Source organism: Triturus cristatus, chromosome 2_2, assembly GCF_964204655.1.
Source record: "Triturus cristatus chromosome 2_2, aTriCri1.1, whole genome shotgun sequence".
Taxonomy (NCBI): domain Eukaryota; kingdom Metazoa; phylum Chordata; class Amphibia; order Caudata; family Salamandridae; genus Triturus; species Triturus cristatus.
Window position 1 is genome coordinate 794,624,651 of NC_140582.1, and position 72,089 is coordinate 794,696,739.

Here is a 72,089-nt window from a genome sequence, read left to right on the forward strand (position 1 = left end):
GATTTTGTGATAGATTGCCTTATGCGTTATGCAGGCCATCTTTAGTTGGATTCTTGCTTCATGAGGCAGCCAGTTGACAGCTTTCGGATGGGGGTGATGTGGTCAATTATTTTGACCCAGTTAAGAGTCTCGCAGCTGCATTAAGACAGGCTTTAAGCGGGGCTGTTGACATTTTGGGTAGTCCTGATAGAGTGGTACATCCATATTCAAGTCGGGAGATGACCAAAGCCTGAATGGCAGTTTTGAGGTCTAGTGGTTTGATGTATGGTTTCATTTTCTAAGATAGCTGAGCTGAAAACGGGCATTTTTAGCCATCAGGTTGATGTGTGATTGCATATTAAGGTTCTTGTCTAGAGTGGTTCCTAGCGACTTGGTGGAGTCCACCAGAGTCGGAGTACAGTTTAGTGCAGGAATTAGCTTAGTCCAATCTTTCTTAGCTGAGGAATTTTTTGGGGGGGAGATTAGAGGGAATTCAGTTTTTGGAGATTTTAGTTTAATGTGATTGATTGTTAGCCAGTGTATGGTCTTTTTTAGTGCTTGGGTAATCGTCTTAATTTCTTCCAGGGAATAGATCTTGATATAAAGCTGAGTGTCGTCCACATACATGTGGAGGAGATGTTAGCCTGCTGTAGTATTACAGTTAAAGATTCAATATAGAGATTAAATAATGATGGTGATAGTGCTGAGCCTTGTGGTACTCCTAGTAGGTCAGGGGATGGTGTGGATAGATTTCGATTCACCAGGAATCTATGAGTTCTGATGTCTAAGAAGTGGGGTTATCAGCGGCGTTCTTGAGTTCCTTCTCCAGGGAGGTGGCTTTAGCAGTAAAGAAGGAGGAGAATTCTTCACTGCCTAGATGAGATTTCGATGTCAGGGGTGCGGATTTGGCCAGTTTTTTTTGTTGTTTTTTTTTTGTCCTCATTCTCAACCCACTTAGGCTTGCCCAAACTGGTGATACAGAGAAAAATTCCACCGTCTCAGTACACTGGATCCGCAGGCTTGTACCATGTGAGGCACAGTTTGCCGGTGTTTACTCAATCAAACAGTTCTGAAGGCAGTGTCCATGTGGGAAGCCCGTTAGCTCAGCTTAAAATGCCAAGACATCTCTATTATTCCCTTGAAGAAAGTTAAGGGTATACCAGAGAGGGAGGGCTGTTTAATCCTTGGACTAGGGGGAAACCCCCCCCCCCCCAAAAAAAACCCTAGCTCCATTTCAACATTTTCCAAAAGTCACGCTGATCCTTATTTCCTGCCCTCGAGATGTCCAGTCTGGAAAACCGCAAAAGAGATGTCTGCCAGTCTTGATAATTAGGTGGTAGAGGGTCTTTCAATTTAATGCATTTTTCTCTTCTAGCAAGAAGGATAGCATAGAAAAGAAGTTTCTTGGATGGGCCTACCAAATTATTTGTTAGGCCAAAGATGAGCATAGGTAAATTGATAACAATTTGTGTCCCTAGTGACCTCGAAAGTGTATTGCTCACCTTTTCCCAAAAATCTGCGAGGGCAGGGCAATTAAAAAAAATGTGTATGTCTGAGGCTGCGATTTACCCACACCTCTCGCCGCTAACTGGTGGACCGTTGGAAAATGTTGTTAGTCTCTGGGGTGTGTAATAGGCTCTATGAATTGTGAAAAGGTGATTCCTGCGAAGCCAGACTGGTTTTACGGTGTCCCACAGCATTTTACAAGAGTTTAACCATAATGACTGTACATCTTGTTGCGGGATACAGCTCTCCCAGAGTAAAGTCGGTAGTTGAAATTAACCAAGTTCCTCTTCCATGATGCGTTGATTCCAAAAGGCAACTTTATTTCTTTGTTAGGGGTTTTTGTAACATCGAATGCTCAAAATGGATTTTACTACCCAGAGGATTTTTATTACGGGATTCTTTAACTGAGGTAGCCCAGCTGGATAATTGCAGATATTTAAATCTAGAAAGAGATGGACCAACTTTCTCCCTCAAAACTTCCCAGGGACCCGGTGTGCCATCCACAAATAAGTCGCCCCATCTCTCGATTCCAACAATCTCAAGGGGCAAAGATAAACTGTCTAACAGACATCCAGGGGTCCCAGGAGAGTTCCAAATTGGGGCACTACTAGAAAAATGTCCCAACTTCAGCGAGACCCTCAGCTTAACCCACATTCTTAGCAACCCCTGTAATACCTTCAACCTGACTTTTTTGAAGAACTTAGGATCACCATATTTATAAAAGATACCATCTTCCGGAATACCAGAGCCTCTCAACATAGCTAATAACATAGTACCAACTCCCTCTCTAGTAGGCTGCTTTAGGAGCATTCGCGAGTGGGAAAATTGAAAAGCCCAGGCATACAACTGAAGGTCAGGAGCTGCTAAACCTCCCTTCTCCCTGCGTCTTCTAATTTTCTTCCAGGCAATCCTAGAGTGTCAGGCGGCCCAAACAAATACGTTAAATTCACTTTGTAATTTATTCAAAGCGACAGTATCAAAGAATAAAGGAATGGAGTTAAAAAGAAAAGTAAATCTATGTAAAATGGACATTTTAATTAAATTTACTCGCCCCAATATAGACAAGGGTAATGAAGCCCAAGATTTCATTAACGTCCGGGTCTCTCTAGCGACCAGTGTTAAATTATAGGTTGGAATCATATCTATATCTTGAAGAATATGAATACCCAAGTATCTCATGTTAGTTTTCAGGGGGGGGGAGTTGGTGGTGAGCCTGCGTGTTCCATGCCATTATTTCGGTTTTAGAAGTGTTTACTTTATAGCCTGATACTGTGCCAAATTCTTGGTCCAACTCAATAACTACGGGGTAAGCCCTATTCAGGTCTGATGTGAAAATCAAAATGTCGTCGGCATATAAGGCCACTTTCCCCAAACTTAAAAGAAGAAACTCTGTGTTCATCTCGCAGCCTTTGGGCAAAAGATTCAATGTATAAATCAAACAATAATGGGGAAAGGAATGGGGAAAGGGGACAACCCTGACGTGTTCCCCTAGAGATCTCAAAGGGTTCGGCAAGGGAGCCATTAATAAAGAGGTTGGCCGAAGGTTTATTATATAGGAGTGCAACAGACCGCCTAAACTTATTGCCGATCTTAAACTTTGCCAAGGCCTCCGACAGGAACAACCAGTTGACCCTGGCGAAGGCCTTCGCAGCGTCCAGAGTCAACACTGCAAGAGGAAAAGACCATGTTGAGGCCAGATCTATAGCCCCAATCAAATCATAGGTCAGTTCTGACAAATGCCGCCCCCTTACAAAACCCTTTTGGTCCTGATGTAGAAGAGCCCCGGCAAGACTTGCAAGCCTAGTAGCCAATACGGAGGCGTAGATCTTATAGTCCGCATTTAGTATCGAAAGTGGCCTATATGATTCACAGCAGGTAGGTGGTTTTCCCGGCTTTAATATTAAAGTCATGGTTGCGTTATTCCAAGACGGCGGGGGGGAAATTCCCTCTTGAAGGATTTGATTAAAAAGGGTTGTCAGAACCGGGACGACTTCCTTAATAACACACGTATATATCTCAGTAGGAAGACCGTCCGGACCCGCTGCCTTACCCTTTTTCAGCCTTGATATTTCTTTATAGACCTCCTTTTGGGTAACCGGTTGATCTAGCAACGCTTGTTGTTCCAGGCTTAGTACTGGGAGATCTATATTCCCAAACCAAGACTGACTTATCAAAGGATCTGAAACTCCATCCTCCCTATAAATCTCCTGAAAAAGGAATGAAACACCCCTCTGGTATCCTCTTCAGATGTATAAGAAATGCCGTCCTTAACAATGGAATTAATATGATTTCTTGCTTGGTCAGATTTTGCTTTCCAAGCAAGGAGTTTACCTGCACCTTCGCCATATTCAAAATGGGCTATCCTACTGGCCTCCCACCTTTGCATTAATCGTGAACTCAGTACAGCTTCAAGCTGCCCCTTAAGATCTCGTAAATTAGCTTGTGTTCCTTCGAGAGAACCAGAATCTTGTGTGTCGAGCAGCATTTGTGTGGCTTTTATTTTGCACGCTATCTCAGAAATTTCTTCCTTATATTTTTTGTTTTTATAAATCGACATACTCGTAATACTCCCCCTCAGGAAAGCTTTGAAGGAATCCCATACCATAACTACTGAAGCGGTATCTAAGTTCCTCACCATAAAACTCTCAGTCTCTCTCCGAAGGGTGAGTAAAACATCCTCTGATGCCAAAAGTGAAAGGTCCATTGACCAAGTCCTCAGCCTAGGAATCGCATCTACTTCTATAGTCAAACTTACCGCCGAATGGTCAGAGAGATGGGAAGGAAGATAGGAGATATCTTTAATCAACTTCTTCAATGGATGGCTAACATGAATAAAATCAATTCTAGATTGATGCTTGTATTTATAGTTACGAAATGAGTATTCGCGTCTAAGACCGGACCTGTCCCTCCATACATCTAAGTACCCCATTTGTTTCATGGCACCCTTAAGACAATCCCTTGTTTTTTGAGATGTTAATGCACGACTATTTGAGGATTTATCCATCGATGGATCTAATACTATATTGAAGTCCCCGGCCAATATAATTGGATTCGGGAAATCCAACAAAGCTGATAACAGACTTTTAAGAGAGGAGGGGTCATCTTGATTCGGACCGTAATAGCCTGCAATTGTCACTCTCAGACCATGTAGCTGAAGTACTGCGATGGCCCATCTACCACTTGGGTCACCCGCTGATGTTCTAAGAGTCGCTTGAGCGGCCTTTTTAACCAGGATTGCCACCCCTCTTATATTAGCTGATTGTGTAGTACAGATAGCGAAATCGATCCATCTTGCTTTCTTGGCAAGAGCTAAAGTTTCATGCTCAATTAAATGTGTCTCCTGCAAGATGATGATCTGCGCACTACTGTCTCGTATATATTGAAGGATCCTGAGTTTTCTTGGATCAGTGCGCAGACCATTAACATTCCAGGAGAGTACATGAACCGAATTCATAGAATGACTGCCAGGACTATATACATTCCGACCCACCCCATTAACCTAGAATCAAAAAAGCAATAATAAATGTATACATTTTCTTTTCCACTCTTCCTCCCTTCTTTCTTACTCCTTAAAACTGCCGCACAAAAAAGAGAGCGATTTACGACTGAGAAGGAGGACACTTTTTTCCTAATTTATTCCCTTTGCAACACCCCACCCTGCAACACTCGAGTAACCCCATTCCCACCCCAACCCCGAGTGACCCAACTACCTCCCTTACCCCCCCTGAAAACCCCCACCCCTAGCATCTGGACTTAGTCCAGTGTTCGGCACCCTGCCCTATGTGACCCAAACTAAATTAACTTATTTATTTTATTTTCTTTTTTTTTTTTTAATATGTGTACAATACCTATATCTATTGCCATTCGAGTATCCAGAGAAAAGTGTATAGAGAATAAATCCTTGCTTAATTCTGTCAGCAGAGCGTCCGCTGCCATAACAGTCCTCACATAATGCATCTTGTTTTTATACATTATTTTTAGGGTTGCAGGAAATTTCAACTGGGCTACTGCACCAAGTTTTCTGAAGTCTTCCAATCTTCTGCCTAACTCCCATTGTTTGTCGAGAGTAGTTCTTGACAGGTTCGATCTTATTTGGAAGGTGAAACCCCTTGCGGTTAAAGATTTATGTTTAAGTGCTAAGGTAAGGATCTGTTCTTTAATAGCATAAGTCTGGAAATTGACTAAAATCTTTCTAGGCTTCTGCCTTTGGAGGTTTTTGCGGAACGGATCCCTGTGTACTCGCTGGATATCTTTAAATACCAATTCATCCGAAGGCTCAGGACCCAAGGAGATGTTAGCCTGCTGTAGTATTACAGTTAAAGGTTCGATATAGAGATTAAATAATGATGGTGATAGTGTTGAGCCTTGTGGTACTCCTAGTAGGTTAGGGGATGGTGTGAATAGATTTCGATTCACCAGGAATCTATGAGTTCTGATGTCTAAGAAGCGGGGTTATCAGCGGCATTCTTGAGTTCCTTCTCCAGGGAGGTGGCTTTAGCAGTAAAGAAGGAGGAGAATTCTTCACTTGGAGCTCTCCTGAGGCGGAAGCCGGGAGGTTCTGTTAGTTTTTAAAATCTTACTTTTAATTCATTTTGTGCATTACTTGCCTGTCTTCTTTCGTGCTACTCCTCACGCTTGCACATTGGGGCCATACCTCTCCTGACCTCACTCTCGCCACGCCACCGCTGTCCGGATCCACACCGCTCCTGTGAACGTGGTGAAGGAGGTCTAGCAGTGTGATTTTTGGCTGACATCTTGGGTGGGGGGGGGAGCGGACAGCGCTCTAGTCACTCAGAGGACCGGGCTCATAAATTTGCATGACAGCGCGAGCGCGCTACACTTATAGCTCTCCTGAGGCGGAAGCCGGGAGGTTCTGTTAGTTTTTAAAATCTTACTTTTAATTCATTTTGTGCATTACTTGCCTGTCTTCTTTCGTGCTACTCCTCACGCTTGCACATTGGGGCCATACCTCTCCTGACCTCACTCTCGCCACGCCACCGCTGTCCGGATACACACCGCTACTGTGAACGCAGTGAAGGAGGACTAGCAGTGTGATTTTTGGCTGCCATCTTGGGTGGGGGGGAGCGGACAGCGCTCTAGTCACTCAGAGGACCGGGCTCATAAATTTGCATGCCAGCGCGAGTGTGCTACACTTGGAGCTCTCCTGAGGCGGAAGGTGGGAGGTTCTGATAGTTTTTAAAATCTTACTTTTAATTCATTTTGTGCATTACTTGCCTGTCTTCTTTCGTGCTACTCCTCACGCTTGCACATTGGGGCCATACCTCTCCTGACCTCACTCTCGCCACGCCACCGCTGTCCGGATCCACACTGCTCCTGTGAATGCGGTGAAGGAGGTCTAGCAGTGTGATTTTTGGCTGACATCTTGGGTGGGGGGGGAGCGGACAGCGCTCTAGTCTCTCAGAGGACGGGGCTCATAAATTTGCATGCCAGCGCACGCGCGCAGCGGGCGCGCCGCCAGTGCGCCGTAGGCGCGCTAAAGGCAAGCCCGTCTGCGCCCGTCCGCGACTGTTCGGGACCAGGGGCCAAGACCCCTGTCTCCCTGCCCTGCCATATAGGGCTCTACAGCGCTGATTATCTATTAAGTCTACGCTATACTAGGAAAACAGATTGTTTGCACTCTTTTCATGCGCTGGACCTGCCTGCGGTCTGCCCTTCGTGCAAACATGAGTTCCATACTACCCAGCCACCTCCCAAGAAACTGGATTTCAATCTACTACTTTTAAATTGCAGATCTCTACCTAAGCACAGGACTGAAATCGCTCTTATGCTGGAGGAATACAGTCCTGATGTAACTTTCCTAACAGAAACCTGGCTGACGCCAGACTCTGACCCAGACATCGTATCAGCTCTGCCCCCGGGTTTTCAAATTCTATGGAAGGATCGGTCTGTTGGGAGAGGAGGCGGCCTGGCAATAGTATACAAAGAACAATATTCTTGCTGATGCATTGCTAGCTCTATCCCTGACTGCGAAAGCCTCGCTTTCAGCATTAACTTCTCCCCTAACAACTGTTTCTCAGGCACCTTGATTTATCGACCTCCAGGCCCCCCGAGGCAGTTTCATAAGGTCCTACCCTCGATTTTAGCCGAAGCTGTTACAACGCTTTCGAACTATACATTGCTAGGCGATCTCAATCTTCACTTTGATGCCGCCCATGATCATATCGCTACTGAGTTAGCGAACGACCTAGCGGCTTTACAATTGGAACAGCTGGTCGACTCTGCCACTCACTCCAAGGGCCATTTATTGGACCCTGTGTTCAGCAACTGTTCTGACCTTAAGGCTGGACGCCCCATTGATCTTCCATGGACTGACCATCTTCTTGTCCCTCTCTCATGGTCTATCTGCAAACCACCCCGCCTAATCCACAGCGAGAAAAACTTTAGAAACTGGGCGAGACTCTCTGTGGAATCCTGGTCCAACAGCCTTATCAGCTCCCGCCCTCTCCCCAACACGGATCCTGACATGGCCAATCAGGAGTACGAAGAGTGGATTTCGCACTCTCTGGAGATTACTCTCCCTCTTCAAAAAATTACCACGAAACGTTCACAAAAAACCGCCCCTTGGTTCTCTGAACAACTCAGGATAAAAAAGAGGCACTGTAGGAAATTGGAAAGACGGTGGCGCCTTGACTTTTCCTTAGGTGATAAAGCTCTTTACAGAGAGGCAATCAGAGCCTACAAAAACGAGGTTAAACTCGCCCAAGCAACTTACTTTTCCACTCAAATCTTGTGGGCCAAATAAAAAACCCAAGGAAATTTTTCAAATAGTGAAGAGTCTCACAAAACCCCCACCGCCGTCCACGCTACCTTGTAAATCGCTAGCTCACTGTAACAACCTGGCAGCCTTCTTCCACCAAAAAGTTTTCAAAATATATTCCTCTTTTTCTGACACTGATTCTCATCTTGTTTCTCAGGCATTGCCCTGTCAGGTGGAATTCCCTTCTCAACCCATGGCTATCTTGGAATGTTTTCCTCTGTTGGAACAGGACTCTCTGGAGACTCTAGCGCGGCAAGTGAAATCAGGGTCACCTTGTGACCCAGCCCCTCCAACGGCTATGGTCTCGGTAATCCAGGTGGTTCTCCCTACCATCAAGAACCTCCACAATGCTTCTATTACCTCCGGCATAGTTCCACCACTCTGGAAGCAGGCAATGGTCCGTGCCTTACTGAAAAAACCCAACTTGGATCCTGGCGATTTTAGCAACTATCGCCCTATCTCCCTGCTCCTCTGGATAAGTAAGATCCTGGAGAAACACATTAATATACATCTGACAGCTTTTCTGGAGTCCAATCAGCTGCTGGATATCACCCAAACAGGTTTCCGACCAAAACATGGGACGGAGACTGCCTTATTGGCAGTAACCGAGGAAACTAGAAGGATCTTGGATCAAGGCGGATCAGTGGCAGTGATCCTCCTTGATCTAAGCGCAGCTTTTGACACAGTTAGCCATGATGTGCTTCTCTGTCGCCTCTCTGAAATGGGAATCTCAGGCAAGGGATTATGCTGGCTTAAATCCTTCCTAAGCAATAGATCCTTCCAGATCTTTGAGGGTGATATTGTTTCTCTAGCAAACCCCTGAGCTGTGGGGTCCCGCAGGGCTCATCATTAAGCCCTGCGCTATTTAATATTTACATGCGACCACTGGCTGAGGTTGTCCGCCCATTTGGTATTAAGATCGTCTCCTATGCGGACGACATTCAGCTAGTGGAATCCCTGGCACAGGAGGATAGCCGTTCCGCGCAAAGGGGACTAAGGCAATGTCTGGAGGATGTGAAAGGATGGATGACGAGATCTTTCCTCAAACTTAACGGGGATAAAACTGAGCTGATGCTCCTGGGGCCCGCTGCTCCAACGTCTTTTGACTCTCTCTGGCCCCCCTGCTTAGGCATTCCACCTGCATCCAAGGACAATATAAAAAGTCTGGGGATATGGCTAGACAAAGCCTTAACTTTCAACACCCAGGCTACTAGGCTGTCTGCGACCTGCTTTGGCCTCCTTAGGATGCTTAGAAAAGTGCTCACACTTTTACCTATGGAGGCCAAGCAAGTTGCTGTTCAAGGTCTGATCCATTCTCGACTGGACTTTGGCAACTCTTTGTACCTTGGTGCCCCTGATTATACACTTCGTAAGTTGCAGACTGTTCAAAATTGTGCCGCTCGCACACTATTACAGCTGCCACGGAGAATATCAGCCAAACCCGGACTGAGGAGCCTGCACTGCCTACCGGTCCGGCAAAGAATCTCCTTTTAGGCACTGTGTATTGCCCATCAGGCCTTCTGGGACAAAGGACCGGCAATCTGCCGTAACCTTATCACTCACTACCATCCTAGAAAACAACTTCGCTCCGGCCAGGCTTTTCTAGCAACAGTTCCAAGAATTAGGAGAACAAGAGCTGGTGGCAGGATGTTCTCACACAATGCCGCCAAGCTGTGGAACCTCCTACCCTCTCAGCTTAGATCCAATCCCAACCTTCCCTCTTTTCGAAAACTTCTAAAGACCTTTCTCTTCACCCCCCAAAACTAACTTTATCGAACCAATCCGGTTATTTCTACCTCACTCTTTAGGTAGCGCTTGGACGCCTCAGGACAGCAATTTGCGCTTTATAAATTCACTTATCATTTCATTCTCTGCCTAGATGAGATTTCGATGTCAGGGGTGCGGATTTGGCCAGTTTGTTTTATTGCTGTTTTACTATTTTGAATAATTTCCTCGGTCTGTTTTTGGCATTTTCTACTTCTGACCTGAAGAAGGCTTTTTTAGATTTTAGAATTTTTTAGATTTTAGAATACTTTTGTTGTAGGAGTTTCTGTACTTTCTTAGCAGTCTTAAGGGAGGGGATGAAGGATGTGGTCTCCATTGCCGTTCAGTTAGTCTAAGTCTGTGCCTTTCATCATTAGGAGAGCCATTGAACCAAGGGTTTTTGTCTTTGTCCGGTATCCTTTTGAGTTTTGGCGGGGCTAGATTATCAATAATTTTTGTCACTGTGCAATTGTAATGTTCCATGAGCTCGTTGACGTTCTCCATATTGGTGGGAGAAAGAAGTTCTTTCTTGTACTGTGATGTTAGTAATTCCAACTTTAGATTTTTTCTGTCACAGACCCATTGTTTAGGTTTGGTGGATTGTAAGGTCAGTTTTTTTCTTGTAGCGGGTATTTGGAAGGTGATAATATGATGGTCTGACCAATCGCAGGGGTCGATTTGGATTGTATTAATAATTTTTTTTTTAGATGATCCAGTCTAGTGTTGCACCTTTATTGTGGGCAGGACGGGTGCAGGCTTGGACTAGGGATTGGTCTGTAAGGAAATCTTCGATAGCATTGACTTGAGGATCATAGGGGTCTTCCCAATGAAGACTGAAATCCCCTGGGAAAATATAATTGGAATGTGAGGCAGAGTTTGTTGTAATGATTTCTTCTATTAGTTGGTCAATGACTAGGGCGTTTTTGCCTGGGGGTGGTAAAATACTTGTAGTTTGCATATCTGGTTATCTGTGGATTTTAAGGAGATCCCAAGGTATTCACAAGATTCAAGTGGGTCGGAGTCAATTATAGTAATAGAGATGTCAGCTTGATGGATACAGGCAATGCCTCCGCCCATTTTGTGTGGTCTGTCCAGCCTAACAATGTTATAGTCTGGAGGCACAAGAAAGTCTAAGCAAGGGTAAGTAGATTTCGTAAGCCACGGTTCCGTCAGGATGGTTAGATCAACTTCTCGGCTCAAGGTCAGCGATGTAAGCAGCCTGTGTTATTGCTGAGCGGCAGTTGAGTAGAAAGCAGGAGATTGGTTTTGATGAGTTACCCTTGTTAGTTTCATGTGTTTCGGGGTTAAATGTTACTTTTTTTCAGGTTATTAGGGTTAACTTTTCTGTTGTTTGGGTGAGTTTGTTCTGTTTGCATTGATCGGGAGTGAGCTTATTGAATGTTCAACCATCATTTGGGGGGGATTGGAAGGTGATTTGTAGGATAGTATCAGGGACTGCGTTTCCAAGTCTGTCAGGTATCGATGTTGTTTGCAGGTACGGAGATGGCGATAGGATAGAGGCAGGAGAATAGTATTTGGGTTGTTGTGGTTTGAGAGAGTAGATTTTTTTAAATGGTAGGTTTTAGAAGAGAATTTTCTGAGATGAGTAAAAGGTTTTTAATTTCTGAAATGGCTTTTGCAAGTTTAGATGGATCCTATCAGTTTGGGTTATGAGAGTTTCTAGTTCTACTAAGGACGAAGGGAGTGGTTGGAACATATTGCCGGGAGGTCTGGAGGTAGGAATGCTAGATTGTTCGACATCCATGTGAGAGGGTCTGGTAGAAGTTCCATCTGATCATTTTGGATTTTTGAAGGGTATGACTTGGGTCTCATTTCTGGTTCACGTTTTAGTCTTTTGTTGTCCTGGGCAGTGTTAGATGTTACCGAAATGATGGCGTTTTGAGTGGATGAATTAGTAGTGTTCAGTGGAACGAGAGGAAGAGCTGGTCGTATAGTTTTTTTTCTTTTTGTTATCTGGTGCCTGTCATTGTGTAATCCCAGTGGTAACCATGATGGATTGAGCAGGGTAGAGCTGGTCCTTGAGATGGGACTGGGAGCCGTGGTGGTAATGGAGATGGGGGTTGATTTGGGAGCTTAGAGAAGGGAGTTGCTATCCCTAGTACCAGGGATTCTGGTTGAACACGTAGGTTGTTGCAGCTCCTGAGAGATTGTACATTCTATTGTGTCGAGGTGATGATCGGATTGAGGGTCAGATTGTTGGGAAACGTCTTGAAGGTGTGCAGGATGTGATTTGTTGTATACAAGGTCTTTTAGTTCTGGCAAAATAGTTGTAGAATAGCTTAAGGTCCTTTTTTGCTGCTTGGATAAGAACTGTGCCATTTTTGTAGGAGGTAATATTCAGAGTTGCTCTCAAATTATCTGAGGGTGCCGTTAGAATCTTGGAACTGTATGGAATGTTTTGCTTTTCCTTGATATATAGCTGATTAGTGAAGGTAGTACACCATTTTGCAATTTTTCCGGTGAAAAATGTAAGATCGTTAATAATGGTGCCTTTTCTTATGTTGAAGGAAGGGTCTAAGAATAGAATGTCTGGGTTCTTTCTGAGCAGGGTGCGTTTAAAATTTCTGGTTGCATTTTTAGAAAGGTTAGAATAGAGAAGGAGTTACTTCCAGTCGGATTCATATTTAATCTTGTCATGTGGGAAGCAAGATCTTTTTTTTTTTTTTTTTTTTAAATAGGACTTTTCTAGGACACTTCTATTTCTATAGGTAAGATAGGGCACCGATTTGATTCATAACAGCATGGCTGCTGTTATGTCTTTCTGCTGTCTGTCTTTCTTTTAGCCCACTTTCTTGGTATTGTGTTTATGCGTTTTAATGATAATGCAGAGCTATATGAAAAGTTAGATCCGTGTGTCTTCCCTTGAAGCCCCGGGAGACTAACTTACAAACGTGTGTAACGTCACTCTATCGTGCACCGAAAATCAACAACCAACAATGTAAAAGTCATGATGCGTAGACCGGAAAAATACTGTGCAATAGAAAAAAAAACATTTCACATGATAATAAGTCGCAAATAACTGAATAACTTCTTAAACGTGAATAATTGCGTCAGAGAGCTTGTTTACAGGAATATAAATTATATACAGGCCTTTACAGAGAGAGGAAGAGAATAGTTAAGTAACATTTTAATTTGCTAGGTTGTGCATGCCAATATTATTTGCTCCACTAGAGGTCTCTCAAAGACCTTCAAACAATACTTCCCACTACAGCCTACAGGGAAATAACGCTGACCAAAACCGACAACTATTCAGCGAGTCACTTTGTACTGAAGTACTTTGCGCTTTTATAAATTGTAAGCAACTGAGCAAGTTTCTATTTTTGTATTGTTTCAACAGGCATTTATCACAACCTTTTGCGGCAATCTTAACTTGTGGGGTGCATATACGCCCAATAATTAATAAAAAGCAAAAAACAGCAAAGCCTTGTACTTACTTCCACCTGAGGCGTATCTAAACGCTAGCACAGAGCATAGCTGGAGGCCTGTTTTTTTTTAGGTCTGGCCTTTGAGATATCTTATCTGCTTCGCCAGTCCATTGTTTTTCCAGCATACTTATTTAGATGGCTTTTGTTCAGGGGGTTTCATCCATTGGTTTAGTAAATTGCATTCAGATTTTGCTTCCGCCCACCACCACATATAACATGGAGCGGGCAACTACTGGTTGGCTCCCTTCACTGTGCATGACTGCATAAAACCTGTAGACACTGTTCACATCCACCTAAAAATATTTTCTTGTCTTCTGTGACAAATCTTGTTTAAAGTGTTTTTTGTTTTATTAACTTTAAATACTGGCAATTTATTTTCCAGTGCACTTCAGGTGCCCAGTTATATGGCGATTCATTTTCCATCTACTTTTTAAAGTTACTGTTATCAAATATTTAAGTGACAGTAAAACATTTTAGCTACCTGCAATTTGAGTGCTAAGTTAGGTGTTCTTTTTATTATTTTCTCCTTTGCAAATAATGATAATGAAATCATTGGCACAGCTAAAATGCTTGTTAATTAAAAATATCACTAGTAAAATGGCAGTATCCTTGAATATTTTTTTAATGTTAATATTTTTATTGCAAGCATATGTTGGCCATGTATCGGTAGCTCCACATTTTCTTTTTTTTGCTGTGACATATGCTTAATATAAAAAATAAAGATAATTAACTGGCGAATCAGCCAAAGCCAGACCTATTGGCTTTGCTAGTGCTTGTTTGCATTAGTGCTTGTGTTTAAATTGACTGCAGTAGCCGTGCAGCTTTTACCGTTGTAGTTTGCTGTTTCTCTTAGAGACAAGTATAGGTTGTTAAAAGGTGACTAATCAGTATCTAGTGTACATTATAAAAGCTGTTGAAATGCAGTCACAACGCAGCAAACAATATACATCCATTTGAATGGCATAGATAGAAGTGGTTGTTAAGCTGCGGTCTGCAACAACTATCAGGTAATCCAAGACTATTTAGAAAATTAAATACTATTGGGAGACTAATAAGGCACATAGTGAGAGAGTAGAGGAGGAACCCTTCTTAACTGGAATAGGGACAGGGTAATCACGAAAAACAAAACTAAAAAAGTCCCTATCTGGCCATTTCTCTGGATCATGTGTTGTATTTCAGTAATATTACAGTATGGCAGCATTAATGGTTACCACACATTTACTGCAGGGCCAGTCACAAGAAAAATTACAGTGTTGCGTGAGTACATCAAAAGCAGGAAAGCAAAAAAATAACATATAACGTATTACAATTCAGTTTTTATTCATCATATTTTTTTTAAATTAGGACCATAGGGTCTTATACAGTACACAATTAAAAACAATTGTTAGCTAATACATATAAACATTCTTTATAGTATCAACCATTTACATTACCTATATTTAGCTAATACATCATTTAATTGTGTACTGTATAAGACACTGTGGTCCTAATTTAAATAAAAAATGATGAATAAAAACTGATTTGTAATACGTTCTATGTTATTTTTTTGCTTTCCTGCTTTTGATGTACTCACGCAACACTGTAATTTTTCTTGTGACTGGCCCTGCAGTAATGTGTGGTAACCATTAATGCTTATTCATTCATGCATTCTCTACCATTAGAGAACGTCCCTCTGGGCGCTGCGGTGTGTGAATCGCATAGGCGAGATTCAGGTTCTTGAATATTTGAATCAGAAGCACTGATTAAAAACATGTGATTGAAGGTTGAATTTGATCTTTACTCATGTCATAAAGATAAGTTCTTTTTGCATCAACGTAGGAATATCATCCTGATAAAATCAATCATATTTTTGTCAATGATCCCAATGCATTTCGGGCTCGACTGGGGCCCTTCATCAGGGGAAATCTAAACAATAAAACAACATTTGTCAAATGGGGGACCACATCTTGTGAAAATTATTCTAATTCACAAACTATTTGTCAAGGTACAAACAAGTGCGATGAACTGTATATAGCATAAGTGAAAAAACAAGGGTTTTATCACTCAAAAAGTTAAGTTGTATTTGGGTATCACACACGTGTGTTTCAAAGTGCAAGTAATCGTGAACGCGATCGGAAAATAAATAAAATAACTCTGAGTGTGCACCAGTGAACGTCGGGCTAAGAACGGCTTAATTGTGTCTAACGGTACCTTATATCCCGCCTATTTTCGTGGAAGTGCAAGTGTCTTACCTTCCGTCTCTTGTGAACTTAGTACGAAGCGTGCACCATGCTTCGCTTTGGCGTTTGTGTCCATGTAGTGTGTGTCATTGTTAATAAAAAAAATAGAAAGTGAAAACGGACCGTGAGCAACTAAACATCGAGGACGCACCACTTGTGCGCCCTCGTCTGAATGGAAAGCTTGAAAGTCAGCGCCATCTTATTAAGTGGGTTGCTTTGCACATAACAAATAAGTGAATAATGTATAATTCAAATAATCAGCAACAATGCGAGCGAGGAAAAAATGCCAACTACGCTACGCTACGCAATTTTGCACTGTGCTACATGCAATTCGTGCAGCGCGAAGTAGCACAAACTACGCATACTTCGCGAGCGTAGCGTAGTTGTCCGCCCAGGGTTAGCTTCTATGAGTGATTCAGTGGGGGTCTGCAAAAGACACAGGGTTAAAAATCGCTGTTGTAGAAGACAGAATCAAGTTTAGAAAGTGGCATTTCTATCTATCCATCCCATTTTCTAAGTTACCCTTTTTTGTCTCTGAATATTATCTATTGTAGTTTCTGATTCCCCTCTCGCCCTCCCATAACGTATTGCGGCCTCCAGTTGTGGGACCTAAAATATGTTCTTTGAGAGACTCCCTGCCCAGAGAGTTTTGCTTGCTGCTCAACTCAGCTCAGTTGCGAGGAACTATTTATTTCCCTCACATATCTTACAGGGCCCTGATTGAAGGGCCATGATGTGGGCCGTTACCTAACTGTGGGGCTTGTTTCAGGTGGGGACACATTTTATCAAGATGGTTTTGTGGTCTCATAGAGGTGTCCTGTCTCATTGTGTGGTTGTATGGTGTCATGGCAGGGATTCTGGTCTTGGCATAGGCAGTTGGCCAAATCTGCCCAAAGGGTGCAGGAATGTGGTTTCAAGGTGGTGAAAATCTAGTCACACCTAGGAGTCAAGTGTCATACTATGAATGGTGATCTCAGGATGGTTGTATGGGCTCAGCGGTGATGCGTGGTGTTGGCACCAAAGATTCTGTTTTCATGGTGGGAGATAGAATGTGTCCGTTTAGGAGTAATACTGCTCTTGGCGTAGATGTGTCTTGGTCTGTCTGGGCCTGTTTGACCTTTTCATTTACAAATTGTGCTCCCACATGTGAGTGGATAGAGTATGTAGTGTGCCCTCCTTGGATGAATTTATGGAGCACCATATACTCTCTCCATTTTTATTGCAAGTTGAAAGAAGTACATTTTAGTTTGGGCTAAAGCACATTTACTCAAATAAATTTATAATTACAAAATACATACATATATACATACACAGAGGGGCTCTGGATTACCTCTTATCATCCATTGCTCTCTTCCAATTGTTGTGTGTCAATTTAGATTCCGTTTATAGGTATCCCAATTTATGCCCTGATATAGGTACAATTCACATTGCCCTAATTTTGACATAGAAATCCGGCCCTTATTTAGACTTTGTCCGTACAAACCAAATACAGGCATGGCCACCTACATCCGTCCATCCACGTCACAACGATTTCTTGGAAAACCAGCCCATTAAGCCTTAAGGAATTTCCCCCAGCTTGAATATTGATTTCTCCAAGAACTCATTAAGTATGCATGAACATCTATTCCTTAGGGGTTCTTTCATGACGTTCCTCTGCCCAACTTTTACGTCAATACTGGCATTCCTAAACACGTTCAAGGTATAAATATACCAACACTTGCCTTGGCAAATTGCAGTTCCTGGAGGATTCGATCCAACCCAGACTACGCGGTTTGCCACGGAAAGTTCGGAAGGAGATCGAGTTCCAGCCTGATGCACTGACCTGATGCTGTCAACTTCCTTGCAGAGAATCCAGCTCCAGTGCTCTCTGACTTCCCTTGCGGGGGTTAGACTATCGAGTCCAGAAAAGAGATTCTCAGGTCTGCAGCTGACTAGAACTTAGAGAAACTTTTGGCAACTCTTGGCCAAACTAAAATATAGCTAGCTATACTTTAGAAATAGCACCTACTTCAAACCTCGTACTGCACTCAGGTTAGGTACACTGGGGTAGAACAATTTAGAAGCATCAGATGAGTATCACATTTTAGCATTATGTTATTTATGTATGTATTTTGATTAGTATATGTCATAGCCACAAACCATGCTATTGCAGTATTATTTTATCTTACTGCTAACCTGGTACATATTGTACATCGCAGTCTGTCTTAAGATTGTAGCAATTCATATCTCTTGCACGAGAAATAAGACTGTTCAATAAACCCTTTTTATTGAAAACGCCCGTCGCTCTATTTCTGTGCAACTCTGTAGAAACGAAGCATGCACGATTGACTGAGTGAAACTGTTATCTATTGTTTCCATGATTCTGAGACTGTTCCGATTCTAAAGGGAAACAAAGTTGTCATGTTTATGCGGTTGTCAGAGACTAATCCCTTCTTGTAATTTCGAGAAGTTTCTAGTGACCTCTGAGTTAGCGTCACACACAAGTAATTAAGTTTAATATACTCGATAGAGACATACTGACTTTAGTCCTATTGTGGAAATTTAGCTTGCAAACTGAACATTATCTGAGCCATCTTGTCTCTCCCCAGCGCGACACACAGGAAAGCGCACGGCAGCCATTTTAGGCACCCTGGTCTCTCCCTGCTCATTGCCGATCGCCAGCGCGTCCCCCTGGCGCTGCAAGCATCCCCCGCGCGCCGGCCACCCCCGCTCTCTCATACACGGGCCATAAACCCTCTCCTTCTGCGTGACCCTGCCATGGAACCACATCCCACGCCTGACCGACATTCCATACATGGTCATGCATCTCTTTGATAACCCCCTTCCTCTGCGCCCCATTGTCCGAACCGATCCCAGACCATCACCTAGCCCTGCGGATGCAGTTTATTGCCCCTACTGTAAGGGAAACACCCCACATCAAAGGGATTACAGTAGATCAAAGCCCCTACCCCCTGAGACCCGGCCGGTCGCACACACCCCCGGGAATTGGCGGAATGTCCAGCTGTGTGATAGCCATCTCCTACTGTGGATGGGGTGGGGACTTCCACTGTAGATATGTGTGGGAACGAGCTCGAAGTGGGGATTCCGAGGATGTTCTTTCATGTTCCAAGACAATCTGAAGAATGTGCCATGTATGATAACTCTGCAATAAAGTCATAAACCTGTGTATAAGAGGCCAGGCCTCAGAGATGCAGTTAGAGCACCTCGTGACGATACCTTGCTGTCTGATCTGATGTGTTCTGCTCCGACGGAATAAAACTTTGTTTCCTGCCTTCCAGTCTCCGGCGCCTGCCTCTTTATTGGTTTAACATCGAATGGTATAAGAGGCGATTACCGCCTGGCAATACTTGAAAGGTTACCGACTGAAACTGCCGCTACCGTTTAACAATTGGCACCCAACGTGGGGCCCATCAGCGACACGTGGATCCAGTGGGAGAGGTCCCGATGACAGAGTGAACGACTGCAACATTCGGGAGAGCTCCTGCCCGATAGACCCTCGTCTGGCAGCCGATCATCCGAACTTCACTGGTTCCGAGCAGACCTCTCTCGAGTGATCTACGGTCCTGACTGGGAACCATCAGGAGTGCCGCGGCAAATACGGAGAGTAGAGGACGATCGGGCGCTGGAGGCGGAAGACGAGAAACTGTCCACGCGGTCCGGGTAAGGTCGTGAAACACGACAAATTGCGAAATAATTGATTGATTGTTTGAAATACTAGTATTGCTCATTGATTGTTCTCTTTGAGATATTCGCTGTCTACAAATGGGGAGGAGTAGAAATACTCTCTCTCTCTCCCTTTGCAGATAGTGAAGGTTAGGTAACGCAGACTTTTGTCCCCGTTGTAACTCGTCGTGCCTATCTTTATCTCCCCACTGATTGATTGTCCGAACATTGATTGTTTTGAAGAATAGTGCTCTTTGAGATATTCTCTGTTTGCAAATAACGTAGAATAGAAATATTCTGTCTAGTCTTTGCAAATAGTGAAGGGTAGGTAACGCAGACTTTTGTCCCCGTTGTAACCCGTCGTGCCAATCTTTATCTCCCCATTGATTGATTGATTGATTGTCCGAACACTAGTTGTTCGATATTGGTTCTTTGGAGGTATTCTCTGCTTACAAATAACGAGGACTAGAGATATTCTGTCTAGTCTTTGCAAGCAGTGAAAAGATAGGTAGTGCTGACTTTTGTCCCCGTTGAAACCCGTCATGCCTATCCTCTCCCCACTGATTGGTAGTTGGTTCTGCCCGGACCGCTTATTAGAGGTGGACCATCCGGCTCCACTGGAAGGCACCCCTAATAAGGACATGTTCACTAAATATGGACTAGTCGCCGTAGCTTATAGCAAGCTATGGCATAAATATACAAGGAAGGACCCCGAGAGTCAGTGGCCACTGATGGGATCCTTCGACGACCATAAGATAGAAATGCTAGAAATAGCTCTGCGTAGCAATAAGACGACGCCTACTATGCTTGACAGTATCGGCATGTGGCGCAAAGAAGCAACACAACGGAAAAAGAGGGAAGAGGTAAAAGCAGAAAAGGAATTATGAAAGGCAGCTCACCTTGCCGCTAGAAAGTTAGAAGAAGAAATAAAGGAGAGAAGGGAAACTAAACTAAGACAGGAGCCCGAAACATCAGGCCAGTACGCTGTTAGGACCCCCTCTATGTTCTACCCTGAGTTGTCCTCTAAGCAACGAACGAATGACGAATTACTATTAGGTCCCCCGATCATTTACATGCCCCCTCCATACGCACCCTCCCAATCGGTAGTGCAACACCCACAACCCCCAAGCACAAGCGAAAGCAGTACAGGGGCCTCGGTCCTCACGGCCTCCGCGCCGGCAGAGCCTCTTGTACTGAACACAACGTCGGCAATAACGTTGGATGACCCTGAGATGAGAAAGAAAGATTCCACCCGAATGAATCGACTAACAAGGGATGAACGAGCAGGAATCGACAAGATAGTAGGGACACTGGTGGAGCGAAAGGAAAGTGAGGAGTATATAACAGACGTGTATAACTCATATGCCGACAGCCGCAGACGACACTTTGTCGTACGACTTTGTTATCACGCCCTGAATACATATGAGGATAGGTACCACGATAAAGGTCCCGAAGGCTTAGCGGCCCTATATAGGAAGGTAGACATTGGGGAAGAAGGAGAGGGCGATGTGACGAACCTCTTCACCCGTACACTCGAGGTCTATCGACACCTTAAAGAACACAGACAGGCCACCAAAGCAGAAACTCCCATAGCGACTAAGCCCCAGGAAGGAAGGACTGATACCATGATGCCCATCAAAGAGGCCGCCCCCTACTGGGTCCCCCCACGAGGTCAGGGAACACATGACGACATCAACCACCAAGATGCGAAGGGAAGGGTTGTATATAATTGGGTCTACCAGCCATGGGACCGACAAGATATTTTGACCTTTAGAAAAACTCTACCCGACTTAAGAAAGAACCCGACTGCCTTCTACACCGAACTAGGTACAGCCTTAGGCTCAACAATAATGACTTTAGCAGATATCGACTTGTTCTTCGGATTATGTCTGCCGGCTGATGTGTGGAAGCAAATCCGGAAAGTTGACCACGCTGAGCCGTTCGGATATACCTGGGTACAACTCGATACCATAGATAAACAGCGAGAACCGGGACAGAAACCCCTGAAAGCCATATTGGAGCTCCCAGACAAGATTGTACAGAAATTGAAGACTCTAATCCCAGAAAGAAAGGTAGACTGGTCGATAGTGACGGCTTGTCGCCAGAAACCCCAGGAGGATGTGTCTGAATACTTCTCTCGATTCGAGACTGTGTTTTCCGATTATAGTGGCCAGGACATGATCACTGCAACCGGACATCACCTCTTTGTCCAGAATTATGTGAAGGGTCTGTCACAAGAAGTCTCCCAGAAGCTACAGACCAGCGAGAGTAGTTGGGCAGCCTCCAAACCCGCAGCAATCCTCCAGATGGCCCAATACTACGAAAACCAAAAGAATGAGAACAATAGGGCGTCAGAGCGGAAGAAAAAGGAACTGAAGGAGAGGGTAATGATAGCACAGTTGCAAGGGGTGACCATAGGAAGGGAGCCCCCGAAAGGGAATTACCAACCAACCGCCCCTAGAAAGCTACCCCCTAGAGACCATACCCCTGCACCCTACAACGGACGGAGGGACTTAGATGGGAACCAATGTGCGTTCTGTAGAGGGTTCGGACACTGGAAATCCCAGTGCCCGGTCCTTCTGGAATTGAACAAAAATAGGGACCCCAGAGACACAGCATATGACCCCAGAAATAGAGGACAGGGACGAGGGTACACGAACGATGCCATCAACGACAGGCCAGGCAGACCAAACACCTTTGATCGCCCCCGACAAAACCAGTGTCAGCAGTCCGACTACGAAAGCACCCATGACTTCGCATAGGACCGCCAGGGGCAAGGGAGGGATCCAGTCGAACTCCGTGTTGACCAGCAAGGTCCTTACGTCACTGCTAAGGTCTTGGGCACCAAGTCTCCATTCCTGGTAGATACTGGGGCGACACGTAGTGCGTTATCTAAACGACTGATTCCTAGGGCACCCTTGTCTGGCTCACATGTAACCTCAATAGGCTTCGATGGAACGCCCTCCACTAACCCCTTATCAGCACCAATCTCCTTTGACTTAGAAGATAACGCCACTGACACGACCTTTCTACTCTCCTCCAACACCCCCGATGCTATTATGGGACTTGATTTGCTAAAACATTTTCGAGCTACCATCAGATGCTCCCCAGACAGAGTTCGAGTCATCCTGCACGATAACCCAGATCTGTTCAGACCTTGTCACACACGGCGTATGCTCTCTATAACCGATGCTGACCTGTCCCTACTCGACACGTTACCTTCACATCTATGGGCTAAAACCGACTCAGCTGTAGGGCGCATGGTGATCGACCCAGTACACATAACCGTCCGACCGGACGCAGTGCTCCCAAAGCTTCCACAGTATCGGATATCGCCCGAAGGCGAGAAGGCATTAGTGGAAATCATCGAGTCCCTAGTCGATGCAGGAGTGGTAGAAGAAGTAGTCAGTAATGTTTGCAACAGCCCTATCCTACCCATTGTAAAAAAGCAAGGCGAGGGAGACGAGAAAGCATACCGCTTTATTGTTGACTTACGAGAAGTTAACAAAGTAGTCATACCTCAGTACCCCGTGGTCTCAGACATCACCACCATCCTCACCCTGATTCCGACCACTGCCACCACTTTTACCGTTATTGATCTCAAGAACGCATTCTTTTCCATCCCCATCCACCCAGACAGCCGCTACCTGTTCGGCTTCACTTTAAAAGCCCGTTCGTACAGATTCTGTAGGGCACCCCAAGGCTACACTGAGAGTCCCAGCATTTATAGCCAAGCCCTCAAGAGACAACTAGATGCAGTCCAACTACCCGATGGAGTGGTGTTAATACAGTACGTCGATGACATTCTTTTGACGGCCGACACCACTCCACTTGCCGTCACAGCCACCATTCACCTCCTCCACTTCCTCGCGGAAAACGGTCACAAGGTCTCCAGGAAGAAGTTGCAATTCTGCCAACCCCAAGTGACATATCTAGGCCACCTACTATCCAAAGACGGGAGGAAACTTACCCCTGACCGAATTCAGACCATCCTAGAAACCCCTGTTCCCAAAACTCAGAAGCAAGTGCGGTCTCTAGTAGGCCTCACCTCCTTTTGTCGACAATGGTTGCCCAACTTCAGTCTTATTGTAAAACCTCTGCTTTCCCTGCTGGCTAAAGATGTCCCCTTCCCCCTCCCCTGGACACCCGAATGCCAATCCTCCTTCAAAGAATTACGAGACGCCCTCTGCTCGGCCCCAGTCCTAGGAACCCCAGACTACACTAAACCTTTCTCCCTCTACACCCACGAAAGGGAGGGATGTGCGTTGTCTGTTCTAACCCAGTCCATAAGCCCTAAACAACGCCCTTGTGCCTACTTCTCTGCCACTCTTGACCCTGTAGCTAGAGCTTTGCCCGCCTGCCTTCGAGCAGTAGCCGCCGCTGCTGTCTCTATCCGGCAAAGTGAGGGGATCGTGCTCTCGAACCCCCTCACAGTATTGGTACCCCATGCGGTTGACACCCTCCTGAACCAAACCAAGACCCAACACCTGACTAGCGCACGACTGACTGGTTACGAACTAACTCTGCTTGCACCCCACATCACATTGAAACGATGCACCACTCTGAATCCAGCTACTCTACTACCTCTCCCTGACGCTGACCCCAATGCGTCCCCTATACATGACTGCGTGACCCTCACCGACGAACAGACCAAGAGTAGGGTTGACCTCCGGGATACTGCCTTCCCGGACCCTGACGGAGAACTGTGGGTGGATGGCTCATGTATCAAGCTCCCCGATGGCACCACCTCAGCTGCCTATGCAGTCACCACAGCCCGAACAGTTGTTGAGACAGCCCGCATCACACAGCGATCCGCACAGGCGGCGGAACTAATTGCTCTCACACGAGCATGCATCCTGGCAGCAGGGACAACCGCAAACATTTACACAGACAGTCAGTACGCCTTCGGGGTAGTTCACCACTTTGGGCTCTTATGGAAAGAGAGGGGATTCTTGACTTCCCATGGCACACCCATCCTGCATGGAGATCTAGTCTCTGCCCTGACCGAAGCAGTCCTCCTCCCCACACGGCTGGCTGTGATCAAATGCCAGGCACACAAGAAGGTGACAGACATTATAGGACAGGGAAATGCACTAGCTGACATTACTGCCCGAACCACAGCCGAGAATAGGTCCACGACCCATATGTACGTGACCAGGTCACAAACTGAGAAATGGAAGGATGCTAGGGAAACGATTAGGGATATCCAACTAGCCAGCACACCACACGAATTAACTGAATGGGCCCGGTTGGGATTGAAGGACGATGACGATTGCTGGTGAACTAAAGACTCGAACAAATGGTTGCTACCCGACTCATACTTGATCCCCATGCTGACCATGGCACACTCCCCCGCACACATAGGGTCTGCCCCCATGATCGAACTCATCTCCAAAGTCTGGCACAATGACAAAATCCCAGACTCAGCCAAACGTCTGGTCCAACAATGCCTGGTATGCCTCCAACACAACCCTGGGAAAGGAACTGCTGTACCCCGGGGAGGGTTTGGGGTTCCCAATCACCCCTTTGAAGTCCTACAAATGGACTATGTCCAGTTAGAAAGGTGCCAAGGTTTTAAGTACGTACTTGTCGTTGTGTGTGCCTTCAGCAAGTGGGTGGAGGCCTACCCAACCCACGACAACACCGCTATGACTACCGCAAAAGTACTACTGAAAGAATTCTTCCCCCGATACGGCCTTTGTCGAATTTTGTGGAGCGATAATGGCCCCCACTTCGTAGCCGAGGTTATCCAACTCATCTTAAAGGGGCTGGGTGTGAAACAGAAATTCCACGCGGTCTTCCATCCCCAATCTGCAGGCTTGGTTGAGCGACATAATGCCACATTGAAGCTTAAGATAGCAAAAATAGTTGCCACCACAGGACTGAAATGGCCAGACGCTCTCCCGCTAGCATTGCTATCAATGCGTTCCACCCCCACTAAACACCACTTAACCCCCTACGAGGCCGTTTTCGGGCGGCCCATGAACCTTTGGACTGCACCAAAACCAACATCCATCCACGACGTCCCGGACGTCCTCATGTCTGACTATTTGTATAACCTAACTAAAACGTTGTCTGTTATCCATCAGCAGGTGCTGCAAGCCATTCCCGATGTTTCCAGGGGCCCCGGGCACGACATCCAACCCGGCGACTTTGTCTTAGTGCGTAACTTCCAGCGCACCAAGAGTCTGGAGCCCCGGTGGACGGGCCCCCTGCAAGTCCTGATCACCACCCGAACAGCTCTTCGAGTGGAGGGGAAATGCAATTGGCTGCCTGCACACCACTGCAAGAAGGTATCACCGACCCTGACGACCACGGACAACATCACCGCCCAAGAAGAACTTCTGGACAAAGACCGACCATCCCTGAACCGCCGCCCAGATACGGAGACACTTGAGCTAGTGAAATATCCCGATCCCACCGTGCCATCCAAGGAAGGGTATAACTTGCGACGAAAGGAGAGAACTTCGGCTAAGCAGACCACAAACTAAGTGGAAATCTCAGAGCGGTAGCCTAGTCACCTCAAAGGCCACCAGGAGAGAAACTAAACAAAGTCTGTGGTTCTGCCCGCTACCGAGTCTCTTGAAGGTGATGGAAGCGCCCGACATGAAGATGATGGAAGCAACCGGACGTCCGAAGATCCACTACAAAACCCCAAAGACTGACTACAAAACCCCAAAGACTGACAGAATGCACAGCTCAAAGACTATTACACTTTTCATTACCCTTCTCTTTTGCCTTCTCCTCATGGTCACCTTCTGGATCATGGAGGAGAGCACACCCGCTCATTGCTAACCACCGTTCAACCTACCACCATGAAAGAACACCATCTGATCTCACTTTCACCCCAACTCCGAGAAAGGCGTAAGGAGTTCTGGAATAACTCTTTTGTGCAGTTGCTCCACCAACACAATCTTGCCGCCAACGCCACTAATTGCTGGATCTGTGGATTGCTACCACATGCCACTGGACACTCTATCCTTTTCATCCCTTCACCTTTTTCTGTCCATGGTTCCTGCCTCGCCTGGCTAATCCTCCTGCAGGAAAGCTACAGGGACAATGCCACTTCCGGCAAAACTGTGTCGCACTTCTACCATGGGTTCTGGCTGAACAAAACTGGAAAAACTTCTGCCCCCTTCTGCCCTCTGAGATCAAACACTTCCTTTCACATGGACATCCCTGCCAAAGAACGAGTTGAAATGCAAGTGTTCAACAACCCAGCCAGACCCACCTTCTCTTACCTCCGGAAACGGACGGCCGCCACCCTAACAGTGGCCCTATCCGTCATCAACATCACTGGATTTGTGTGCCTCGAAGGCCTGGGGGCGCAGCTGGTGGGCCACAGCTCCTGCCTCATCACCCGAACATTGGACTCAGTTGATCCACCCTCCTTTGTTGCCTCCCCGAATATGTACTTCGTCTGTGGTACTAAGGCCTACACCTGGCTTCCGAAAGGTTGGGGAGGCACCTGCTACATCGCCTTTGTCCTTCCTCCGACATATGTGGCTCCAGCAAACCATCACCGACAGAAACGTGCCAAAGACATTGTGCAAGCCGACTCCACCGGAGCACAGTTCATGGACGCAGTAAAAGGTCTTGTTCCACTCTGGGGTCCAATGGCAAACAGCCGTGCCATCCGCCACTTAACCCAGGCAGTCGAAACGGCGATGAACATTACGGCTGGCATCCTCGCCAACAACACCGCCGAGCTCCAGGCCGTCCGCCTAGTGGCTCTTCAGAACCGCCTCGTTCTAGATGTGGTTCTGGCTGATCGTGGAGGAGCATGCCGCATCATTGGGTCCAGCTGTTGTACCTACGTACCGGATAACTCACCCTCAGTCTACAAAGCAATTGAACACCTCCACAGACTTTCCGCAGAGGTTCATCAGGAGCAAGAAGAATGGTCACTGGGGAGTTGGTTTTGGGACACTATTAGAAGTTGGGGATGGAGGCTGTTTTCATTTATCCTAATACCAATTGTGATACTATGTGGATGTTGCTTGGGGATTCAGTGTCTGCCACCTTTATGTTCGCTTTTTATGAACTGCATCTGCCCTAAGACTTTGAAGCGGAACGAATGAAAGCTCTGTATGAGATGGAAGTTCGTAGTATTATGGGGATAGATCCGAACTAGACAAGCTGGCGAGACATGTTAAAAGGGAGGACTGTGGAAATTTAGCTTGCAAACTGAACATTATCTGTGCCATCTTGTCTCTCCCCAGCGCGACACACAGGAAAGCGCACGGCAGCCATTTTAGGCACCCTGGTCTCTCCCTGCTCATTGCCGATCGCCAGCGCGTCCCCCTGGCGCTGCAAGCATCCCCGCGTGCCGGCCACCCCCGCTCTCTCATACACGGGCCATAAACCCTCTCCTTCTGCGCGACCCTGCCATGGAACCACATCCCACGCCTGACCGACATCCCATACATGGTCATGCATCTCTTTGATAACCCCCTTCCTCTGCGCCCCATTGTCCGAACCGATCCCAGACCATCACCTAGCCCTGCGGATGCAGTTTATTGCCCCTACTGTAAGGGAAACACCCCACATCAAAGGGATTACAGTAGATCAAAGCCCCTACCCCCTGAGACCCGGCCGGTCGCACACACCCCCGGGAATTGGCGGAATGTCCAGCTGTGTGATAGCCATCTCCTACTGTGGATGGGGTGGGGACTTCCACTGTAGATATGTGTGGGAACGAGCTCGAAGTGGGGATTCCGAGGATGTTCTTTCATGTTCCAAGACAATCTCAAGAATGTGCCATGTATGATAACTCTGCAATAAAGTCATAAACCTGTGTATAAGAGGCCAGGCCTCAGAGATGCAGTTAGAGCACCTCGTGACGATACCTTGCTGTCTGATCTGATGTGTTCTGCTCCGACGGAATAAAACTTTGTTTCCTGCCTTCCAGTCTCCGGCGCCTGCCTCTTTATTGGTTTAACATCGAATGGTATAAGAGGCGATTACCGCCGGGCAATACTTGAAAGGTTATCGACTGAAACTGCCGCTACCGTTTAACACTATGTCAAATCTATAGTGTATGTTATTCCAATGTGCAGAGCCTATCAGGGATATAGGAACTATACTACACAATAACATTCACATTTTGCTTCATCAAATCATACATCAAGAGGCAATGGGCCAAACCACTTCAGCTATTGCCTCCAGCTTAGCCATTGCAACTTTTGCACTGTGAATGACAGCATTTGGCTGAACACACATTGAAATGCACTTAAAAAGAAGTGTATTTAATGCCAGGGCTGGTGGACCGATATTTTACTTTGCCAATGCTTTTTACCTATTCTCTACCCTTTTTTAGTCACCTTGTATGTTTAAAGTATGTATCCAAGTTGCATCAATTCAAAGCTAACAGTACCTTTTTGCACCTATAAGATTCATATTTTCATATCATGTGCATTACAAAAAAGGGTTTTATAACTGTTCTACATCCAGCTGTCTGCTATGAAGAACCCATACTGTTCTATTAGAATTATGTGAGATTGTTTATTTAGTTTCAAATGTAATCTTTTTTATTGCAAACCTATGTCCACCATATTTAGGCTGCAACATATTTTCTTTCGTTCTTCTTTCTACTTTACACGCGTATGCCTGCAATATCAAAATAACTATTGCAACAGCTTGCAAAGGCTGGGCTCATTGTCTTTACCAATGCTTGTTTCCTTATCGTAAAAAGACAATCTTTTGAATTAGTACTTGGTCGATTTCATGACATAATTAGAAATATTTTCAATTTGTTAAGTATTTAGCAGTCTTTTAGCATGTAGTAAAAGATAGAATACAAAATGAATCCGCATCACTTTCCAAATTCTGACAAGATACTACCTTAAAAGGCACAATATAATGAAAGTTTGATCTATAAAGTGCTAATGCCTAATTAATCACCGTTTCCTGAATGAACGTTATTATAAAGGTTGCCCCGTTTCTTCTTAGAATTGTGAACTATTCCTTGTCGTTAATAAAACGTTCTTCTCCAGGAGTTCTATATTTTAGTTTGCTTCTTTCGCCAGTTTCCTGTGCATGCGGTCTCTTCTGGCCTCTAGAGCTGAGCCACAACAGGCAGAGTGTCCCTGTAATTCTCTAGGTTTCCCGAACCTTCTTTCCCGGCTGCATTAGTCCCCTGGAAATCCGACTCAAATGATTCCAAACTTGTTTCTAATCGTGGACTGCTATGCTCCTAAGTGCTGGGGCTGAGCCACGCCGAGTGCAGAGCAGAGGATCTGTCCCCACCACCATATGCAGCCTTTCTAGCAAATAATGAATGAATGAATGAAATTAAATTTATAACGCGCAGAAACTTAGCCCAAAGGGCATCAAGGCGCCTAAAATAATAGCTAGAATAGTCCTGCGATGTTAGTGATATGCTTTCTTAAAGAACCAGGTCTTAAGGGCTCCCTTAAAAAGGGGCAAAGATGAAATAGCCTTGAGCTCAGCGGGGAGTGCGTTCCACAAACGCGGAGCACTCGATGCAAAGGCTCTTGCTCCCCATCTTGTCTTCTTGATAGGGAGGATAACAAGGAGATTCTGTTGAGCAGATCTAAGACATCTGCCAGGGACATATCTAGACAGCAGAGATCCCAATCCATCAGTCGGTCCTGCCATAAGTGCCTTGTGGACTAAACAAACAATTTTAAAAGAAATACGATGTTCAATGGGCAACCAATGAAGATTCTTCCTAGCCAGAGTGACGGAGGCTGAGATAGGAAGGTCAAGGACAAATCTTGCTGCTGCATTCTGTGTTACTTGTAAACGCAGCAGCAATCCCTTGTTGATCTGAGTATATAGTGCGTTACAATAATCTAAGCGAGACCCGATCAGTGCAACGGCAGTTTGTTTTCTTGCTTGTGGAGATAAGTAGTGAACTATTCTACGGAGGATTTTTAAAACTCCCCAGCAGGTAGCTACAGTTCTATTTATCTGCAGATTCATAGCCAATTCAGTGTCAAAAATGACCCCCAAGTTTTTAGCAGACTGAGAAGGGGTTGGGCACGTCCCCAATGAAGGCGGCCACCATTCATTCGACCAGGCATCTCTATCCTTTCCAAAGATCAGGACCTCCGTCTTGTCGCCATTCAACCTCAAAGAATTAAGGGTCATCCAGTCGGCAATCGATTGCATGCAGCTCCTGAAACCAGCTGCCGAGATGCTAATAGACTGTGACACAGACACCATGATCTGCGTGTCGTCTGCATACGATACCACCTCCATCCCCTGGGATCTTACTAGTCTCGCAAGTGGGGCCACATAGATGTTGAAAAGGGTCGGACTTAAAGCCGACCCTTGTGGCACTCCACATTGCATAGACTTTACAGGGGAGAGGTAATTATCCATTTTGACCCTCTGCTCTCTGCGGTCTAGGAAGGAGGATAACAGGTTAAGAGCGGACCCCTCTACACCCATCTCCCTAAGTCGAGATGTTAGGACCGAGGGAGAGAGGGTGTCGAATGCAGCGGTCAGATCCAGTAAAACCAGTATTGTGGTCAGGCCTTTATCTACATTCATCCTGATGTTATTGGACACAACAGTGAGTGCAGATTCCGTGCTATGTAGTTTTCTAAACCCATGTTGAGTTTGGTCCAGAAAACCAGAAGACTCCAAAAATGCCGAAAGACACTGATTTAGATGCATCTCAAGCATTTTAGCTGGAGCCGGCAAGAGAGAAATTGGTCTAAATTTTTTTAATACTGCCGGATCCAGTGATGGTTTCTTCAATAGCAGCTTTACAATGGCTCTCTTCCAGGCCGAGGGGAATACACCATGTTGTAAGGCATTATTCATAGCATCCAGAATGTGGGGTAAGAGGGTGTCCCTACACTCCTTCAGAGTTTTGAGGGGGCAGGGATCCAGAGGAGAGGAAGATTTCGTCCAATCCAGCAGGAGGTTAAGATTTTCAAGAGTAATGAGGGGAAATTTAGTAAGAATCTTATCGGGGTCCTTTGGCCAGGTTTCTAATGTTGCCAGATTTGTGATAGTGTGTGTTTCCAGAAGATTCTTCTGTATTTCCAATTGCATGGAGATATCCACAATTTTGGTATGGAAAAAACTAGCAATGTTATCACAGAGCTCCTGCGAGCTTTTAATCGGATCGGGAATCTGTAGGGAACATAGGGAGTCTACGATTGTAAAAAGTTCCCTCGACGAGGTCAAGGATGTGGTGATATTGGAGAAGTGATCTTGTTTAGTTTTGATGACCAAGGATTTATAGATCTTCAGGGAGCTTTTATAGCGCTCTCTATCCTTATTGTCCCATGTCCTTCTCCACTGCCTTTCCTGTCTTCTACAGCCTTGTCTCATCAGCCTGAGTTGCTCCCCAAACCATGGGGCAGAGGGTTTACGCCTTGCAGTATACCTAGGGGTAGCGGGAGCTAGAGTATCCACTGCCTCACGTATAAGGTTGTCTAATTTCCAGGCTACCTTCTCTGGATCTGAGGTCCGAGTTTGGGATTCAAAGAACGGGGCCAAGGATACATTGGTGATGTTTTTATAGTTTTGCTTATACTCTCTTGAAGAGAGCTCCTTCAAGGGGAGCTTTATGTCCTCTGTGACAAAGAAGATAGGGACTGCTAGATGATCTGTCCATACTAGCTGTTCTGGAGGGCCTGACGAGATTCGGGAGTCAGTAGAGAAAACAGCGTCAAGAATATGACCTGCTCTATGTGTGGGTTCTCTAACCAACTGTTTGAAATCACAGGCCTCCAGAGGATCAATCAGGGACAAAGTGTCCTTAGATGAGATATCCTCTAAATGAAAGTTGAGATCACCTAAAATGGTGAAGCGCGGTTTGCCAGCATATGGTTCTAGTAGACTGAATAAGTCATTACAAAACTGAGATCTCGGCCCAGGGGGCCTGTACAACAATATTCCAGAAAATGACGAGGTAGACGAAGATGCAATACAGAAATGTAAGGCCTCAAAGGGGTCAGAAGACTTTGACAAAGCCTTGGTTCTACATGTGAACCGAGACTGGTAAAGTATCGTGAGGCCACCACCTCTACGTTTCGCTCTATCTAATCTATGAAGAGCATAATTCTCGGGATGGCTAGAAGGAGATCATGTCCCGAAGATTCAGTTGCCCACGTTTCCGTAACGAACACCCAGGGTGGATTCCTAGCTGTCACGAAGTCATGAAAAAAGATGTTATTTTTAATGATGGAACGGGCATTAATCAGATAACCTCTCTCAACATATTCCTCATTAAGTGATTGGCCAGGTGGTAATATACTGTTAATAACAGTGGGTGCAATACATGGATCGAACCTACATGTATCACATATAACTCCTTTATAAACAGCCATCGGAGTATATCTGTGAAGACAAGAACGCGCACTGGGTCTCATAGCGAGCAAGTCCTGAGTTGAATATGTAAGCGTTACCTTAGGGGAGTGATCTGAAATCCCACAGCGCAGCCCTCCCTGCAGCCCGTCCTCAGCGCGGACGAGCGCAGACGGGCTGGACTCTGGCGCAACTCCAGTGCGCTCCGGCTGCGCGTAAACGCTGCGCGCAGCCACCATGACCTTAAGTAGATATGAGGCACGCCCTCCTGACGACTAGAGCGCTGCCCAATATGGCGTCAGTATCCCGGCCCAGTCAACCCCCCCCCGGTCTACGAGCCGTGTATCCCGCGAAAATCGCGGTGAGTGCTGCAATAATTTTATAGTGCAAGAATGCGGATACAAGTAGTTTTAAAAACAGGGAAAAACTACAACATAAAAATAAAGCAAATGTATAACACAGGAGCTTTAAAATATAGCTAACATCACTAATATCGCTAGACCAGCAATCTAATAGCGCTACGATTAGAGCAGAGCTAGCAACTAATCATACCGTGTAGGAAATTCTCCGGCTAAAATGAAGCCTTAAGTACCCATCAGGCACGCCCTCCTGACGACTAGAGCGCTGCCCAATATGGGGTCAGTATCCCGGCCCAACACATTAGGAATAAGCATTGACAAAACCAACAGGTCTGGTTTTAATGTGTAAACGTCCGAAGCCCGCGGTGTGCGATGCAGTGATGACATATTAAAGGCAGACATATTTGCTTTGCCAATGCCTGTTTATCATGTTTATGGAGCACTCTAGCAGGCAAAATATGACTCCTGACTAAAACATTAGCCTGCTGCTGTAATAAAAAAACGAGATAAGGTTGCTTTCTTTACGCATAAATATTTTACATAAATAATCTTGCCGGTGATGATTCAGTACCTTTGTTATGTAAAATAGTTCCTCATTCTTTCCACTCCAGTCACTCCATAGGGTGCAAAATGAAACACATATGGCAACTCTCATGGCAACATATAGCTTGCCATGAGAGATTAATACTCCTCTGGGTGGGGCCAAAGGCCACTCTACATATCTTGAAAGAACTGGTAACAATAGGGCGTGCAGACAGATCGTTGACTAGCCAGACCTGAAAAGTACTGCATTCCTCGCGGATGACTGCTATTGGGAGCCTGTGCTTGTCCTTGAGGGCGTGGCTCCATTCCTCCTCTGTGATTCTGTGGCAGCTTTTATTGCCCACGTCTCAATTATGTCCTTATCCTCTAACCTGAAGCAGGGCTTAATTTGTAAAATAATAAGTGCCAGGGCTCCTGCCAGGGCCCTGACCATGAGGCATCTGCAGCTTGCACCGCCTATTGCCCCTGACATCTTTGCAAATGGAGGTACCAGAACAACTATTAACCATCTCTCTCGCCTGCAAGTGCGACAGTTAAGTTTATTCCAGGTCCCCAAAGCTAATGGAATGCTTGGGAAGGCAGCCATTAGTAATTTGTTTTATGTCTACTGTATTCAGAAACAACCATTGTTCTGCTCCTCTCTAAATCAGATGAGCAGCGCCACCATGTGGCAGAGTATCATAAGTGTGGTGTTGATGGTGCCGAGCACCGGAAAACAAATAAGTGCCTGTGCTGAGCACCAGAAACCACAGCTCAAAATAAGCACTAAGAAGAGCTCAGAGACCTATAATAGCCTGTAATGGTTCCTTTTGTAAATGGTCGTCAATAACTTTGTCATGCACGCAATTGTGCATTTTCCCGGAGCTCGAACTGGGGAGCGGAGAAATGCCTTGTTTGTAAAAATTTAAAGAACTCCCACGACCTGAATCTTGTATCTTGAATAATTTTTATTTTTAGATGTTTATCCAATATCCAGCCACCGCTGAAAATTCTGCAGTGGATGAGGGGCGTGGCTTACCTGCATCTAAGATGGCCGCCCGTGGTTAGAGCTCCGAGCACCGCCACAACAATAACCTCCCTTATCCGCTGAAATAATGCGTTCCCAGTGCCCCGATACTAGCGACGGGGTTGCTCACAGCGTCCTGCCACTCTGGCCACTCGAACAAAATTAATCAGCGACCGGAGTGCTGAGATCTCGTTTCCGCTGTCCAAACCCGCAGCAAAGATAGACAAGTCAGCCGTGATGTCGCACGGCGCTCCACGGCGGATTGTAGACTGAGGCCTGGTGCAAAAGCTGTGGCTGAATTGGCGAAATTCCACCACGTCAGGAGGTGCAATATGTCAAGGGACCCTCGAGGCCCCATCTTGCCGACTGGATTCATGGTGCCGATACCGGGTATTGCTGGCTAGAGGCACGTCAGACACTGTGTGCGTGGGCCTGAGGGCTGGGACTCGGGCCGATCGTGCCCGCGAGGCAAGGTGAGTGCCGGGGACCGGATCCAGGTTCCCGCCGCCCCCCCCTGGTGCTCTACATTTGTTCTCTGGCACCCGGGCCACTCCCTGACATTTTGTGAATTTCCCCTGTCCGATGGGAACGGAGGACGCCTGGTGGATTTTTCATCCTCTCCGCTGGGAGACTTTGTCAGACTGTGACTGGAGGAGGCCCTCCTGGTGTGAAGCAGCAACCGGCGGGGTGACGGATCTTTGGGCCTCAAAGGAATTGGAGGCCTGCTTTCTTGGCTCTCTCCCCGCAAGAGCTCGCCGGATGCAGAACATCAGTCGGAAGAGAGCGCCTTGACCTTGGCTAATTTAATGGAGGCCATCCAGGGGGTTCGCACGGTGCTTGAAGGGAAAATTGACACTGTTACCACCGAAATGACCTTGATTCGAGCGGACCTCAGAAACATGGGGGACAGGGTCAAAACGAACGAGGGTTCCATCTCCAACCTTCAGCAATCCGCGAAAGCGATGGACAATACCATTAAGCGCCTTCAAGCACAGACCTCTGATCTAGCGGCCAAGTTGGAAGATTATGAGGGGAGGGCACGCCGAAACAACGTGTGGATTTTGGGGTTCCCGAAATGGGGCGGAGGGACAGGCGGCTGACCTCTATGTGGAAGACCTCATTCAGAACCATCTGCAACCAATTCTCCCAATTCTTCCAATTCTCCCAATTCTTCTCTGTGGAACGTGCTCATAGGGTCCCTGGGGCCCCCCCGAGACCAGACGCCCCGCCGCGTCCCCTCTTGGCTCGGATCTTCAATTTCCATGCTAGGAATGCCATTCTCCAGACAGCGAGAACTGCTCCACCGCTCAAGATGGATAACTCTACCATAACCTTCTTCCCTGCCTTCACTTACATGGTACAACTTCAGCGCCGATCCTTCCTGGAAGTCAAACATGCTCTTCGTGGCCACAACTTGAAACACGCCATGCTGTTCCCTGCTAAGCTCCGGGTGCAAGATTGCAGGAAGACGTGGTTTTTCCAAACCCCGGAGGACACTTGGGACTGGCTGGAAGGCTGGAGAGCTGCTGGGGCACAGAAGCGTGCCTCCCCATCTGTCGACTCTCGCTCCGAGGCAGTATGAAGCCCCTGTGACCGGGTGTATGCAAACGACAGCTACAGTCTGGTGGCATTGTGGGCTCTGTGGTGTGATGCTGCGGGAATTCAGGTGGGCAGTGGCCCGACCTGGTGTTGTGACACGTGGCAAACGGCTGGACAAACTGCGGTTTTCTTTGAATAACAAGTTTGTATTGTTCCTCTTTTAAGCTCTATTGAACACAATCCGAGGTTTGGGGGGGCGAAGGTAGACGGGACTTGGGGTTTCTATGCGAAGTTGAGTAGCTCTGTTGAGAAATTCGTTAGGTTATTCGTTATTGGGCAAAGCTAGAATTTAGTTTTTTTGGGGGAACCAAAGATTGTTCTTCATGGGCGGCACTATTGGGTTGTCTGGGCTGAGGAGCGTTCCCCTCTATATAGTTCTTTGGGGTTTGGGGGTACAGGTGCTCTGCATGTTTGGGGGGTGGGCAGTTCCAAGTCCACGATGCAGGGAGGCAGGGTGGGGGTATTTTTTGTGTAGTTCTAAGGGTTTCTTTTTCGTGTGTTTATTTTATTTTTTGTGTAGTGAATATTCAACCGATGTTGTCAGAGGTCTCAGATGCACCGGGATCCATTTTCTATCTTGGATTGTTGATCCTATCATTGAACTTACATTTATTATAGGAGTATGTGACCAATTCGGCTCAAAGCGCACATTACTTAGGGTGGGGTTCCTTTTGGAGCGAATGTCTGCCAGACCAAGAATGCTCGTCATCTGTGTCAGGGGCTGGGGGGCCCTGCCTATTGCCTGACAAGAATGAGTGTTGACGAGTGTGTGGGTCCTCCGTTGAGTCGCCTCAAACTTTTCTGCTGCAACGTTAATGGTCTGGGGGACCGAATAAAGAGAGGTGTAGTGTTACAATACCTTAAACGCCACACTCCAGACCTGGTGTTTCTCCAAGAAACTCATATCCAGGGTTTGAGACGATTTGTTTTGGTTTCCGGGAAGTGGGAAGATAGATCTCTTAATGTCACGTCGCTATATATTCCTCTACAGTTACACGCTACCACCCTGAATGACTTGGGTGCGCATCTGTTACGCTTACCTGAAGGGGATATGCTCTTGGGGGGAGATTGCAATGCTGCTTTAGATGGGAGGTTAGATCTCCTGCCCCCTAGAGTGAGCAAATCATCGGGTTGTTTGCTCTCTGATTTTTTTAGGGCTCTTGGCCTTATAGATGTCTGGCGGGTTTGTAATCCCAGTGAGAAACAATATACCTTTCACTCCGGTGCACACGGTAGTCTTTCGCAAATTGATTATCTTTTTTGTAAGGCTGCACAGGTGCCCCTGTCTGATAAGATGTCTATACTCCCTAGGGACATCTCTGATCACTCACCTATTGTGACTTGTTATGGTGGCATGCCCCCATCGGGCCGACGAGAGATGGTTCTTCAACCCTGGTATCTCAACATTCCTGAGATGCGCACCGCATTGACTGAGGCTCTATTTTGAAGAAAATGTAGGCTCAGTTCAGTCTGACGTAGTACTGTGGGAAGCATCTAAGACCGTGATACGCGGATGTGGGGTAGCGGCGGTGGCCGGGCATAAGAAGGAAAAACTGAAACAACTGGAGGGTATAGAAGGCGAGATTTCGGCCCTTGAACAGGAGCTAGTCACTGGGGGATCACCGGAGACTTCACATCAATTGGCCGTCAAACAAAAAAGAATACCAAGATATTGCGGGGGATGCCGCTAAGACTTACTATAGGGCCACTCAGCATAGGATCTACGATATTGGTGACAAGACAAGTAAGTTGCTTGCTTGGCTTGACAAAAGAGATCCGGCGAGTAGGTGGGTGGCAGAAATCGTAGACGATAAATCTGTCCATCATCATGATAAAGCTGGCATCGCAGGCGCCTCTGCTACTTATTTTAGCGGTGTTTATTCTCCCTTTGCCACCTCCACACAGGAGGAGGCTACAGAGTTGCTCGCCACACTACCACTGCCATGTCTAGACCCACAGGAGGTTGCAGAACTGGACGGGGCGTTAACATCCGAGGAAATCACCAAAGCGATTTCCTCCTTGCAGTCTGGGAAATCTATGGGTCTGAGTGGCCTCCCGATTGAACTATACAAATCTGCGGCTTCGCTCTTTGCCCCTCATTTGCAACGTATGTATGATGCTTGTGTGGAGGAGGGCGTTCTCCCACCCACGCAACGTTTAGCCAATATAGTCGTTATTCACAAAATAGGGAAACCTCCAGATCAATGTTCTTCCTACCGGCCCATATCCCTCCTTGACCCTGAGGTCAAAATCCTGGCCAAAATATTGGCCCAACGCCTCTCGCCCCTTCTTTCTAAGCTGATTCACCCGAGCCAGTCTGGCTTCATGCCAACCAAAAACACAGCTCTTAATCTCCGCCACTTATTTGGGGTCTTGGGATGGACCTCTACCATCCAAGAAGACTCAGTTATCATGTCCTTAGATGCCAAGATGGCATTCGACATGATTGAATGGCCGTTCCTCTTTGCAGCGTTGAAACAGTATGGCTTTGGTGACCGATTCATGGCTTTGATATGCCTCCTCTATTCGAAACCTTTGGATAGAGTGGCAGTTAACAGGTGCAGATTGGCAGTCTTTGAATTGTCCCCACTATTGTTTGCACTGGCGCTCGAACCTCTTGCTATATGGCTTAGGAGGGACCCTTGGATTCGAGGGCTCAACTGGTTGCCAGATTGGACGGATAAAGTGTACCTTTACGCAGATGATATTTTACTTTATCTTGCCAATCCCAGATCTTCTATCCATGAAGTGCTCCATGTCTTTACCCTTTTAAAAAAATATTCCGGCTATACAATTAATTGAGATAAATCCCTTGTATATGTTTTGAGTGGCCGACCTCCGCTTCTTCCACCAAGTTGTGGTGCTAAAATTGTCATTGACGGTTTCAGGTATTTGGGAATCTACGCCACGACCGATGAGGCATTTCTTTTTCAACGGAACCTGCTCCCTCCCCTTCAGCGTCTCAAGGCGGACGTGCAACATTGGAGGACTCTTCCTCTCACGCTTTTGGGGAGAGCAGCACTTTAATAAATGATGGCGCTCCCTCGTTTTCTCTATGCATTGCAGAATACACCATATTTGGTCCCGGCTCAATATTTTAGCTCTGTCGAGTCTGAAGTCCGTAACCTTTTGTGGAATAATGGTACCCCTCGAATTGCCTACGACAAACTTATTCGAAGCTGGTACGACGGCGGCATCATGCTGCCATCCATCAAGTCCTATTATTGGGCTTCGCAGTTAGTTGTACTTAACCATTGGATGCACCGACCAATAAATGAACCTGCATATCGAATGGATAGACATAATATGCTTCCGGGGGCGTACTTGAGGGCGCTCTACGGGGGGGTCGAAATTAGAGCCCAAATTTACTCTGACCTCCACGACGGTCTCAGTCTGGCGTAAGGCAAATTTGGCGCTGGGATGGAAGGGTAAAATCATGCAGGCGACTCCATTACTTGACTCCTTTTGCCTGAATGTACTCGGGCGGCAACCTGGAATGGATAAATGGGACTTGATAGGCTTGTCTAGGGTAGGGGACTTGTGGGTGAAGGGTAATGTGGTGTCTTTCAGTGATTTGCAATGACAGTACCAACTGAGTGATCGAGAGACATTCTGCTATCTGCAGGTACGGAGTGTGTTGACTAAGGTTTTCCCTAGAGGTGAGGACCTGCCAGCGTCTTCCCCTTTGGAGGACCGGCTATTGAATGATTATCTCCACAAGAAGGCCATATCTCTCACATACCGTAAGATTCAACAACTCACCCGACCCCCTTGACGAAGTCCATACAAAGTGGTGCTCTGATGTGGGTGAGATAACAGAGGAGTGGAGGGAAGCTCTGGCATCACCCCGGGAGGTTGCAATTCGTTCCCTCTTTAAATTGGTTCAACTCAAATTGTTGCATAGGGCCTATTGTACGAGCTCTGTGCTGGTAAAGATGGGTCTTCTAGTATCTTCGCTATGTCCCCGTGGTTGTGGTCAGATCGGCACATATCTACACCAATTGTGGGATTGCCCAGTTCTTCAGGGCTATTGGGTAGAAGTCATCGCTGTAATGTCTCACATTTGCTGTAAAGTAGTGGAAGCCACCCCGAAATTGTGCCTCCTGAACATCTGGGACGCCACAGAATTATCTAGGCCAGAGCACATATGGGTCACCTCCGGTTGCGTGGTCGCGAAACGCAATATTGGTAGAGCTTGGAAGGGAGGGGTTGCTTTGACATGTGCTGACTGGGAGTCCGACATGGATTGGTACATGCAAGCTGAGCGAGTGGTGTATAAAAGTAGAGAATGCCTGGGTAAATGGATGAAAATCTGGGACCCCTCGAACAAGAGCAGAGGCTGGCTATGTGCTCCTTTTGCGGCTACCTCTCCGTTTAATGCCGATGAGACATTGTAATTGTGCTCCGAAGGACTGTCTATGACTAAGTACCCTTTAATCTGGCTCCATTTGACTGCACCTTTGAGACTGCTTTGAATTATTTTGGTTGACAACTTTTCATTTATTGTACATTGTGCATATTGGATGTTGGGTTATTTTGCATTTGGTTGTTTACTGTAATGCTTTTTGATTTGTTTTTTCCTTACAATAAACAGATTTATAAAAAAAAAAAAAAAGAAAATTCAGCAGTGGTTGTGAACAATCTGAATATAGTCTTTCTCAAAGAATGCAAATAAGCTCAACATTATACGCTTAGAGGCGGAGTTTTGCTGTGGTGGCTGCTGTTTATACAAACATTCTGTTTTAACCTCCTAAGTCAAAGTTTCAATATGAAGAACAAACAAGAGTGGTGGTGGAGTACGCCTCCCAAGTGCTCCATCATAATGCTAATACTTCCATAGACAGTGACGTAACGAAACTTGAGGCCCCCCCCACCCCCTGGCAAAGTACACGGAAGAGGCCCCCACTCCCTGGACTACCACCTAGCACTTATGCTGAGGGGTCACCCCGGAGCTCGCCCCCAAGCCCCTGCACTGCTTATGTTAAGCCACTGTCTATACACTCTTTGTAAAAACAAGTCGCTGGTCGATGGGTGGATGAAGAAATGTTTATTTGAGTAAAACATATAAAACCCACAGGTGAGGAGAACAGAGCACCTCCAGCACCAGTCAGCTCCACACCGTTAAAGAGCACACACATTCCAAGATGCTCACCTGGCAACAGCAAGATTCCACATTCTTATGATAACATATTAACTCAATGACATGCATGCCATTCCACTCAACATGTCTCTTTATAATCCATCATAGGCCAAAAGGTAAAGGAAAGAGAAGAGGATGGACAATAAAATAAGAAAGAAAATCAGCAACAATAGATTGCTTTAAAATTAAGCCTTCCAATTTCTTGGGTAATTTAACAACCCTTTTCACTTGAACCGAAGTGTCAACTCCTTCCTGCACAGATCCCTTACAGCAAAGAGAACTGGCAGGGACATTTGTTTTTCAATAAAGCTTCATTCAAATTCTTCTTGACTTTACCTACAACATTCTCAAAATCTTTGTGAACACTGGTATCAAACCAAGGAGATAAAAAGGTACAACTCTTTCTCCCTCTCATCAAGTAATAAGGAGATTCTTCAGTCATCGAATGGGGTGTGGTGTGAATAGACCACAGCTTTTCTTTAAGAAAATCAAACACATTCATATTGCTTACAAGAGCATCTTGTATGCCATCCTTAATAAATCTGTTGGCCCTTTCTACCTGACCATTTGCTTTGGGACAATATAAAGGAGGTCTTTCAGCCTGAATACCACATTTCTTAAGAAATTGTACCATCTTTGAAGAAATAAACTGAACTCCATTGTCAGATATAAGTAATTTGGGAAAACCTTCAATTTGAAAATTACCTGCCAAACATTTAATGACTTCATCAGTGTTAGGATTCTCTACAAAAGTATGATAGATCCACTTGGAAAAATTATCCACAAGCACTATCAAAAATCTGTGCTGTTTGCCTAAGATATCGCAAGGTCCTGAAAAATAAATTGATACCTTCTCCCAGGGCCTTTGAGGACCATCCTGTAGACCGACAGGTTCACATGATACCTTCCAATATTGGTCCGACTGCACACAAACTGAACAAACATCCACAAACCTTTCCACACAGGCATCCTGTCCAGGCCACCAATAATACTGCTTGAGTGATCTTTGGTGCCAGATACACTAGGATGACCATAATGGGCCAACTCAATGAGTTTAGACCCAAGACCCACTGGGGGAACACAAATTATGCCTAAACAGTATGCCATTCTCAACATTAAGTTCACTGGACACCAGAGCATAACTTTGCAACCCTGCATTCATATTTCTACTAAGTGGCCATCCTTGAACAAGATAATGCTTGACTTTATTCAGCTAAACATCCTCTTCAGAAAACTTAATCCACTCCACTTCCGAAATCTTACCATTGTACGTGTGCAAGACATCCACCACAGCACCTACACACTCCTGCTGGTCAACAATTTTTTCCTCACTCACACTTCTGGATGGTAACCTAGATAAGCAATTAGCTGTCACATTTTTCCCTCCGGAGATATGCTGTATCTCAAAGTTGAACTCTTGTAGCCTGGCAATGAGCCGTAAGAGCCTTGAAGAAGCCTTGCCAGACCGCACACAATCCGCCATGTACACTAATGGCTTGTGATCAGTGACCAACATAAAAGGCTTTCCTCACAAAAAGGTCTTACATTTCTCCACAGCCCAGACACATGCCAGCGCTTGCCTCTCGATGGTGCTATAGTATAACTCTGTACCCCTCTATGCTCTGGATATAAAGAAGACTGTTCTTTCCTTACCATCCACAAACTGACTGAAAACAGCTCCCAACCAAATTGAACTAGCATCAACAGTCACAAAAGACTTACCGTAGGGGTCAAAGGTTTTGAGGGTAGGTGCTTGTGAAATAAGTGCTTTGACTTTCTCAAAGGCTGCATCATGTTCCTCTGTCCACACAAAAGACACACCCTTCCTAAGAAGTTTCCTTAAAGGCTCCACAACCACAGCATATCCTTGAACAGATCTAGTGAAGTACTCACCAAGTCCCAAAAATGATCTCAGGGAGTCCTTGTCGTTAGGTTTGATGGCATTGTTCAAAGCGCTGACTAAGTCAGCTTTAGTAGAAATGCCCTCACCTGAGATTTTGTGCCCCAAATAATCAATTTCCTTCACAAAAAACTTGCATTTTTCTCTGCTAACTGTCATACCTCTGGTTTCCAACACAGTAAGTACCGTATCCAATAATTTGTTGTGTTCCTCTTGGGACTTTGCGAAAATGAGGATATCATCCTGAAAGGCCTGTACTCCCACCAGGTTCTGAAACAACACATCCACCAGCTCCTGAAAAACGCTAGCTGCAGAGGCTAGCCAGAATGGCATCCTCAAGAATCTATACACACCAAAAGGAGTGACAAAAGCTGTCAAATCCCTAGCATCATCATCCAGCATTACCTGATGATATGCCAAATTGAGGTCGATTATAGAAAAATACTTAGCGTCATTGACAGCCACCAGTAATTCCTGTATCCTGGGTAGGGGGTGACTGTCAATAACAATGTTCTTATTCAGCGACCTCAAGTCTACACACAGCCGTAAATCCTCATTTTTCTTGAGTGCAATTACAATAGCCGAAACCCATTCAGAGCTGTTAGTGGGTTCAATAATCCCTTCAGCACACTAGGTATCAAAGTGTGCTTTGAGTCTTTGATGAGCACCTAAGGGTACCATACGTACTTTGTGTCGAACAGGTGTGGCACCCTTTTTCAACTTACTTTGATGGGAAAAACCCTTCACTTGCCCCACTTTATCCGTAAACACAGCATTATGCTTGACTATGATATTATCAGTTCTAGAGTTTTGGATACAAATTTGATTCACAGAAATATCTTGTAAAACAATAGGACAATCAGTACCAGGACACAACATTATGTCCAGTTAGCCTACATCATACCATCCTACAATGTTTTTGTAAAAATATTGTGTCCTTGGAAATCCAAATTGTCTTCAAAGTAGCCCAACATTTCAATGTCAAATTTGTCGAAAGCTAAGTGACTTTGTTCTATCGATCTATAGTAGACATGACCAAAGGCCCAGTTGTCACGTTAAGAAACAAATGGGAAAAGCTCTTGCCCGTGACTTGACAGACTTGGAATGGCAAAAAATCCTGGCCACACCAAAAAACAAATTCCAGAAACACTAGACTTAAGTACACCTAATACAATTATGTACATATGACCTACATGACACCACATAGATTACAGGTCACATATGGAGAAGAGCCTCGACCTTGCCCTATGTGCGGACACATGGACACAGGCTTTACACATATGATAGGGAATTGCCCACAATTACAGGTATACTGAACAGGAGTGCTAGAGGCCCTACACATGGCACTGGGACGAACCCCCTCTAGAACATTAGAGGCCTGTATATTAGGATTATACGCAAACCTAGAGAGAAAAAGTGGGAACCAGGTTCATAGACTTGGCGCTGGGCCTGGCTAAGAGGACAATTGCCATAGAATGGAAATCAGCAATAGGGCTAACTGTGATGGCATGGAAAACAGAAGTGACACAGTGTGCAAGAGTGAAAGAGCGGGCATTGATCAGGAAAGAAGCTAAGGGGATCAGAATTCGTCCAATAACAGACTTATGGGCTGAAATATTAACCACATGGGGACACCCAGAACAGAGTAATGATGAAGACCCGTATATGCGTGAAAATACCACTAAAGATAAGGAGGAGGGGTTCTCTGTTATTTGGGTAGAGGAGACACAAAACGGCACAGATACTGATCAACCACCACTGAAATTAGGCATTAGATAATGCTCTCCAAACATGATATACTCAACTTCCTCAGAGAGACTGCTTTTGTCATAGCTCATATAACCCACTGAATGCAGGGAAATGTTGAAAGCCTTTGGCAGGCCCATTGCTCTTTATTATGCGATTGGGATTAATATAGTCGATTGTAACCCTCCCTCCACACTAACCTCTCACCATCTCTCCTTCCTTCCCTAACCCCCATTATAGTTAAGTAAAGTTAGTACAAATTAGGTACGCACTTTAATGATAAGTGAAAGCTACAAGTTATTGCTTTATTAGACGTATATAACATCCATGTGGATAAAGTAGGGAAAGATTTGACAGGCATCCTGAGATTGTCGTATGGCATTCCCTTGAAAAGTAACTCATTAGGGCATGAACGAACAACATGACATGGAAGAATGTTGCACAGAATTTAAGAGACAAACAACTGTGATATAATTATATGCCATAAAGTACATACTGCTGTATAACATATATATGCAAGAGAAATTATGTTATCAATGTTTTTTTTCTGTGGAATGATTGTGGTGGCGCTTGATGTAAGCGCGTCACATGTAGGACAACAGGCGCGAGCTGGAAGCAGTGTGAGTTGTATGACGCAACAGCGCGAGTCACACAGGATGGGTCACGCGTGTCCTCAGAATCAGCACCATGAGTGACACTGAATGGGTTGCAAATCAGGAGCAACACCAACTGCCAGCCATCACCACCACACAGCCAAGTAAGAAACAGTACCTTGAATAAAGTTTAAAATTGAGAAAACGGCAGCGGTGCTTCTGTGGCCATGTAGTACTGCTAGGAGTGTGTAGATCCAGTAGACTCCTTGTGGTGCAAATAATGAGAAAAGTTACACCTCAGCCACGATGTGCAGAGCAGTCTCCGGTTCTTCCTTCACAGTGGCTAGTAGAGCACGTGGCTGTGTGGCGGTGACGGTTGGCAGTTGGAGTTGCTCCTGATACGCGACAGCATATCCCATCCTCATCACCAATGTAAAAACGAGACGTTGATCGATGGGTGGATGAATAAATGTTTATTTGAGTAAAACATATAAAACCCACTGGTGAGGAGAACAGAGCACCTCCAGCACCAATCAGCTCCACACCGTTAAAGAGCACACACATTCCAAGATGCTCACCTGGCAAAAGCAAGATTCCACATTCTTACAATGACATATTAACTCGGTGACATGCATGTCATTCCACTCAACAATCTTCTCTCAAAGATTAAGTTCAATGTATTGCCCTGTCCCTGTATAAAGAATGAAGCAGAAAAAAATCCCCATTCGTTGGAGTGTACGCTTAAAAAAGTCTCAGTTTACGAGATTGAAGGCCATTTCTGCATCTAATATTACTCCTGACAGGTTCGTCCATATTGTTTAAGCATAATGAGTGGACCAAACCGACCAGCCAATTTCCCAAATGTTTCGCCAGTATTTGATAATTCTAATTCAACAAGTTTATCAGTCTACACTAGTCAAATTTAGTACCACCTATGCCCGCTGAATTACTAGTTTTAAAAGAGGGGGTTGGGACCTTCCTTCTTAGCAGTATGGATAAAGACAGACATTAACTTAGTGGCCACCGCTTGTCTGAAAATTCTTCACAGTTCTTTCGAGCGGCCAGCAAGGCCTGCCTGCTTTCCATTTAATATTAGCCCAGATTGCCTCTCAGTTCTCTTGCTCTGTAGTTTCTGGCATAAGCCCTTCTGCCTCTGACTTTGTAATTGAGGTTGAAATGATCTTGGAAACCTTTATTTCTGAGCCCACTGGAATGGCATCACGTGGTATAACTTTTCATGATACTGGATAAATATTTTTATAATACCTTCAGCCTCAGTCTTCTATATATATATATGTTGCTTGATTCTGAAGAATCTGGTACTTAAGTTGTCGATGCCTCACTTGACAATTTACCATATAAACTTAAACCCTGACATGCAGCATAAACTATTAACTAACATCCGCATGGTATTTATGCCATCATTTTCCCAATAATTATGCCTAACCCTCATGGTTTTGAGCTTGTCAATCTTTTGGTTTTCTATTAGGTTTTTGCCATATTTATTTTTTAGGACCGTGTTTTCTTTGGGCCCGATTCACAGAACAAACTTAAGACTAAATCCTAAACTTAGTACCATTCTGGTATTCACAGAATGCACCTAGTACTTCTGGTATTCACAGAATGAACTTACTACTTTTGCTATTCACAGAATGAACTTAGTACTTTTGCTATTCACAGAATGGATTTACGACTCCTAAACTTACGTCCGCACTTGGGCCGGAAATTCCGGCCCGGAGGCGGAGCTTCCGGCCCGGAGGCGGAGCTTCCGGCCCGGAGGCGGAGCTTCCGGGCCGGAGGCGGAGCTTCCGGCCCGGAGGTGGAGATTTCGGCCATAGCTAAATCGGCCGGAATCCCCACCTCCCGGCCGGAAGCTCCGCCTCCGGCCCGGAAGCTCCGCCTCCGGGCCGGAAGCCCCGCCTCCGGGCCGGAAGCTCCGCCTCCGGGCCGGAATTTCCGGCCCGAGTGCGGACGTAAGTTTAGGAGTCGTAAATCCATTCTGTGAATAGCAAAAGTACTAAGTTCATTCTGTGAATAGCAAAAGTAGTAAGTTCATTCTGTGAATAGCAGAAGTACTAGGTGCATTCTGTGAATACCAGAATGGTACTAAGTTTAGGATTTAGTCTTAAGTTTGTTCTGTGAATCGGGCCCTTTGTATTTTCAGTTGTATAAGTGCCTATGGGCGCTGCTGTATATGCTGTCTTGACAGTATTTTTAATTTTCCTTTATTAGTTCTACGAGGTATGTTTGTTGCAAACATTGTCCTGGTGGGGTGTGTAATGAAAAAAAAACTTGCACCTTCGATTTTACTCAATAAACTTATTGGATGTGGCAAAAAAGCTTAGACAATAAACTTTATAATATTGATGCGGATGCTGTGACAACCCACAGGTACAATAGGCTGTAAAGAACTAGAAAAAGTATGAAAAAAACTCACCCCACCAGTGCGATGTTAACATCAGGCATTGTCTGTGAGCACTTAGCACCTGTAGTACTCGTAGATAAGGGGCTGTAGGGTCGAGACCTGCCGCAGTATTACTGGGCAGCTATTCAGAGCTGAAGAAAGCTAATTGGAGTTCAGCTGATGTGACCGAGAAACTGTTCCTTCTATTTGAGGCGTGGAGTTGCTCGAGTGGAGATGACCTGATGCTTCTTCAATGTACTGTGTGGGTTAATGCGAGGAGATCTCAACTATTCATCTTTCGTTTTGATTTTGGACCTCTACCCTCAAATCCTCAGATTACCATGAGAGAGTAAATCAATAAAGTGATGGGAGGAAACCTTGAATTAATTTCAGCTACTGGTAATAACTTGGAGCTGCAATCTAGTCTATTGTTTTCTTACTCTATGCCACTCCAGGCAAGGACTAGCAATATGCAAATCAGAACTGGTCCTATAAGCAGTCCAGCTTGAATTGCCAGGCCACATCTGCTCTAGACTGAACACAAGCAACCACTGGTTTCTGCTTAATAGGGGCTCATCTGTGAGGTACAGCTTGAGTCCTGTGGCATATTGAGCATCATGTCTGGGCATAGCCGCTGCACTTAGGGGTTCTCATGTAGAAAAACAAAAAAGTGATGAATAAATGGTTAAATTAATCTCAAGCACTGGTAATTCCTCGGGCTGCATTCCAGTCTATTGTGTATCTTGCTCGCAATGTCACTCCACACAGGCTAAGCCATACATAGTTCAGACTTGGTCTGTTCGAACCGAAACAGTCAAATCTGAACTGCCAGGCCATCCCTTCTAGACAGGACAGCAAGCAGCCCTCAGACTCGTTTTGGTCTAATTGAGCCTCACCAGTGATGTGCAGCATGAGCCCTGTTTCACAACAACCACGCCAGGACATACCAGTTGCACTTCTCACTTACAAAAAAAAACTATGATGCCTGAAGAATCCCCTTCTCTTCCTCTGATGTTTCTGGTGGATGCTCACAGTCTTATGGGATGAATTTCATACGCGTTTTGAGCTTGGTCAGTCCTTCTACATTTGGGGGAGATAGACTAGTACTTTTGACAGTGAGAATTACCCCACCCTGACTGATAATGCTTTCAGTGGATACATCAGGGCAAGACATACCGGATAACACCTCCTGAGCTCTGGGCAGTGTTCCATTTTTCAATGCCTATACAGCAATGGCTTATGACCAACAGGAAATGTTGATTGGCCATCCACATACTCCTGGGAGATGTTGTCTTTCGTCATATTTGATAATTTATACTTTTGAGTTTCCTGCAATTGTGAGCTTGATGCAAGCCCTGGAACATTTAAATACCAACTGAAAATGGAGGAGGTATATTGTTACTGCACTGATGGATGATGTCTTTAAAGAAAATAATCGCTATGTCTTAGGGATGCCATAGTAACAAAGTTCCAGGTAGTTCACTAAGTTTGTGCACAAGATCCAACTGATGCAATGCTCTTGTCTCTCACAATCCTTACCAGAGACCTCAAATACTTAACATGAGAACCAGTGGTAGAAGCAGGGAATGGGGAATGAGATCAGAGAGAAAACAGAAACGCCGGACTCCACACTCTGCCTCGTCACTTCTCGGGTCAAGCAATGCTGTAGGCTGCAGTGAATCTATAGAAGATCTATTTGCATATTGAAATTCTAAAACCTTATACATTGCATGCATTAATATTTCTATGCATATAATGTCGTTTAGTTCCAGTCCTGTTTCATCATAGGAACTTTTAGCAAACTTTAGTCTTTAGTAGGAGTTCAAAGTTTGTTAGCAAATCCCCAATGACTTCAGGATCAAAATACAATAATCCAGTCACTGTGGAATCAGGGACCTTGACGCTTGAAAACCAAAATCCATGTAGTGAGTTCCAGCTACAGCAGCATTGTAGCACAATAGCCAAGCACCACGAGGAAAGTTATACCTGCAAATCCAAGATGGCCACCATCTCTAAACGTGCAAGAGTCTGTGGCCCACTGGAAGATTTAGTTCATTGCTAAACCTCAACCATGCCGTGAGTTCCAAATGCATGTGCACTTGAATCCAGTGAGCACCTAAACTCTGTAATGACTGTAAGCATTTCCTTGACCGGATGGTCTCAGTGTATTATGTCCTCGCACACGCACCTGATACAACACACCATGTCACTGATAAAGTGGTGCTAATTCCTGCATGACAAAAACACATTGATAGAAATTGTGATTATGTTCAAGATCAGCAACAGCACGGCCACCATCTGAACACTGCTTCACCCTCCTTTATGGTTCCTCATCATCCTAAACCTCCTGTAGACACTGGCTGATTTCCTACCCCTACTTTACAAGCACAGGGAGTGATAGTCTAAACCTGCGTGAGCTGCGGACATTGGGTGGGTGTGGCAACGGACCAGAGTATTGATGGATATCCAACCAATTTCTCCTCATCATTCCAGTTTTCTGTTTATTGCAGCGCCATCCCTCTATGTGAAAGTGGTTGCCATAGAGGCATTTTGCAAATGAGAATGCAACGATGGAGATCAACTGTTCCTCGGTGGCCTTTATCACTGCATTCACAGTTATTTGGTAGGATTCACAGAGAAAATTAGGCCACATTATGCATGAAGCAGGATTTCTGTGATTCCTACTGAAGGGGCATTGTGCCACAGTGGTAGATTAGTACATCTTTTACAGTGCAAACATATCTGCCGAGCACATCGCATATGCTGAACAAAACCTTGCAACTACGATCAGTGGCGCAGCGTGGGCGGGGCCACAGGGGCGGTTGCACCGGGCTCAAAATTCTTAGGGGCATTCTTAGCAGCACAGGGGCATTCTTAGGGGTGCAAAAGTTTAAAAGAAAAGTGGAAGGATACTTGCCTTGCCCTGGGTGCTGGTAACCCAAGCTACGCCGCTGTCTACAATGCATCCTTAGGGTAGCACTTCGGGCCCTAAGTCTGTATGCTTCCCATGCATCTCTGTGCATACCTGAAAAGTCCACCCCTGTTATCACTCTACTCATTAATACTCATTGTATCGACCCCAAGTTGAGTCACTGGTCCTGAATTGAAAAACATGTGGCCTGAGGTTACACGGAGATGTTAGCTGCAGCCACTTAATGCAGTGAACTCTATTAAATGCTTCAATACCCACATTAAAACACATTTTAAGAATGGGTTCTGCTGCCTCACGTCTCATGCATGAGAAAAAGTTATGTCCCCCGCAGCCAGCTAAAAAAGACTCCGCCTCTCAACTCTGAGCGAGGTAAACGCCCTTGGGCAGAGGAGTCGCTTTATCCCTTCTGTGGAGGTAGGTGCTTCTGGGAGCAGTTTATGACTCTGATTGACATGGACCAAATTTATGAGGAGGGACTGGCTCATCTCTTGGGTTCCCTTATTTTCTGAGTGACTTACCCCTTCACCTGCCCACATCCTATATGCTGTTATATTCCTGGAAATGCTCCAAAATGCAACATTTACTGTACCCTCTGGGTTCCCTATCTCACCTTCCCCTCGTCTTCTACCCCATTCCCTTTGCTGCCAAAGTCTCATTAATACATTGATCTGTACAGAGGATTGGATTTACTGATATTGAAATAAAGCATAGATCTATGCCTTTGATACATTAACTATCCGATCTATTTCATTAGGTTGGGAAGGGGTGACCATTAGATAGCACAATGGGGGACCAAGGGGGAGCTTGGCGCAAGCCGGTCTCCCCCTGGGTGTTTTCGCATGAATGGAACCGGCCACAGGTGCGGATAGGTGCAGATAGGTAGAGAGCTGGTTCGAGGGGGAAGTTATATATATCAGGTGTTTGGGCGGGGTGGTAGGAGTGGTTTAGATGACAAATCTTCCAATCATGTACCAATTGAGGTATTTGTTTTGGGGGAATTTCTTGCGGTAAGGCGGGGTTATGGCGGACAACGAGGACATTCGTAATGCGATAAGGGTCCTTTGTGAGGCAGGTAGGGAGGACTTGTTGAAGCAGGGAGTGCCAGGCCAAGCTTGGGTGGGTCTCGAGCGGCCAAAAAGGAAAGCGGCACGCGGCATCGCGGTTAAAGCTTGATTGTCACCGAAAAACTAGAAATGTGCCTGCGAGTAAAAAAACAGCATTAATTTACCAGATAAGGAGATTGTCCCTGAGGTGCCTGTGGAGCGTCTCACTATGTCTCTGTTTTCAGTTTTGACTCCGACGTCGGTTGAAGGCGCAGAGCAGTTTCAGCGCGCTAAGGCAGCCATTCGCCATGCGCATTCTGTCGGAGGTACTGTGAGAAAGAAGGGAAGTGTTAGCAGGGCGGAGCAGGCAACTGCGTTATCACGTGGGAGAAGGAGGCGGGCCAGGAGTGCACCCGCAAAATAACCCATGCCTCATTTGATGAATGAGGAGCGCCCCTCCCCTGCGGGACGGAGCTCAGGTTTTGTTTTGGCTAATAGTGGGGACGTTTTAAACGCGCCCAATCAGGCTTATTTATTGAAGTCTGAACCGAGTGACAAATGTGTGCGTGTGTCTTCATTACATGCAGTCCCAATGTCTGTCCTGGAGGAGGGGGGCATGTTAGAAAATTAAGTAATCTCAGCTCCGAAGGCATGTCTTAAGAGGCACCCCTCACGCAGTGGGGAATTTCTTTTTCAAAATCAGTTGGAGGAAAGTGTCAGGTTTGCAAAAGTACCTATTTTGTCTGAGGCAGCAGCTGTGGATGAAATTAATTCAAGCAAGGCAGCTGATCAACATTTGCTTGTCAGGCAAGGTTTGCGGCCTTATAATGAACCTTTATTGAATCAACAATTTAAGTAAATAGGGGTCGATAGTCAAGAAGAGCAGGTTTACACAGGCTGTGTTTTTAGGTCTGGCCCGCACGCAGGCTCGGCAGTAGAGGATCAGAACTTTGGTGTCCCTGATAAAGATCAAGGTAGGAAGGCAGGTCAGTGGGTTTGGGTAAAAAACACCGATAAGGCTCTAGCAGAAGGTATGAGTAGCAAGCTGAGCAAGGAAGGAGTTTTTGGCTTAACGGAGCAGTCAGGTCTGAGCGGCTTGAAAAGGAAGGCGTCATCAGATAAGTCATCGAAACTGGCAGGTGCTACGGGATTGTCAACAGAGCACGATGCGGCTCTGGTACGTTGGCCTGAAGAAAAAGGAAGATATCATGCAGATTTTCCTTCATCGTCAGAACAGCTTAAACACATGTCTGCGTCTCAATGGAGGTTTTATGATGGTGGGGTGGGAGATGAGGAAAAACCAGGTGTTAGTGATGCCTGTTTGAGTGGTTATGAAGATCAATTGGATTATGAAGATGAGGAATTAGAGGAAGGTGAATTGAGAGATGGGGATTGTAGGGATTTTGACAAAGTTCAACTGCAAAGGGAAGGGGAGCAAAGGGGTTAGTCGGGGAAAACCAGTGTTCTTAGTGTATTGCAGACGTCAAGAGCGGGCCGAGCAATTGAACAAGAAGAATTAAAGTTCAGACAACACAAAGACGACCCCAAGGAATTTCACAGGCGTTCATCTCAATTGCCTAAAGGTAAGGCATCATGGTGGGCAGCGTGGCAAGAATCTGATAAGGTGTAGAAACTTACTACAAGATCTATTGGTGTTGGTGGGGGTGATTTGTGTAACAATTTTGTCACTATTAAACAGGGTGAAGTACAAGCTGACGTTGCGTTTACAAGAAAAGTTAAAGGGGGCTTGCAAGATGAAGGGCGCAGTGCTAAACAAATCAAGAAAGTGGTTGAGGTTGCACAAGATGATCAGGATGAGGAGGAGGAAGATAAAAACGTTCATAAAAAACTCCCTTTCATAGGTATTGCAATGCCCCTTGCTTCTCACTTATCGGAAAAAACTAAGAATAGAATATGGAGGCACCAGTTTGTTGATGTCTTTAAATTATTGCATAGGGATATTCAGGCAAAGGAAGGATCCAAAGAGGAAGAGTGGGAATTATCTAAAAGACTTAGGGGCATATCATCAAGGGCAATATCTCCGCTTTAGCGGCACTTTTTGCCGCTAAAGCGGCGATATTTTTATCGCCCTATCAGCAAGCTGTTGCTAACAGTTGTTAGCGACAGTTTACTGGCAATAGCGCCCCTTGTCAGCATGCCTCCCATCGCATCACTAATGAGATGCAAAGGAGGCGTGCCTGACAAAACACCATGGGAAAATATCGCTAACCCAGCTTCGTCATATTAACAACGAGGGTTAGTGATATTTGAAATCGCGTTAAGTATGCCTTAACGCAGGAATTTAACGTCTGTTAAATTCCTGACTAAGGCATACCTAACATGGGGGGTGGATTGTGTGGCTAAGACCACAGGCCCTGAATGTAAAGAGAAGGGCCCCCTACTGCGAGGATATGGTTCCTTAATGTAGGGAATTCACAATAATTGTACAGAATTAAGGAAACCAAGCAACAAGAGAACAATGCAAAAATGATAATATATACTGTCAATGAGAACCCAGAAGCGACAATGATTATAACAAAAATACAAAACAGTTTTTATTATACATCAAAAATGTGTAAAAACAATGTAATCATTCTTGCAAGGGCTAACATATCCAACATGCACACTTTCAATCATACACTCAAAAATATACAAACATACAAAGATTTGTGAACAATGATATATAGATAATAATTAGTATTGCACAGATTGCATAAAAATAGTGTGGCACAAATTTTTGGTTGACTAGAATGTATTCTACGCGCATTTCGGCACACACGGGTGCCTTCGTCAGGAAAAGTTGGCCGCTGAGAAAGGGACAATGGTAATTCTGGAATATCTTTATAATAAAGGACCAAATTCTTATAATAGAGTATACACAATAAAGTTGCTTTCACAAAAGCGGATGAACTTAAAAATTGGAGTCACAGGTGGTCCAATAATATTCCTAATTTAAGCACCGAAAATGATTATAATATCTTGAATTACATTGATGAAGACCAACCAAATTCGTAAAGATGCAATATGGCGCAAGATATAGGGAGTCACAGTTTTAGCTCGTTTGTAAGCTTCTAGGTCCACAATGATATGTTGAATCCATTATTTCATAGAACATTTTCAATTTGATAATGTCCAAGCTTACGGGGCAGCGCTTCCGGAAATGCGCACGTCTTTTCCTACGTCAGCATGCCTCCCATCGCATCACTAATGAGATGCAAAGGAGGCGTGCCTGACAAAACACCATGAGAAAATATCGCTAACCCAGCTTCGTCATATTAACAACGAGGGTTAGCGATATTTGAAATCGCGTTAAGTATGCCTTAACGCAGGAATTTAACGTCTGTTAAATTCCTGACTAAGGCATACCTAACATGGGGGGTGGATTGTGTGGCTAAGACCACAGGTCCTATCATCTAGGATATCGCCATTTTCCACCATGGAAAACGGCAATATCCCCACTATCTCTGGAAATTTAATCGCCTCGGTGATGCGCGTTGTTGATAACGCGCTAACCGGGCGATAAATTCCAGAGATAGCCGGAGATAAATAAGGAAGCACTATGCGCGCTTTGCGATATTTATCGCCGGACCTTGATAATATGCCCACATGAGTTCCCAAAACAATAGAAAATTGGACATCTGCTTTCCTTATCTATGCAAGCATATATTGTGAGCGTCATCAAGAAAGAGCAGTAGCTATGTTTAAATACATAGACATAATTCTCAAGGCACAAATGTATTTTGGGGGATACGCTTGGTTTAGTTATGACGAGGAGTTCAGAGCAAGGATTAGTATTTTCAAGTATAAAACATGGGGCGATATTGACTCTGAATTGTGGTTACAATGGATGTCTTCCTCCGACCCTCCAGCTACGACACATACAGCGAGTGGTTAACCAATCACTTACTAGCCCTTTCAGTATCGCCCCGCCCAGTCTGGGGTGGGGTTTTATAGGAGAGGTCAGACACCAGTTACAGGAGCATGCTGGAATTTTAGTAGAGGTTTCTGCAAACAGCAATTCTGTCATTACAAGCATGAGTGCTCACAATGTGGGGGAAAGCACCCAATTACCCAATGTTTTGAAGGCTCTAGGTTTGGGAGCAAGGGACAGGGCAAAGAGGGAGAGGTCAGTCATTTCAATTTACAGCAAAAGGCCCATACACCAATTAGAATTGAAGTATTATCAAGCTGGTTGAAGTTTTATCCAGATCAAGAGGCAGCATCCAGATTGTTTTGGGGGTTCAAAGAGGGTTTTAAAATTGGTTTTCAGGGGCCAAGGCAGAAGCGTTGGTCAGATAATTTAAAATCCGCTAAAGAGCTTCCACAAGTGGTTCAACAGAAACTAAATTCAGAAGTAGCAGCAGGTAGAATAGCTGGCCCTTTCTTACGGTGCCCCCTTCTTAATTTGATCATTTCTCCACTGGGGGTTGTGCCTGATCCAGCGCGGAGGACAACATTTTCATAATCTCCTTATGTCACAGATTCTTATTCACCACAGTTCATTCATACATACATTCATTGGTGGGGCCCATAACACCAACACGCTTCTCATCCACACAACTCACTTGAATCTGTACACAGGAGAAAGGCTGCTGGACCAAGTGGGTACCTTATTACCTGTCAGGACTAATTTTCTACTAAATTATATATATATATATACATTCTCTACACAGTCTTCAGAATCCTGACTTTATCATCAAGGCACTCCACTGTTTGGTCGATGGACCAGCTAGTTGGACTGGTTGATGGTGAATTAGAACCAGCTAAAACACATTTAAAGTCTAGAAAACATTTGATATCTTCAGTGATTAATTTAAAAACCACAAACTCATTTCTTGTTAATTCAATTTTTGTTTATCTAGCAATCCTTTTAACCTTACATTTATATAGTACAGCTCATAATTTTAATTCAAATTTATTAAAGAGTAAATAAACATTTAGAAATCGCATTAAAGCATTAATTTTTAGAAAAATTTAAATAAATCATTTACCAAAGAAATAGCTGACGAATAGCTTCAGGTCGACCACACAAGAATAACCCAAAGACAAACGTAGCCACAACTCCAAACTGCAGCTCTCGAACTCCTTCCGAACCCACTAACTCCAACCCAACTGCGGCTTCTGGAAAAACCCCAACACCGAACTGAGCTCTGAACTCCAAACTTAACCTAGAAGCCCTCTCTAAAGACTAGTGAGGGGTTATTATATCCTCTTGTCTCTTACTTCATACAAAATATGGCAGCTTTAGGGGCAGGCCAATGTTCTGATTGGACAGTTCGGGGTTATCAATAGTTAATTTCACTCTTCCCAGAGCAAACTGGTTCTGCATAGTGACTTTGCACAAAGTTCACAAGTTGTCACTTTCCCTTCAGTTCTCATACATGGAACAGTAGATGTAACTTTTCAAGGTAAAAGGGTCTTATTGACAGGTTCATTCTTTGTCTCTTCTTTGGTTCACATTTTGTCATCTTATGGCTCGCGGTCAAATCGTCAACACCTTGCCAAGGAACACGATGTCAGGACTTTATGTCGCCTTGTGATCTCCAAAGCTATCTGGGCATGTGCGGAAATCATCGCGTGCACAGGGTGGCATCTGCTTCAGAGAACGCCATCTTGAGTACTGCGGCCTAGTAAGCCAGAATGTTAACTAAGCGAAAATAGACATAGCAGCAATTAATATGTAGAAATGAAGGTTCTAATGTTTAAACCCAAACTAATCCCAATGTATATTAGTATTTTCCTAGCTGCAGCAACATTTAAAGCGATAATACTTACCATACGATAACTTTAAGCCACAATACAATTACAAAGCAATATAAATCATGCAATTTTACTATTTCACCACCATCTAAGGTTAGTTTGCGTACTATTGTTAATTATTTAATTTTGCCATGCAATTCGCAATTTAGTCCCACGTGTATCTGTGTTTATCAGGGTGTAAATATTCAAGTTTCAAGTTTCAAGCTTTATTCGACAGCATGTCATAAAAGCAGATAAACATCCTAACAATACCATAAATATAAATACTATATTAAAATACAATATATAAATTTAAAAATACATTAAATCGTAATGCTGGCGAATAATTCCAATGAAGATGACAACATCAATATTTAAAATCTATTTAAAAAGATAAGATCTTAATGTTTAAAATTAGTCAAACAACATTTGGTGTCAGAAATTCATTGACCAGCTTCTAAAGTTTTTAGGATGCGTAAATATTGATTAATACTACTTCCACTGCAAACATGTTATGTCAATTAATTTTAGAATGATTACATAATTAATTTCATGCAAATTAGAGGAGATATACAAAATTTTGATTTACCTGCTCCATCAATCCCCCCTTTGGTGATTTTAAACATCACCACTACTGACTAATTTCACTAAATTTATCTAAGGAAATGGTTTTATTCGAATCCACTTGCATTTGTTAGTTTAAACAATAGTGTTCTGCAGACTGTTCTATTTTGTTTTCTTGTACACATTCTCTTTAAATTATTCTAATTCTATTTCTTCTATTTCTCTTTCCCTTATTTCTTTCTCTTTATTTGTCTTGTTTTCTCTTTTTATCTTATTTTGTAGTTTTCTTCTTTTTATGCACAGACATCCTAATCTCATTATTAACGCTAGAATAATCACAAAAGTCACAGGTAGTAGTATTTTGCCCACAAAGGAGCTACCTAATTTTGTTAATAAATTCTTAATAGTGGAAAAACCCTTACCAAGTTTCTCTCATACACCTTCAACCTCAATTGGAACAATTTCTTCATGCAATTCAGTTATATTCTTAATATATTTCTTTATGTTCTGACCTTCGTCAGGAATGTAAGTACAGCAATGTTGTACTTTCAGCATTCCACAAACTCCTCCCTCTTTTGCCAATATAATGTCAAGGGCAAGTCGATTTTGCATTACCATAGCTCTCTTGGCAACCATTTCGGTATTTACCATTAAGAACCCTCCAGCTGTGCTTGTTGATAAACGATCCACAACTGTAGACAATTTTCTAATTTTGTATGCATTCAGAGATATTCCAACTGCTGGTATTAGTGCTCCAAAAATATCACCAATAATTTCTGACCAACTCTCCCTTCTTCTACGTGTTAGCTGTCTACCTATTTCGTGCAATCCATTTTCTCCCCTTTCCACATGAAATATTTTTGGAAAGACCAGGTCTACGTAGCAAGTTCCGTACCAATGGTCCGACAACCTATAGTAAGCTGTGTTTCCACAAATGTAATATATTGCAGGGAATACTGGATCTTTTCCTCCTTTAAATCCCCATCCTCCCAAGATTTTGTATAAATCATGACACTCACTTGCACCTACAAAATAATTATCATTACAGTATTATCACTACTGATGCATAATTTCCCTTTCTGGGGCCAATCTAAAGCCATTGCCGGGTTTATCTCTCCCTTTAAATGATTGTCCTTCCCAACATCCCAAAATGATGTTTCCATCTTTTCCCCAGTCACCTTCTTTAGCATTTTAAATCTCCTCTCCTCTACCATATTCAGGAAAGTTTTCTCTTCTTTTCTTAAACTACAAGTAAGGTTATTCTTAAACACTTCTTCTAAAGTTAATTCTCTTGTTTCTTGGAAAAATTCACCAAGAGTTTCACCAGGCTTCACCTTGTTTGATTCAGGAACTACAGGAATTTGTGAGAAAATATTATCTGTGTCAGTTTAATAGTATTCTAATTTGCCTGTTTTATAAAACAAACTGGCTAGGACACTACAAGTTATCCCATATTTTAAAGGAAGGTGATGATAAGTGACACCTTCAGATACAGATGCAGGTAACTGCATACAGACATAACAATCTCTAACATCCATTGTTTCTACATAGTCGCATAATAGCTTTGCGAAACATCCATTGATTTTGACGTGGCCCCCTATTTACAAGGGCAGCGTAAATGGGAGGCAGCGCCAAAATTAAGACCAGGGAAAACCTGTTCTTAACTTGACGAAACAAGGAGAAATGCTTCATTTCTCCTTGTTTTTGCAAAACGCCTTGCTGCACATCAACAATCTTTAAAAAAAAAATGTAAATGACATTTTGTAACTTCCATATGTGCTGCATTAAGCAGCACACATAGAAGTGACAAAACGACCTTCTTGTACATAAACAATCTTCCCCTGTTAAGTGTTGCGCCAGCGCAGGGGAAACGCAGGGCTGCACCATATTCTTGTAAATATGGTGCAGCCCTGCGTTTCTGAAGTGGCGGAGTGTGTTAAGCCAAGGAGGCTAACGACCCTCTCCGCCACTTCTGTTGTATTATATATTGAAAGCATTTGCAAGAAAACGAAAAAAAGTTAATGGGAAGGTTGGTGCTGCATCTCCGTGACTAACTTTTCAATGGTTGGTTTTATTTCACAGTACGAGGCTCCTGCTCCTGCCAGGGCCAGACTGGAAATCCAAAGCAGCCCTTGCAAATGATTTCAGACCAGTCCCCATATGGTGCACACCAAGTGCAGTGAATGAGCTTGACCACTACAAAGGGGGCTTTGGGAGGCTCTCCCCCCAAAACATTTAGGAAACAATGGTGAAGTCTACAACACATTTATCATTATACATTGAATTGTATTAGCTTTTAAAGAATAGTAAATGAAGACCTGACTATGCACCAGAATGCTACAATCTTCCTTGGGGGTCTTCAATGATTCCCCCACTATCACCCTCCAACAGTGCTTCTCATCTCCCCATAGCCCCTCTGTCTTTTTTTTTTTTTTTTTTTGTCAAACCATTTTTATTGCAGGTCCAAATATACTGTATAACACTCAGGATAAATATCATTAACGCAGATTTCTCACCCCCCTTAGTCATACATCCGTGCGGTATACACAGCCATACTGCCCACATCCCGGAGGCCGGGCGGCGCCACTTAACCATATGTTACATCTTTACATTTCTTACAAGTACGGTCGTCTAGTGGGGAAATCCGCTGCCTGCTTTTAAAGTTAACCCCCCTCTCCCCCGAGATTCTCATGGACCTCGCATTCTTCTTCCATTAGGTTTGGCTTGCAATCCCTCCCTCGGTCCTCCCCCCCCCAGTGTCCCCCCCATAGCGCCTAGCCAGGAAGAGTTGGTATGTGTGGTGGTTAGCAGGAGAATTCCATTAATTACGAAGCGTGCGTGATTGGCAGGGGAGCCGGCACCACGACTGCATCGACTGCGTCATCAGAGTCCTCGTCCTCCTCCCCCATAGTTAGGCTGTCTCGCAAGGCCTGCACTAAAATTTCCCATTCCATCGCCGCTTCCTGAGCTCGCTCATCTGGTTTGCGGCGAGCTAGCTGATACCCGAGTGTGCTCTCACTAGCCGCCCATTTTAGGAATTCGTTCAGCCATCTCCGGTGTGTTGGACCTACCTTCGACTTCCACCCCTTAGTCACCTCCCTCTTTGCCAATATTAGGCCCATGTCTATAAACTTGCTGGATATTTTATTCTTGGGCGTGTGCGGGAACCAGTGGAGCACACTAACGGCCTCGTCGTACTGTAAGTCTCTGTCTGCTACCTCATTCAGTGTGCTGCCTATTTCCCTCCAGTACTCCTGCAGGTGTGGGCAAGCCCTCAACATGTGGATCAGATCTGCTCCTATCTTTTTACATCTAGGGCAAGCAGCCTCCTCAGCCCCAAAGTATTTCCTTATTTTTCTGGGGTAAGGTATGCTCTATGGAGCACATAGAAATGAATTAGTTGAAATTGTGCATTTCTCGTGCTTTTTCTGGCTCTTCGCACTAGTTGCGTCCACGTGGTGTCCGGGATTTCCACCTGCAGGTCCAGCTCCCACCTGTTTTTTAACGCAGCCAAGGGCTGAAGGGTTTCGTTCAGCATCCGTGAATATAGACACGTCACTGCTTTAAAGGTGCCAGCCGACATCATTACGTAGTGGCACGCCAGCGTCGTCGCGGGCTCGACTAATCCCTCCCCCCAATGTGCCTGTATGGCTCTCTCCACCGCCGCGTGCAGCAAGTAATCTCCTCTCGGGGGGTCGTAGCGGTCTTGCAATGTCTGGAACGGGGACAGCACTCCGTCATCGTACAGGTCCCCCACCATCTGCAGACCCGCCTCCTCCCACAGCTGCAGCCTTGACCAATCACCCCCATCCCCATAGCCCCTCTGTCACCTGTATTTCATTTTTTATAGCATCTCTCATACCATTGTAGGATGTCAGAGCACTTTACATCACACACATATAGAGACAGTGAATCATACGTGTAAATCAGTGTATAGAAAATGTTACATAAGGCAAAGGGGACTACAAGGTGTAGAATTCACATGTCATTCTTACTGGTAGGCATTGTTAAGGAGTGCGTGGTCTGGAGAAGCACAAACTCAGGATTCAGAACATAACACAGTGGTTAGCATTGACTTTAACACTAAAAATGTATTTCCTCCCAAATAAACCTTTTTAGCAGCATCAGGATAATGAAAAACTGGGAAAAAACATAAGTCACTAACTTGTACCTTGCAGTTTGCAAGCAGCTGTTTGATGACAGTTTATAGGTCACTGTGCTAGATTACGATTGTCCCTTATGAACTGCACAGTAAAAAAAAGAATCTCTCTGACAAAAGAAGTAACCCACTGACCTATGCATATAAAATACTGTTTTTTAAAAGGCATGGTACATGTTCTTTGCAGTAGGCATTTTAACCCTCTGCGCTACATTCGATAAGTCAAAGCTGCCACTGGACAAAACTCTCATCTCTCTCCAGCAGGGACATTAATCACTGGTGTTATCTTGACACTTTTATTGTTCTTTGAAAACTGCTAATTAAACAAGATACTTTGCAGTGCTTTAAAAACTGCTGCCTGCGGACCCCATAGGAATGTGTCAGGGACCCCTGGGGGTCCGCGGACCACAGTTTGGGAAACACTGCTTTACAATAATCCAAGACAAAGTCATCAGATATAGGCAGCAGTTTGTTGACAGGAATGAAAACATGTCTCATTGCTCTGCCCATTATTATTTCATGGGGGCTCAGACCAGTCTTCCTATCAGGAATTGATTTAATGCTCATTAAGACAAGAGGCAAGACATCTGAGCATTTGAGACCTGTGGCCAAACACATTTTTCCCAATCTGTTTTTTATGGTGCCATTCATTTGTTCCACCACTCCAGAAGCCTCTGGTCGGTAGACACAATGCAATTTTTGTTGTGCATTTAATGCTTCATAAATCAATTTTTTAATTTCATTCTGGAAATGTGTCCCTCTATCTGTTTCAATCGTTACTGGGAAACCAAACCTAGGAATGAACTCTCTCAGTAGGAGTTTTGCGACAGTAACTCCATCATTTCTTCAGGTCGGGTAAGCCGTAACCCAACGAGAAAATAGACAAACAATCACCAGTACACATCTTAACCTGTTGCATGAGGGCATTTCAATGGAATCAAGTTGCATACAAGTGAAAGGACCTCCCTCCCGTCCTATGGTTCCGAAGCTCACCACAGTTTTCCTTCCTGGATTAAATTGCTGGCATATGAGACATCTCTGGCAAAGGCTATCAGCTATAAGCCGGAATTTAGCATAATACCAAGTTTGTTTGAAAAGTCTAATCATGGCATCCCTTGCTATGTGTGCCTGCCCATGGTACATCCGTGCCATGGTAGAGATCATGTTATCAGGCATTACTGGTCTTCCATCTCTGTAAACCCAAACTCTGTCTACTTCCCGTTGTGTGCATCCTGATTTCATCCATTGTTTTTTCTCCTCTTCCCCTGCTTCTTCCTGTAACTGTCTCACTTCATCCCATGTACTTACTGTGTTAGTAAAAAGCAAGGGACATAAATCCATTTCTTTTTCCCTGTTACTATTCAATGAAGTCAGATTTCGAGCACAGTATTGGGCTATATCATTTGCAAATTCATTTTCAGCTGACACATAATCTGTTCCTTTCTTGTGTGCTGTACATTTCACAACAGCTATTTCTTTAGGCAGCTGTATCGCCTCAAGTAACTTGTCAACTATTTCTGCAATTCTAATTAGAATTCCACTCGACGTCAAGAAACCTCTTTGGGACCAAATTTGCCCAAAGTCATGCACCACTCCAAACCCATACTGACTGTCAGTAACCACAGTGACTCGCAAATTCTTTCCAAACTTGCATGCTCTAATCAGTGCAAACAACTCAGCAACTTGAGTAGATCGTACTCCTTTCAAACAAGATGCTTCCAAAATACTTGCTACAGTGCACACAGCATATGCAGCACTCAAAATTCCTTCTCCAGTTCTTAGGCATGATCCATCTACAAACATCACATAGTCAGACTCTTACAGAGGCATGTCCTTTATATCAGGACGCGGTTTGGTGCAAAAATCAAGCACTTCCAGACAATCATGATCAACATCATCCTTTACTTCCGCATCCACAGCATCAGGCAGTAATGTCGATAGATTCACATTAGTGCATCTTACAAGATTCACATTTGTAGCACCCAAAATCACCTTTTCATATTTAGTTAGACTATGCATCATGAAATGTGTTTTACTTCTTGTCAAAAGGATTGCACATCATGTGGGACAAACACTCTCACAGGATATCCCATTATAATTCCTTCACTTTTTTTCCAAGCTTTTGCACGTAGCAGCCACTGCTTTCAAACATCCAGGCAATGCTACAGCTACTGGATCTAATACAGCTGAAAAATAGGCAATTGGTCGTCTCAATTTACCATGTCTCTGCACTAACACGGAAAGAGCGCACCCATCTCTTTCACTGCAAAAAAGCTCAAATTCGTTTTCATAATCAGGCATTTCAAGAGCCAGTGCTTCACACAAGCTGTCTCTCAATTGTTTAAAAGATTTCATCTCTTCTTTATTCAGCTCAATTGGATCTCTCACATCACTCTTTGTCAGACGTACCAATGGTTTTGCAATCAAAGAAAAATTACTAATCCACTGGCGACAGTACCCCACCATTCCAAGAAACATTCTGACTTCTCTCTGTCATTGAGGCTCTCATTCCTTTAATGATTTTAATCCTACCCAATGTTACTTTTCTCAGGCCTTTTTCAATCTTATGACCTAAGTATTGTACTTCCTTCTGACAAAACTGTAATTTTGATGGTGATACTTTAAGTCCTCCATCTGCCAAATGATTTAACAGTGCAATTGTGTCAACAACACAAGCTTCTCATGTCTTTCATGCCACTAACTGGTCATCGATATATTGGACTAGCACTGAACTTTCTGGCATTTTTAAATCTTCCAATGATTTCTTTAAGATCTGGTTGAATATTGAAGGACTTTCTGTATACCCTTGAGGGATACGGCACCATGCCAAAATATGCTCGCCAAACCGGAATGCAAAAATTGGTTGGCTATCAGGGTGCAATGGAATAGAAAAGAAAGCATGACACAAATCAATGACTGTGTACCGTTCTGCATCATAGGGAATCTGATATAAGATTACTGATGGGGTTGGCACAATGGGGCAGCAAGGAACAACAATATTATTCACCTTTCTCAAATCCTGCACTATTCTAAATGTCCTATTTGGCTTCTTCAAACCCATGATCGGTGAATTACATGGACTGCTCATTATCTCTCTTAGAGTTCCTTGTTCAATCATTCTGTCTATTACAGGTGTTACTCCTGCAACTATTTCTGGTGTCAATTTATACTGAGGAATGTTCGGGTAATTTACTCCTTCTTTTACAGTTATTTTCACAGGATCTACCCTTTTCATTAATCCGACATCTTCTCCTGTGAAATCCCACACTTCTGATTTCACTGTTTCTTTGAATTCTTTAGGTATTCCTTCTGGATCAAATATAACAAATGCATTGGTAATTTCTGGTTCTAGGTTAGCCATTGTCATTCTATAAAGAAAATCATCATCTGGCATTTCAAAAGCTATACCATCATGTGTACAAAAGATGGTGCAATTCATTTTACAAAGTAAGTCCCTTCCTAACAGATTTACAGGACTAGTGTCACATACTGCAAAACGATGCATATCAGCAAATTTCCCTATTCTAACCTTGACAGGTTCAGTAAGATGGGCTTTTATCTGTTTATTAGAAACTCCAACCACTTGGATTGTCTCACCCGAGAGAGGAAGATTTTTCACTTCAGCTAATCTAACAGTTGAACGAGTAGCACTAGTGTCCACTAGGAAAGTAACATTTACTTCATTCAAGTCAAGTCAAAAGGTACTTTATTTCGAATTTAGTATATAAATTCATAAAAAGTCGCATACATACAGTGTTTAAATACACAACCCAAACATTAAAAAGAATCATGTTCCATTGACAAGTTTAGCAATCCATATCCGCTCTTGATTTCAATATAGATTTTAAAAAACGGACAATAAAATATATACAATCCATGTGCAATAATTGTAAAAACATTAAGGCAGGTTTAACTTGGGTAAAGTTCATTTTCTTTAAAATTGGAATCAGGAAGGTTTTCCTTGGAACTGAATCAAATTTACAGAAAAACATAAAATGTTCTAAGTTTTGCAGCGAATGACCATCACAACCACATACTGGTAACAACTGCCCTATATTACCCACTTTTGGCCTAGCCACTAAGAGGTGGTATGTGTTACATCTAAACCTAGTTAATAAAACTTTTTCGTGGGATGTAAGAGTAGACAATAAGTAAGGCTCAGCAGTAGGGGTCGTTATTAAAGTGAGATATGACCGGACACTGGGTTTAGTGTGCTCGATCCCTTCTATTTCTTGCACGCTATAGTTCAGAAAAGAGGTTTTAATCAATGGGATGTCCTTTTTAAGGATATCTTCAGGCTTAGTAAATAGAGAACCCCTTCCAAGTAATTCAAATCCCCTTTTGATGTAGGTAAACCAAGGGATTCGTGCCATGTTCTCTAGCGCCAAGCAATCCCTAAGTATAGCTTGAGTCAAGGGTATATCCGAGTTAAGCCAGCACTGTAGCCAGAAGATCATGGGGCGCAGCGTTATCTGGTCGGCTATGTGTGGTACTCCCAGTTCTTCGTGAGCCACCAAGTTTGGAGTACTTTGCGGAACACATAGGAGTCTTTTTAAGAACTTGTTTTCCTCGACCTGTAGTGGTTTTATCACACCACGTCCCCACAACTCACTACCGTAGCATGCCATGGCAATACTCTTTGCTCTATAAACCTGAAGCATGGCCCCGTCGGTTTCTTCCCTATTTTAGAAGCAAAATTAAAGATTGCAGCGTTTACCCGGGCAAACTCCCCCCTTTTTTTATGTATCACGGCATCCCACTTTAATTTGTCATCAAATAAAACTCCTAGATAAGAGAACACCTTGGTGCTGGGGATTAAGTCTCCCCCTGTTTTAAATTGAAATGTCTTACTAGAGCGTTTGCCCAATCTCATAGTATAAGACTTTGTACAATTAATTTTTAAATCTAACTTGTTCATAAATCCATAAAAGGAGTTTAACAAGGTCTGGAGCCTGTTTTCTGTTCTAGCTAATAGTACAGCATCATCAGCGTATAGCAAAACGGGGATACCCCGTCCAGCTATACGCGGGAAATCTGCACCAGTCTCTATCAGGGTCCTCTCAAGATCGTTAATATAAAAATTAAATAAAAACGGAGCCATGATGCATCCCTGCCTTACACCTTTCTTTATAGGAAAGTTATTCGTGACTTTCAAGTCTTTACCATACCTAACATTTGCTCGGGTTGAGGTGTGTAAGTCCCGTAAAAAGTTTATCAATCCCGCATCTACCCCTCTCACCTCCATGGCCTGCCAAAGCTTCGACCTGTTGACACAGTCAAAAGCTGACGAAAGGTCCATGAAGGCGAGATGGATTGAACCGGGATACACCACAGTGTATTTGTTAAGCAGTAAATACAAATTAAGGCACTGTGTGATGGTAGAACGCCCTGCATGAAAACCATACTGACAGTCTGTTAAGATCTTGTTATCAACTGCCCAGTCCTTCAACCTATTTAGAATAGCCCGCCCCATAACCTTCACGACCGAATCAATAAGTGATATCGGTCTATAACAGCTAGTGTCGTTTCTATTACCTTTCTTGAAGACCGGCACTATGGTTGACAGTGCCCAACTATTCAAACAGCCTTCGGTGGCAGCTGCATTAAAGACCGGACAAAGAATAGTTGCCCAGACTTTGGGGTCTGATTTAAATAGATCTGGTGGAATCCCATCAAGGCCAGGGGCTTTGTGGCTTGTCAGACCCGTAATTCCATCTAAGATCTCCAGTTCAGTAAAGGTTATAGCTGGGGTATCCCCACGTCCCACTGTCACGGTATCGGAATCAACCGGACTATCAAACATTGCTTTGAAATGATGAACCCAATCACCTTCACCTATATGAGCCACCAAACCATCCCCTCCCGCCTGATGGAATAAAGGACCATTGACAACTTCCCAAAACCTACCACTATCTTTTAGGGTACTGCTGTCTAATAGTTCTTCCCAGGCTTCTTCTTTTAATGAAGCCTTACGGAATGCTAAAGCATCCCTGTACGCCCTTCTTGAGGAGCGCACTACCAACAGATCTCTAGGGTTTTTTGCCAGTGCTTCTCTTAGCAGTTTAGCTGCTTTCGAGCAATTTTTATCGAACCATTTGGGGCCCTGTTTATCAGTCTGTCCTGATTTTACTAGCAATAATTCGGTTATTTTTCCGGTCAAATTTGAAAAAGCGTCCAAGACGCTTTTTGCATTTGCTCCTTCGGTTGTACAGGTGACTATTTCTCCCAAGCAATGGGTCTTTGCATTTTCATTAAAAACAGTAGGTGATATTTGGGTCCACCTTAACCTCCTTTTCCCATCTGTGGGTCTTAAAACTCCTATTGCTGGAGTATTACAGACAAGATCAGACAGGATACCTCCAAGATAAACCGTCAGTGGATTATGATCGCTAAATTCGTTAGTTAAAATACAAAAATCCCCTAAGAGGGGAACTAAAGATGACGAAATAAAAATATAATTAATAAAAGTACCATTCCCCTTACCTATAAAAGTTGGGATTGGAAACAGTGTGGACGGGCTCATGTGAGACATGGCTGACCCCATGTCATATTCACTCAAAAGATCATTAAGTTCCTCTCCCTGCAATGTATTTTCAAAATGTAGGCCAGATATTAACGGGCATCCTAAATTAGCTAAACAAGTGGTAGAGGGGTTACCACATGGGTGGATATTAAAATCCCCCATAATTATCAGACTGTGGAGGTTATTGGCCATGTGTTTTTTTTATAAATGTAGCCAAAAGCTTAATGTTTCCTCCTACTGCAAGAATAGATGGGGAATTGTAAAAATGTATTATCCCCCATTCAACATGCCCCTTCCTTAGTATAATTGCTAAGATTCCAGGGTAGGAGTGTGAGATCAAACGTGCTTCACATTTGATATCAAGTGAAACATATGTTACAAGACCTCCCTTAGGCCTGCCACTGGCCGAAGGGGAGGCCGGGACAAAGAAGGCCTTATAACCATCCAAATAATAGTTACAGTCCATATCCCACGTTTCCTGGAGACTAATGATCTTATACTGATTGACAAATGCAATCCAGCTTGGATCACTACTTTTCCTGGCCAGCCCTGCGATGTTCCATGATAGAATATTCCTTCTAGGGGTCAGTGGGCTATCCATATCTCTTTCTTTACTAGAATCCTGTAAGAGAGTATGAGAGCTTGTTTCACTTGGTACCTGGGGGGTTAGTCAGTCACACTCTTCTATATCCGATAACGGCAGATATCTGTTCGTTATTTCTAGACCTGGAGGGAAATGAACATTGCCCGTGTTCCTAGGGGGTTGAAATCGAGTGGAAGGTCGATGACGAGGATTCTGTCCCGTAGTGTCCCTTGTATATATGTGCTCTTTACAGCTGGTATCAATTTTATACAACCAAGGTTCTTGGGGGTAGAAGTAGTTAAGGGACAGAATAACTATATTGGAACCGGAACCCACGTGACACTTATGGAACTCCTGTAAAATTTCTCGGCAGTGTATGGGTTATCAAAGTTCACAACAATACAGTCACCATTATATAATTTGGTCCTTTTGCCAATCCATTTAGTTCTGCGAGCCATTATTATGAATCTGTTAACATCCTGTCCCCTGTATAGGTTGTTAGTAAACCATTGATTCAATTTATTTTTAAGTTGGCCAAAGTCCTCTGTAACCCCGTCCTTCAATTGGGGGACATTGCTCAAAATTACAGTATAAGGTGTGGACTCCAATGGGAGATCAATCGAATGGGTTTCCTGTAGGTGTTGATCAGGCAAATCCCGCTCCCGATTTATCATTGATCTATCAATAGTACTATTGGGCTTTCTAAGTTCCTGTGGCCCCTGGGTGGATGTTGATTCAGTTAATGGAAGGGGCTGAGCAACTATGTTGGCCGAAACCTCTCTTCTCTTTGTTGTATCACCAATATGTGCCTTAGAATTGTCACTTAACGACATTTCTGCTATGTTTTTATGTAAAATGGCAGGTCTAATGTCGGGTTTCCGACCACAATTCCCCTCTATAAGTGCTAATCTGTCTTCTATGCTAGTGAGCTTCTTTAGGATCGGATCCAATAGCTTTATTAGCATAGTTTCGATCTTTACTAAGTTGCACTCATATACCTCACCCTCGACTGAAGCACTCTTAGATGCCTGTCTCCCCCTGGTGCTGTTTTCAGGGTCGGTTATAACAGGATTCCGGACATTATCGGTTATCCCAATCTCGCTATCTTGTACACCCACTTGCTTGCATTCCCGTTTTCCCTTCCTTTTGGGATTTGTAACCTTGGCTGTTTTAATTTTACCCTGTTCCCCCCTAGTGGTCATCCCTTTTTCCACTGCCGCAGGTTCCTCAACAGATGGAATAACCATCTCCACAGGGGGCTGAGATGTCGATATAATAATAGGAGAACCTTCAATGACACCAGGTTCTGGTAGTGAAAGAAATTCCGGAGTTAGAGATAACCTGTTCATTGAACTTTGGTAATCTAGGGAAAGTCTACGTTCAGTGTCCAATATTTCTTGGGTCAGTACTGAATTGGCCCTGGTTAGAAAAGCATCCAAGGTGCCCGCCACCCTATTTCCCAGGTTAGCCTTAGCCTTATTCATTATCTAGAGTTTTAGGGAGATAATTAAGATAAGCAAAGCTTCCAATATGCACATACACACTAGCGTTCACAGGGTATGGACCAGAGTTTCCCAAAACCTAGTGACAGTACCTTAGATCTTATGAGTCCAATCCACTGACCCTTGTAAAATGAGAAACTCCAAATGACGTGGCCCAGCCCAGCCTAGTCCGGGCTATGACGGGCAAGGACAGGCCCGCCCTTGGCCCGGGCTTCACCCGCGCGCCACCCGCGCGCGTCCCGCGCAGCGGAGCGCCTGTGGGGCTTTTAAATGGGCTAGGTGCAGCCGGGTGTCATCATTGTCGTGCGCCCAGTACCAAGGCTTCTGGGGGTTGTGGTCCTGTGGCCGTTTCCCTCACGGCGTCAACAGAGCTGTTCCTCGGCTGGATTCACCCCCACGAAGTCCGTTCCCCTCACGGCAAGCAGCGAAAGCGAAATGGCAAAGTAAGTTTCTCTAAGTGCGCGTCCCGCGCAGCGGAGCGCCTGTGGGGCTTTTAAATGGGCTAGGCGCAGCCGGGTGTCGTCATTGGCGTGCGCCCAGCACCAAGGCTTCTGGGGGTTGTGGTCCTGTGGCCGTTTCCCTCACGGCGTCAACAGAGCTGTTCCTCGGCTGGATTCACCCCCACGAAGTCCGTTCCCCTCACGGCAAGCAGCGAAAGCGAAATGGCAAAGTAAGTTTCTCTAAGTGCGCATCCCGCGCAGCGGAGCGCCTGTGAGGCTTTTAAATGGGCTAGGCGCAGCCGGGTGTCGTCATTGGCGTGCGCCCAGCACCAAGGCTTCTGGGGGTTATGGTCCTGTGGCCGTTTCCCTCACGGCGTCAACAGAGCTGTTCCTCGGCTGGATTCACCCCCACGAAGTCCGTTCCTTTCACGGCAAGCAGCGAAAGCGAAATGGCAAAGTAAGTTTCTCTAAGTGCACGTCCCCGTTCTTTAAGATCTGGTTGAATATTGAAGGACTTTCTGCATACCCTTGAGGGATACGGCACCATGCCAAAATATGCTCGCCAAACCGGAATGCAAAAATTGGTTGGCTATCAGGGTGCAATGGAATAGAAAAGAAAGCATGACACAAATCAATGATTGTGTACCGTTCTGCATCATAGGGAATCTG